This window comes from Rattus norvegicus, chromosome 19, assembly GCF_036323735.1.
Source record: "Rattus norvegicus strain BN/NHsdMcwi chromosome 19, GRCr8, whole genome shotgun sequence".
In the NCBI taxonomy this organism is placed as follows: domain Eukaryota; kingdom Metazoa; phylum Chordata; class Mammalia; order Rodentia; family Muridae; genus Rattus; species Rattus norvegicus.
In genome coordinates this window covers 4,323,364-4,395,452 of record NC_086037.1, presented here as the reverse complement: position 1 = coordinate 4,395,452, position 72,089 = coordinate 4,323,364, and positions in this window count along the sequence as shown.

The window sequence follows — 72,089 nt, the reverse complement described above, 5'->3', positions numbered from 1 at the left end:
TATATATGAAACCTTACTAAAGCTCATAGCACACATTGGATCTCACACATTAATAGTGGGAGATTTCAACACCCCACTCTCATTAACTGACAAATCATGGAAACAGAAACTAAACAGAGACATAGAGAAACTAACAGAAGTTATGAATCAAATGGATATTTATAGAACATTTCACCCTAAAATGAAAGAATATTCCTCCTTCTCAGCACCTCACAGTACCTTCTCCAAAACTGAACATATAATCACTCACAAAACAGGCCTCAACAACAACAAAAAAAAACAATTTGAAATAATCTCGTGCATCCTATAAGATCACCATGGACTAAGGCTGGTCTTCTGTAACAACAAAACCAACAGAAAGCTCACCTACACATGGAAGTTGAACCATGCTCTACTCAATGATAACTTGATTAAGGAAATTAAAGACTTAGAATTTAATGACAATTAAGGCATAACATATCCAAACATATGGGACACAATGAAAGCAGTGCTAAGAGGAAAACTCATAGCTCTGAGTGCCTCCAAAAAGAATCTGGGGAAACCATATATTAGCAGCTTGACAGCACTCCTAAAAGCTCTAGAGCAGAAGGAAACAAATACACTCAAGAAGAGTAGACAGCAGGAAATACTCAACACACTGGGGAAAATTTTCTGAACAGTCCACCAATGACTTATACTCTAAGATCAAAAACTGACAAATGGGATCTCATAAAGTTGCAAAGCTTCTGTAAGGCAAAGGACACTGTTGTTAGGACAAAACGGCAACCAAATGATTGGGAAAAGATCTTTACCAATCTTACATCTGATAGAGGGCTAATATCCAAAATATACGAAGAATTCAAGAAGTTAGACTCCAAGGAGCCAAATAACCCTATTCAAAAATGGGGTACAGAACTAAACAAAGAATCTCAGCTAAGGAATATTGAATGGCTGAGAAGTATCTAAAGTAATTTTCATCATCCTTAGTCATCAGGGAAATGCAAATCAAAGCAACTCTGAGATCCCACCTCACATCAGTCAGAATGGCTAAAATCAAAAACTCAGGTGACAAGTTTCAAAAACTCTGCTGGTGAGGATGTGGATATAGAGGAACACTCCTCCATTGTTGGTGGGATTGCAAACTGGTACAACCATTCTGGAAATCAGTCTGGAAGTTCCTCAGGAAATTGAATATAGTATTTCTGTACACTCAGCTATAGCACTCCTGGGCGTACACAAATGGTGCTCCAATATATAACAATATTTCATATTTTTATATATAGGACATATGTTCCACTGTGTTAATAGCAACTTTATTTATAATAGGCAGAAGTTGGAAAGAACCAAGATGCCCTTCAACAGAAGAATGGAAAAAGAAAATGTGGTACACCTGCACAATCGAGTACTACTTGGCTATCAAAAACAATGACTTCATAATTGTTCATTTTAATCAACTTTTAAATTTTTCATTCAGTATATATTAATCACATTTCATGAAATTCATAGGCAAATGGATGGAACTAGAAAATACCATCCTGACTGAAGTAACCCAATCACAGAAATACACACATGGTATACACTCACTGATAAGTAGATATTAGCTCAAAAACTTAAATTATCCAAAAAACAATCTATAGACCACATGAAGCTCAAGAAGAGGGGTGATTCAGTTTTCTTTTTTTTATTTTTTGAATAACTTTATTAGTATTTCATTTTCATATTTGATACAATAATCAACATTTTAATGTGACCCAAGTTATAGTAATCTTTTTTTTTTATTAACTTGAGTATTTCTTATATACATTTCGAGTGTTATTCCCTTTCCCGGTATCCGGGCAAACATCCCCCTCCCCCCTCCCCTTCCTTATGGGTGTTCCCCTCCCGACCCTCCCCCCATTGCCGCCCTCCCCCCACCTGTCTAGTTCACTGGGGGTTCAGTCTTAGCAGGACCCAGGGCTTCTCCTTCCACTGGTGCTCTTACTAGGATATTCATTGCTACCTATGAGGTCAGAGTCCAGGGTCAGTCCATGTATAGTCTTTAGGTAGTGGCTTAGTCCCTGGAAGCTCTGGTTGCTTAGCATTGTTGTAATATAGGGTCTCGAGCCCCTTCAAGATCTTCCAGTTCTTTCTCTGCTTCCTTCAACAGGGGTCCTTCAGTTTTCTTAAAAAGGAAAACAAAAATATTCATAGGATGAGATATGGAGAGAAAGTTTGGCGTAGAGACTGAAGGAATGACCATTCAGAATCTGCCACCTGGGGATTCAGCCTATATACATACAGTCACCAAACCTAGACAATATTGATGAACCTAAGAAGTGCATGCTGACAGGAACCTGATATAGCTGTCTCCTGAGAGGCTCAGCCAGAGCAAAACAAATACAAAGGTGAACCATTGAAGTAAGAATGAGGGTCCCGTTGGGGAGTTATAGAAAGGATTAAAGGAGTTAAAGGGGCTTGCAACACCATAAGAACAATACCAACCAACCAGTGCTCCCAGGGACTAAACCACTTCCCAAAGAGTACACATGGACAGACCCTTGGCTCCAGCTGTATATGTAGAAGAGAATGGCCTTATAAGGCACCAATAGGAGGAGAAGATCTTGGTCCTGCCAAGGCCTGACTCCCCAGTGTAGAGGAATATCAGGGCAGGGAGGCATGAAGGAGGGGTTGTTGGGGAGGGAAAATCCACCCTCCCTTATAAAAGAAGGAGGAGAGAGGATGGGATAGGCAGCTTATGGAGGAGAAACCAGGAAAGGGAATAACATTTGAAATGTAAACAAAAAAAAATCCAATAAAAAAAGAGAGACAGGTTTAAAAAAAAGAGATAGGTTTACAAAAAGTAAGAGATAGATAAACAAAACAAAACAAACAAACAAATAAAATTTGATTTATACCAGGAAGTAAAGACAGAAAGAAAGTAAATGTTGAAGCAATTTTGCATCGGGCAGCTTGGTGTTGAAAAATATGACTCTAACAGCTATTTCTTCTGATATATTACAAATGTCTTTTCTTAAGAGATTTATTGTAATTTTTGGTAGAAGCAGAAATCTAAAGTCTGTATATTATCAATCAAACTAAGGAAACAATTAAGTAACCTTATCGGAATATCAGAGTTTTCTGAATAGATTAGTGTCTCTATTCCGGATAGGCAATAAAAAGAATCATACAAAGCCATGTTTTCATGGCTTCTCTTATCAAATGCAGGAGAGCTGTGTGTTAAAAAAATACAGATATTAAAATACTGCATACTAAAAGGAAAAACACACACACATATGGAATTTAGATTATGGTACATTTATATGGTCCTATACTCAATAAAAAAACTTAAAAATCAAACAAATACTTCTATGCACAGTCTCGGAAAGCAAGACTTAATAATTGTTCATTTTAATCAATTTTTTAAATTTTTCATTCAGTATATATTAATCACATATTCCCTTCAGCCAACTCCATCCAGTATAGAATTTTTATATGTAATAAGTCATTTCTTTTAATGGGGATCTCCTAGATAGCTTACCTTTCGTTCTTATACTGTTTTTTGTTGGTTTTTAGTTTTTGCATATGCCCAATTTCTTTCAACTAGCATTCTTCTTTCATCCCTAGGGAGGAAAGGACGGAAATTTAAACGATATCTGTCTTCAGTGCTACCAGACATGTGTCTTATTTTTTCTTCTGGTTCTTCCAAACGTTTGTCATATATTTCATAAAAAATCAGGAATTTATGAATTTTCTAGAAAAGTTCCAAGTTTACCTAAATCAAAGAGCTTATTATAAGTTTCACCAATGTTTAAATAAAACCACTCTGGAACTGGAGTGTTGGCTTATTTGATAATAGTGTATAGGACTCTAGAACAGAACCTGAGTTTTGTTTCTAGCACCTATGTCTGGTGGCTCACAACCTCCTGTGGTTTCAATTGTGTGAGAGCTGATACCTTTTTCTGAACTAAATACAGCCCAGCTCATTCCTATATCCAGACACACCTCTACATACAATGAAAAATAAATCTTTAATAAAAGTATCCATTTTGATCTTCTTTAATTTGGAAAATAAAGTTGAAGATACCACATATATTACTCCAAGTTCAAATCCAAGAATGTCTTTCCTTCTTTACCATTATTTTTCTTTTTTTTTGTTTTATATTTTTTTATTAACTTGAGTATTTCTTATATACATTTCGAGTGTTATTCCTTTTCCCGGTATCCGGGATTAATGAACACTTATTGAGAATTTGCTGAGTGGAAAACACTGAGACAAAAATACTACTTGAGAAAAGCAAAGTGTCCTAAACTTTGGACCTTCCTATAGAACTCCATGTGCTAATTTGGACTGAAGAAGACTGACAAGTAAGGGTGAGTAAAGTGATGGAGAGGCAAGAGAGACAACTTGCACAATTTCCAAGCTAATCCAATTGTTCTCTTCTAGATTGGGAGCATGCTACTATTAACAAAGCAGCATCCTCATAACACCTGTGTGTGCTAAAGGTTCACAGGAAGAAGTTTCATTTTGAGAGACATGTTTGTGCTGCTTAATTTATAAATGGTTTAGGTTGTGAAATAAGAAAAAGTGGGGAGGAGTCAGGATCACATGGGCACTGGGGAAAATTTCCTGAACAAACCAATGGCTTATGCCCTAAGATCAAGAATTGACAAATGGGACCTCATAAAACTGCAAAGCTTCTGCAAGGCAAAGGACACTGTCATTAGGACAAAACTGCAACCAACAGATTGGGAAAAGAGCTTTACCAATCCTACAACAGATACAGGGCTAATATCCAAAGTATACAAAGAACACACAAAGTTAGACTTCAGAGAACCAAATAACACTATTAAAAAACGGAGTACAGGGGGGTTGGGGATTTAGATCTGTGGTAGAGCGCTTGCCTAGCAAGTGCAAGGCCCTGGGTTCAGTCCCCAGCTTCGAAAAAAAGAAAAGAAAAGAAAAAACAAAAAGCAAAAACGGAGGAGTATAGAGCTAAACAAGGAATTCACAGCTGAGGAATATTGAATGGCTGAGAAGTACCTAAAGAAATGTTCAACATCCTTAGTCATCAGGGGAATGCAAATCAAAACAACCCTGAGATTCTACCTCATACCAGTCAGAATGGCTAAGATAAAAATAAACAACAACAACAAAAAAACAAAAAAAAAACAACAACAAAAAAACACCTCAGGTGAGAAGAGATACTGGCAAGGATGTGGAAAAAGAGGAACACTCTTCCATTGTTGGTGGGATTGAAAACTGGTAAACCACTCGGCAAATAAATCTGAACATTGATCAGAAAATTGAACATTGCACTACCTGAGTACCTCCCCTGCGCATATACCCAAAGGATGCTCCAACATACAACAAAGAACATGCTCTATTATGTTAATAGCAGTCTTATTTACAACAACCAGAAGCTGGAAAGAACCCAGATGTCTCTAAACAGAGGAATGGATACAGAAAATGTGGTACATCTACACAATGGAATACTACTCAGCTATCAAAAACAATGACTTCATGAAATTCATAGGCAAAAACTGGAAAGTGTCATCCTGAGTAACCCAATCACAGAAAAACACACATGGTATGCACTCACACCTAAGTGGATATTAGCCCAAATGCGCGAATCACCCAAGATACAATACAGAGACCACATGAAACTCAAGGAGAAGGATAACCAAAGTGCGGATGCTTCACTCCTTGTTAAAAGGGGCACCAAAATTATTCATAGGATGGGATATGGAGGCAAAGTTTGGAGCAGAGACTGAAGGAATGGTCATTTATAACCTGCCCCATATGGATACACAGCCCATATATATATATATATCCACCAAAACTAGATCAGAGTGATGAAGCCAAGAAGTTCATGCTGACAGGAACTTGATATAAATGTCTCCTGAGAGACACAGCCAGAGTATGTCAAATACAGAGGCGAATGCTAGCAGCAAACCATTGAACTGAGAAGGGAACCCGTGTTAGAGGAATTAGAGAAAGGATTCAAAGACCTAAAGGGATTTGTAACCCCATAGGAACAACAATGTCAAGCAACCAGAGGTCCCAGTGACTAAACCACCACCCAAAGACTATACATGGGCTGACCCATGGCTCCAACTGCATATGTAGCAGAGGATGGCCGTGTTCCAAGGGAAGGAGAAGCCCGTGGTCCTGCCAAGATTGGACCCCCAGTGTAAGAGAATGTCAGGAGTGGGGCACAAGAAGGGGGTGAATGGGGAGGGAATACCCTTATAGAAGAAGGGGAAGGGGAGGTTATAGGGGGTTTATGGACAGGGAACCTGGAAGGGGAATAACATTTGAAATGTAAATAGATTTAGTATCCAATAAAAAATATAAAATAAATTTTCCCTAGTCATTCATAAACTACATTGACTAAAATCAGAGGTCAAAAATTGAAAGGCCCAATTTGTGGAGGTCACAGTAGGAAAAGAAACCCTGCAGGTCTGTGTTCTTTGTTCACCAGAAACTGGAGTTTTTGGAAGAATATGGTACCTCATCTCTCTGCAGGAGACAGACTTCTAACAAATTGTGTCAATAACAAAATGTTTTCCTCAAGAGTCGTGCTATAACTAGAGGGCCGCCAAAAGTTTTTAAGTATTCTTTGCTGGAGACAGCAAATTTAACCACCTGTAACCTGTTCTATGGGGACTATTACAATCTGACAGCATCCTGTGGAGACAGGCTTGTAGGAAAGAAAATCCTCACATCTCAAATATACTAACTTTTAAAGCACCTCAATTGTTTTCCACATAGTTAAAATAGGGCTGGATCCATTGTGCTGTTCTTGTTTGTTTGGTTAATAGATATCTTTTTCTTTTTTTTTCCCCCAGAGCAATGTTACCAGGAGCCTAAATGACTCAACAGCAAGAAATATTTCAAAGCTAAGAATAAGTAGCAGCCATAAAGAATTCAGCTTAATTATCTTCACAAATCTAATCTGACTCTTCTCATAATGCTTTCTTCCCTGGGTGCCTCTGCTTCAGACCTTTTGTGTCATGAGAAGAACAATTAACACAGATTTTAGAGTGCAGGTTATATATTGGATATGAGACTTTCCCATTCTTGCAGGAGCTCAGAGAAAACAAAATTAGATGTCGATGTAGAGATTTTTCCGCAATAACCAGGTATCATCACCTGTTATGAGCCAATTTGAAAGCTCATGTTTTTCTCTTGAGGTTTCATCACTAAAAATTGAACCAAGATCATGACACTGAGGGGAAAAAGGAAGTGATTTTTTTCTCCACTTGACTTTCAGCAATGGCTCAAATGACTGTTTTAATGAGCATTTAAGGGAGGGACTGAAAGTAACTGGGGGAAAGGAGACGAGGCAGATTTTCCCCAAGGGACTTAGAAAACAGCATTGACTGAAGTGCATGCTGCAGAATAATAAGTCCTTGAAATGTTCCTAAATTGAAAACAGAAAATGATTAGCTGTGTTTGGGAAAATGGACATTTAAGTAAAACAAGAAAATCTTATTCTGATTTGTATTTCTGATAATATTAAAAATAGAGTTTGTTATTGATTTTCATGAGAGGAAAAATAAAATAAATGGACAATTCTTCAAAACGTAATTGCTCCTATATATGACTTTTTGCTGAACATTTAATGGGTGAAGGATGTTCACTGTCAAAACTGCATAAGGGCATCATGCTAATCCAAGCATTTTCCACACTGTGTGGGTTACTTTTAAATATTGTTATGTTTTGAATTTAAAATAAAATTATTATCATTTCCCCTTCACCTTTCTCCCATCAGTCTGCTATACACTCCATTGTGCCCCCTCTCTCCATCTCCCTCTCCCTCTCTCTCTAATTCATGGCCTCTATTTCTTTGATTTTTTGTTATATATACACAGAATGATGACTACTATCTGTGTGTTTAAAGAAAAATAATGTCCAAATATTTGCTTTCTCTATATAATCACCTGTATTCCACAGTTAAAAAATTCTTTATGATGGATATAAATACCTCTTCTAATTGCCAGTCTAATAACTAAAAGCATCTCTCCAAGGTAAGAGTTTCAGTCATTGCACAGCACAGTTTGTTACATTCTCAAGGAAAATGATCAAAAATAACACTGTATTAGGTCTTATCCCTGTACCCAAAGAACAGCAACAAAAATGTATCCAATTATTTATATTCCAAGTATTGATCAGGGTCAAGATGACACAGATTATATGTTTCCAATTTAATGTTCCATCTTTTAATACCTCAATTGTTCCTTCTTCCACAGTCACCGTCATCTCAGAATTTTGCAAAGAGGTTGAGAGGCTGTTATTAGGAGGTATCACAGAAGATCAGATAGAAGCTCTGTACTCCATCTTCTTGGTGTTAACTGGAAACGGGAGAGTGCCTTGTGTGTAAAGGACGCATAGTAATCATCATTTTCCAGAGCATCCATTTCATGTATTTTTTCTTGAATATTGTGCTCTGTTCCATGCTTCAAAGAGCAGACAGTAAAGATACTATGTTTACAGAATTTGACGGACTTATCACCTTTAAACAGAAGAGTGCATTCTAAATTCTAACACTATATAAACCAGTTTCCAATTTACAATAACCACATTAACAAGTTTTGTTCATTAAGAATATAAGATAATAAAATAACAACAAAGGAAAAAAACTAAAGCCAGTTTAAGAATCCCAAAGATGATGTCCAACTGTAAGTCTGAAATCTAACAAAAATATTTTCCAATTGTGAAAGTATCAGCTTTCGGTGATTTATACTATTGGTATTTTTATTGTTGGCTTAGTCACCTGTCTCCTTTTCTCCCAACTTCCTCCTATTTATCTGAACAAATAAAAAATATCGTAACACAAGTCCCTGGGGGAAAGTAAGACATTATTGAATAGTCCAAGGAGGAGATCTGGTCTAGGGATAAAGTAGCCCTTTTCACTGTATGCCATCCTGACAGCTCTCTTATTTGGTGTCTGGCAGAGAGCAGATAATATCACAGCTTGCCATGGAGGCAGAGAACTAAATGGCTAAAACAGAGCCCTCAAAAGGATCTGAGTTATTGATTTTTTTCTTAAAACCCATTTCTCTGAAAATGGTGAAGCTGATTCTCAAAGAAGGAAGATACCTTCAGATTTGTACCTACCTAACTTATAAACTGTGGGAATGAATTAGATAATGTGATACGGATACCCAAGTAAGTATACGCAGATCCACAGTCTAGTTCACTCCATAGGACTAGAATCCACTTGTCCTCATTTCATGTTGAGTAGTTGGTATGTTTTAACAATATGTTCTGGAGCTGGAAAGATGGCCCAATCAATAAAGTATATGTCAGACAAACATAAACATCCACCTAAAAATCTCTATGTTTATAGTTGGAGTTCTAAGAATGGGAAGAAATGATGATCCTTAGAGCTTGCTGACCAGACAATGTAGTTGGGTTGGTGAGCTCCTGGTTCACTAAGCTGAATTTTGGCAAAGTCATTATAACAATCAGAATTGTTTATAAGAAGGAAGCAGAGGGAAGATGAGGACAAATGTACTGTTACACGCAGCAGAGTAAAATAAAATCTCTTTCTTATGCCATATAAAATGAATTTCAAAATGATTGTGCACTTAAATATGTACTATAAAACATTAAAATTCCTAGAAACCAATTTATGAGAAAGTTCTTTAATATAAGTTTCTTCAATGACTCCTCATATGTTATACAATAACCATAGGATATTAAATCAGAAAACATAGCAATACATATATTATCATTTTTACTATTATTATTACTATATAAAGCTTCATTACAGAGGCTTGAAAGATGTTGCTGTGAATAAAAGTGGTGTCAAGTCCAATGAACCAAATGTGATTTCTGTAACTAGTGTAGTTGAAAGACAGAAGGAAGTCTTACAATTGACCTTTGCACTCCAAATGTGTGCCATGGTACATGCCAAAACTCTACACACAAATAAGTAACTAAATAACTATGAAAAGCTCCTATGCAGCAAAAGATCGTGAATAAAATGACTGGCCATAGATCCATAATTATTTTTGTCTGAAAGAACTGCAGGGAAGGAAATGGAGAAGAGACTGAGGAAAAGAAGGTCCAGCAACAGGTCTGAAATGGAAACCAGCTCAAGGATCCCAATACCTGACACCATTACTGAGGCAGGCTATGGGGCATTCACAAAAAGGGACTGATCATGACTGTCCTCTGAAAGACCCAATAATCACCTTAAAGAGTCAGATGAAAATATTTGCACCCAACCAAGGAACAGAAGCTGCTGACCCCTGTGGTTGAATTAGGGAAAAGCTGGAGGAGGGCCATCCTGTATGAAGACGGGCAGTCTCAATTAACCTGGACCCCCAAGATCTCTCAGACACTGGATCACCAACCAGGTAGCATATAGCTGAGATGAGGCCCCAACACATATACAGCAGAGAACAATAGGGACTGGGTTCAGTCAGAGAAGATGTACCTAACCCTCATGAGACTGGAAGCCCCAGGGAGTTTAGGGTCTGGTGGAATGGGGACATCCTCTTGAAGACAGGGGTTGGGGTTGGGGAGAGGAAGAGGTATGGGATGTGGAACAATTGGAGGGTGGACGAGGGGGAAATAAAATTTGGAGTGTAAAACTTTTTAAAAAAGAGAGAGAAATTTGCAAACTATATATTGAGTTTATTGTTATAATATTTAAAAGATCAGAGAATGTACATCAGTGTCAATGTATACATCAGTACCAAGAAACATAATTAGCAGTAAGAACACTTACTTTTCTTAAGCAGACAAAAACAAAATCGCAACACACCAAAGAAAACAAAGCAACAAAAGTAAGCCAACAAGTGCATAAAGAGGAGCATAAGATGATTACCTACTAGAGACTGCAAATCAAACCCAAGGAGATAGATCACATTACACAGATGACAGAGAGAGCATGGGAGAATTGAGGAAGAAGTAGCGTGCAGCTAAGGATGAAGCTCAGTGTTAGCCTATCTGACCTACATTATACAGTCCTGTGTAGGGTTGAAGAAGATATGAGATAGAAAACCTTATAGAATTAGTCATATGGAAAGGAATATGGATATTCCTCACAAGTTATATGATCCCAGCGTCTCATTTCTAGATATGTATCCACAATTAAGGAATTCAGGATCTCATCAGAAAAAAACCTACCTTCCGTGATTGTTGAAACAGGCTTCAATGTAGCGAAGGTATAGAATGCAGACACCTTGAAAATGATTAATGAGTGGATAAGTATGAAAATATACATGTATGTATATCTACACACAATATATAGTGAATGCACTATGTGTATGTAAAATGGAGTATTATTAAAACATAGAAGTAAGGTCTTCCCTGTACAAAATCGTAAGTGAGATTCAGCCAAATGCAGAAATATAATTGCTTATCTCAGTTCACGTATGAAAAACTTAAAATACAGAGGCAGAATGGAATAATCAATTTGAAAGGTTGTGGGGTAGCAGAAACAATTGCGAATGATACAGTAGAGAGTAGGCGTTTCCATTTTTGGGATAAAAATGTTGGAATTTAATGTACAACCTGAGAGAAACTGGGTATATTAATTTGATAGTGAAAATTACTATATAATGTATCGATGAATTCATAGACATTTTATTCACAGGCTATGTGATACCTTTTCTCAATTGTTTTCTTTAAAGTAAAAATACATCAAATTGATATTCACAGTAAGGTTGAGAAGTGGAAGCAAGAGAGACATGAGGTGAAAAGCGTGAGGGGGCAGTCAAAGGGAGGAAACAATGGTGCACAGCTGGCTTCAAATGTGTAAACACAGGTTATGAGCCAAGGGCATAGAATGCCTCGGGAAACAAAATAGATCACCCTCATAAACTCCAAAATGGTTACAGACCTCTAGGCCCATTTTAGAAATTTGACCTCAAGAAGAATAAGGTAACAAATGTGTCTGGCTTGAAGCCACTGAACCTGCCATTTGTTGCTATTGCCATTAAAACTAATACAGGGATGCCTTTCTCAGGATTATTACCCTTTCAACTTGAAATTATCACAGTGCTCATCTGGAGCAGAGGATGTTACTCAGGGACCGACATGTGTATTATGCTAGTGTAAAACGTGTATGTTTTCATCGTCTGTTTGTTTAAAACAAAAACAAAACCAGAATAGTGTGTAGCTAAGGAAATCTGTGGTTTGCCTGATTGGCAATGTCTCAGAAAATTGACTAGTCTTGGTAAAGTAGAAGAAGTTCTCATTTTTTTTCTGGGTTTGCTATTAAATGCAGGGATTGGAGATTTGGTGCAGTGGTGGAAGCTAGAAAGTTTAAAAGCAAAATCAAACAATTTGATTGTATGCTTTCGCCCAAGATGATATGAACAAATGTACAGCCATGCCAAATAAGACACCCACAATCGAGATCAGGAAGAGTGTCATTCTAGTCTAGCTCTGCTGAAACTGACAATTCGAATAAAAAAAAAGGTGCTTCATACTGTGTTTTTGTGTATCTGCGTGTGTCCACATGTATGTGCAGGTACATATGCCTATACAAGTGCATATAAGCAATAGAGTTCTGTGTGTGTCTTCTTCAATGCCTCTTTGATAATTAATTAGTTTGTTTGTTACAGTCTCTCAGGGTCAGTAATTGGCTATGTAGGCTAGCTAGAGAGCACTTCTGCTCCTCCTCTCTCTGCCTCTTGGAACTGAGATTATATTTTTGGTTGTGAGCCTAGCCTTTAACGGCTGAGCCATCTCTCCAGCCCTGGAGCTGAGATTATAATCACCTGTTGCCTACGCTATCCTGTTTCCTGGAGCAGAGATTATAATCACCTGTTGCCCATGCTGTGACTATTAAATCAGGTCCTCATGCATTTATTGTATGGACTTTGATCATTGATTCAGATCCCTAGCTGGTACGACTCTTTTATAAGATTATGATACCCACTCTATGCCTTAGGATGGTTTCAAACTCATGGCTCACTTTTCTCCCTGAAGCTCTGTTTTTCTGTTTTTCTTTTTTAATAGATTTACATTTCAAACGTTATTCCCCATTCCCAGTTTCCTCTCCATAAACTGCCTCCCCCTCCCCCTTCCCCTTGATTTTATGAGGGTGCTCCCCCACCCACCTACCCACTCCTGTCTCAGTGCCCTACCACACTGGGTAATTGAGCATCCACAGGACCCCCTTCGACTGATGTCAGGTAAGGCCATCCTTCGCTACATATCCAACTGGAGCCATGCATTCCTACATGTGTACTCTTTGGTTGGTGGTTTAGTCCCTGGAAGCTTTGGGAGTTCTGGTTGGTTAATGTTGTTCTTCCAGTGGGGTTGCAAACCCCTTCAGCTCCCTCAGTTCTTGTCCTAACTTCTCCATTGGGGTCCCCGAATTCAGGCTGGTGTCTGGCTACACACATCTGCCACCTGTATTCGTCAGGCTTTGGAATAGCCCCTCAGGAGACAGCTATACCAGGCTCCTGTCAGCAAGCACTTCTTGCATCAGCAATGGTGTCTGGGGTCGGTGTCTGCACATGGGATGGATCCCCAGGTGGGGCAGTCTCTGGATGGCCTTTCCTTCAGACTCTGCTCCACACTTTGTCTCTGCATTTCCTTTTGACAGGATCAAGTTTGAATTATCAATGTTAAAATGGGTGGGTGGCCCATCCTTCTACTAGAGGCCATGCCTATCTACTGGATATGGTCTCTAATGCTTCTCTCTTCCCTTTATTAGGTATTTTAAGTAATTTCATCCCTGTTATGTCCTGAGAATTCTTGTGTGCCTGGCATCTGGGACATTCTAGTTGCTACCCCCAAATACCCTTCCCCCCACTGCTACACACCTACTTTCAATTTCTTCTCCGCCTCTGTCTCCTCCCCGACCTGATTCTGCCACCCCTTTTTCCTCCCCACTCTCTCCTTTCCAGATCCCTTCTTCTCTCTACCTCCTTGTCTTAGCAGGACTAAAGCATCTACTGTTTGGTCTTCCTTCTTCTTGGGTTCCATATGGTCTGTGAGTTTTATCATGGGTATTCCGAGATTTTGAGGAGGTTAATATTCACTTATCGATGAGTACCTGCCATGTGTATTCTTTTATGACTGGATTACCTCATTCAGGATATTTTTTTGTTCCATCCATTTGCCTAAGAATTTCATGAAGTCACTGTTTTTAATAGCTGAGTAGTACTCTGTTGTGTAGATATACTACATTTTCTGTATCGTTTCCTCTGTTCAGAGACATCTGGGTTGTTTCCAGCTTCTGGCTATTATAACTAAGGCTGCTATTAACATAGTGGAGCATGTGTGCTTGTTACATGTTGGAGCATCTTTTGGGTATATGCTCAGGGATGGTATAGTTGGGTCCTCAGGTAGAACTATTTCCAATTTTCTGAAGCCTCCAAACTGATTTTCAGAGTGGTTGTACCAGCTTGCAATCCCACCAACAATGGAGGAGTGTTCTTCTTCCTCCTCATCCTCTCCAGCATCTGTTGTCACCTGAGTTTTTGATCTTAGCTATTCTAACTGGTGTGAGGTAGAATCCGAGGGTCGTTTTGATTTGCATTTCCCTGATGACTAAGGATGTTGAGCATTTCTTTAAGTGGTTCTCAACCCTTTGACATTTCTCAGTTGAGAATTCTGTTTAGCTCTGTTCCCCATTTTTAATAGGGTTTTTTATTTCTCTGGAGTCTAACTTCTTGAGTTCTTTGTATTTCGGTTTAAACCAGTATTGCTCTTTCCTCTTTGATAATTTGTAGAAAAGAGTAATGAAAAAAGTTATTTTTTGCTGTCTCTGAAATCTTGGAAGCCCTTTTAATTCTTTTACATTCCATGTATTTGTTAATAGATTTAGATTAACAGTAAGCACATTCTTGGTATGAGTGAACTTTGTATCTGTTGGTTTTCCATATGTATCAACATCTCATCATTTAGAAGTGACTACTTCTTCTATGTATGTTCTTCAATGTATAATTAAATCTAATGTGTAGATTATGATTGACTACTACCACTGCACACAGAGAACATTAAAAACCCTGGTCATCAGAAACGTCTCATTTATACTGCTATTGCTGTCACTAATCATATTTTCTATGCTAATGACATTACTAACTAGATGATAGCTTCACTAATTACATCTCCTCTCCAGTGGGTTTCAACATGGATATTTGGTTCCACACTGTTTGCCTAGCTGTAACCTGTAGTGATATCATGAGCATCTTGATTGTCAATAGTGGTCTCTAACTATACATCTGCCCACTTTGACCAATTAGTCTGCAAAAAGAGCATTTATTTGAGTTGTATCCATTTCCAAAAGGTAAAATCTAATCGGTCACACAAAGGAACTATTTAGCCAATTTAACTAAAACTGTTTCTTAGGAAACTGCATTTGTGAATAAACAAATGCTCTTCTAATATGAGTCACCGTGATGTTCTCCTTTGAGTAATGAGTACATTTGGAATGCATCAATAAATGAATAAGCATTGAATGTTTGCAAACATCTTCCCTATGTAGCTTGACAAGTGTCTAGAGGGCACCTATTGTGATGCTTGATATTGCCTCAGCCTGTCATTTATCACTTAATAAGTAGGATTTCCCAGTGCTTCAGCATACCTCATTCTCTAGGAAAAAAATAAGATTAGGAGAAAAATCACACTTTCCTTAATTTAGCTTAAAACATAGATAAGTACACTATGTGCAATAAAATATTTAAAAGTTTATAATAACATGTTAAATTCTGTCACTTGGTATACATCTTAGAGTGCAGGAAATATAACACATCATACTTCAGGTGTCTAAAATTGTAGCAACACCATTGCGAGTGTTCTTGCTTAATCTTTTATACAATATAACTTTCAGGTTAGATGAATTAATATATCTTTACCTTGAAAAATAATTTTGGTTTATAAAATAAGACTTTTAAGCATTGCACTTTAATTTTACTATAGACTACTTAATTATCTGGAATCTATAAATATTATAAGGTGTGTCCAGATCCAAATAAATTTACCTCTTCGAAGAAGACATGAATTAATATTGTATCATGGATGAATACATGAATGTGTTGCCTATCCCCCTGTACTACTTGAAGTTAAATGGAAAACTTGTTTTCTAAAATGTTGGTAGTAAGATAAATGTAAAAAACAAACAATTTTATTTTAGTAATTTTAACCATTGAACTTTATGCTATACATTGCTTCGTTTTGTTTGTTTGTTTTACTGCTTAAAGGCTCAGTGATTAAAAAAAAAATAAAAACAGTAGGAGTATCAAAATGGTATTTGGGCTAGAATGCCTAAGAAGGCACGTGTTCAAACAGACCAGAAACAACTCCTGTCACAAGAGCAAATATACCAAAACAGTTTCCTTGAAGCACCACAGATGTAGTTTTGAAAACAATCACCTGTGAATTCCAAGTTTCTGTTATTCTTAGAGCTGAGAACCTAAGTGAGTCAGAGGATCACAGACTCTTTGGTAACCCTAGTTCCAGTCTCAGTAATGGAAAGGGAAGTCAATCACAGAATTAAAACAACATGGAGAGAGCTAGTATGTCTCCACAATGTTCTTCCTGGTGGATATTATGACAGTGAATGCAGCAATTTAAGAAAACGGCAGAACTAGATAATTTTCTTTGATACCATCCCATTTTCTCAAGCATTCTTCCCACTATCTTATGAACTTCTAGTGGACTTCCATTATTGGGTTAATAATCTCTTGATTGTTGAACAAAATGACATCTCTGGAGCAGCTAGAGGGCTGGCTATGTGTCCATTAAATCTCATTCTCTTATTGTTCACGACCTAGTATCAGCAAAGGAAATTATAGGTTAATATTACATTTCTGTCTTACTCAGAGACTACTTGGTGAGAACTTGTTGAAATAAAGTGAATTTGGAGACAAGACTCCCACAGGAAAAGTGCCCCAAATTTAAAGTCTTTATAACTGATTTTCACGGAACAAAAGCACAAGAACACGGGGATAGAACAGGGAACTCAAGGTAATTAGAAACTGCATATATCCCAGTGCATCCATAGAGAGTTTTTCGTTCCAGATTAAGCACAACACAACTGATTAGCTTAGCAATCCTGAAAAGAACATTATTCCCTTTCACTTTATTTGGGGGAACACCAGCTTAAAAGAACATGCAAACCTCAAAAATATTCACCCACTTCTGATACTGTAAGTATAATAGTCAAGCATGTTAAATTCAAATGAATATATTAGTAAAACCATAGCATTACCACAGACAGATTCGTCTAATTCTACTAGGATAGGTAATAGTAGTATAGTGAGGAAAAGAGAAGATAGAATTTTTTTATTTTTAATTGGCATATTTTATTGGATATTTTCTTTATTTACATTTCAAATATTATCCTTTTCCCATATTTCCCATCTGTTGTCCCCTTATCCCTTTCCCCTCCCCATGCCTCTATGAGAGTGTTCCCCAACCTACCCACTCCCTCCCTCACAACTCCCTGACCTGGATTTTCCCTACACAAGGGCATTGAGCCTTCATGAGGCCAAGAGCCTCTCCGTTCACTGATGCTCAATAAGACCAAGCTCTGCTACATATGTGGCTGGAGCCTGTATTCTTGACCATTCACATACACCTGACCTGTAAGAGCCCTACTTGGGAAGGAGGTTTTTTTACCAGGGATTTTATAGTCAATAAATACAATTGAATAACCAGTTTAAAAACTGGTAGCCTACTTTAACATTACCCTGATTGACTCTGCTTCATACTACTAAACAAAAAATGCATTTAATAGTGATAATAATCTCTGAATAGATTCTGAGCTTCAAAGTCTGCAGAACACTTTCTAACAAAACAAAGAGGGCAAAAAATGGTTCCCTGTTGACTACTCCTTTATTTTAATGTTTATAGATAATGGCTAGTAAATGCCCTATTTATTACCTATGGTCAACTAAGACAGAAAAAAATGAATAATTGATAGCTCATTCTCTGTGTAGTAGAAATGATATTTCTGTAGTTATTTGAAAGGTTTAACTCAAAATAATATGAAAAATCTATAAAGAAACTTGATGTCACAGAACTTTATCTTAGGGAGAAAAGTAGAATAAAGAACCAAGTAATGGGAAAGATTATGAAGAATAAACTCTCTAAGGGAAGGCTCACTAAGAACCAAACTTAGAATAAACAGTGTACCTACCCCCTTGGTGGAAGTTGATGTCATGTGAACACTCTTGATTGCTTACACTCTCATAAAGTGCTTGGGAAACTCATGATAGTTTGGCTTGTTACTTCTGTCATTTTATTCTTTGAAATGTGATTGATAGCTGCCTGAAAATTTACATGGCCAAGATCAATCTTTGAATATATTCTTTAAACATTTAAATTCAAGGCTACTTTACACATGGAACATTAAGTCCCTCCACTAACAAAACACACTCGCTAACATCTCATTAGCGACAAATCACTAAATTTAATACTCACGAGGGTTGCCTTGTGCTTTATTTAACAGCTATATTTTAGTACAAACTATTCCTTTTGCAGAAAAAAGGGTTTGATCTTAACATATGCCAGTAAATTTAAGAGTAACAACCTTGAAAGTAGGCTCACAGAACTGATTGTACATTCACTTACTAAATCTTGTTCCAGTAACTTAGAGATTGTTCATCTTGTTTGTGCGCATAGTTGATAGAAGAATGTGTAGGTTGTACAGTGTTAAGGATCCAAAATGGCTCAGAAGAATCACATTCACAAAAGAAGTACCTTGAACCTTCTCACAAACCAGTTAAAATGTAGATCATACCAAGTTTTTTTTTCTGCTCTTAACCTCCGATTTTATTTCATTCATCTATGAACTAAAATATAGCTACTCTTCAATAGTTACTAATCTCATATTGGAAAATGTATTTATTTCTCAATGTCTTTCACCCCTAATCAATATTACATGCATGTTCTCTGTTTTATTGAAGTCATACATAGTGTTTTTAAAGTTGTGATATTTTTAATTTGCGTGTTCCTACTTAAAGTTAAGAAGGATGCCATCCAAATATTTTTATCAGATACCATATTGTAAAAAATAAACTTACCCTATATCCTAATTACAGGCATATTTTTGTATCCTTGGTATCCTCTTTTATTATTATTTTTTGGTGTGTTCAGTTTTTAATCACAGTGATGAAGGGCTAAGTCTTCCACAGTGCTTGAAGGCTATGCTATACATAATAAAGGCAATGCCCACTAGATAAGAGTCATATAAGTGAAAACAATAGCACTTGTGACTATAATATAATAGAGTTGAAAATATGGATATCCTCATGCAGAATTCTTTGTAACCCATTATGTAATGCCAGTTGATGAAGTACTAAAATACATACAATAAGTTTATGTTATATAAAAGACAGAAAACAGGCATAATTTTAAAAGTTTATTTATAATATATAAATAATATCTGTTGGGCAACATTGGGAAATTGAAGATCAAAGAATTCCATAATCGTGTTATCAAGAGTCATAAATATGGTAACCCTTTCTGCTGCCCTGTTGTGAACACAAAAGTGGTGGTAAAGTCTAAATAATGTTAAACATGTAGATAGAACCAGACCTTATTGTGTAGCAATTTCTCAGAGGCAAAAAACAAAACAAAACAAAACAAAACAAAAAACATTCATTTTGGATGGAAGTTGGTGAGAACAAAGATGTCCTAAAGGGAGGTAAAACTTTCCATTGTGTCAATCAGGAAGTAAACAATTTACTTTAGCAAATTCCCAGAGGTGACAAAGTGTAGCAGACCCTTCCTCTCCAAGCTTAAAACCCAAGGTATTTGAAAAGATATTTTTCAACTTGTTGAAACTAGTTTAAGTCTACTGGTCTTGACGTATGTACTCTGTTTGTAGCATTTGTGAGCCATCACCCATGCTAGAATTGACTGTCAGTGTTGTAGCTACCTTTGGGTCATTCCTGCCTACAACTATATATTTCTTGTTGACATAAGCATATTTTTGTCAGCAACCCAATTAAACATGTTACTTTACCAAGTCAGACATTGTTGGTATCCCTTCTTTGGATATATTTGCCTTTCCCCAACTAGAGTTTACTTATTTACGCGTTCTCAGAAATAATATCATAACACAGCATTTCAAATCAGAAGACTTTGGAAGAGGGAAAAAATGTAAACTTTCCGTTGTTACACAGGAAAAGAAAATGAAAAGTCACATAACCAGATATTACACAGAAAATATATTACATCGAAGAATATGGCTCAATGCTGATAAAGCTAAGTGCCAAGGACAAATATTTGGAGTTGACATTTTACAATATATATAATTAATTTTCTACACACAGTTTGGAATGTGAGTTTACCTCTTTGCCCTCCAAGATCAACAGCATAATATTAACTAGTTTACTGGTTTGGGCAATATTATTAAACATAATAAACATATATAAACACTGTGTTTTCTACGTCCGTATCCTTCTAAAATCTTCCTTCCACTATATTTATTATCCTTTGTTTTCCTCTCTCTAATATCTTCATAGTTTTTCCAACCTCCTTGTAAACTGCTTGAAAATATTTTGTACATAACTGTGTTCTTGTCTGTCTGGAATGCTGATCTCACCAACAATCTTTTATGTTATTATTATACTCTAACAAGTCACAATATTTATTCATGCAGATATTGTTTTTTTGTCTGATTTATATCCAAATATTTATTCATCATCTGTATGGGATTAATAGGGAATTTCAGGAATAAATGAAAAGAAATCATTCTAGTTACTGACTCAAATACTGGCAATGTCAACACATACTTTATAAATATGAATTAATTATCCTTTTTCCTAAAGTCATGGGTCTCTCATCTTGAAAATGAAAACACAATTTATCACTTACGTAATTATACCAATTAATAATGAAAACTGGAACCTCACAGTGTAAATCAGGAGTGTACTTATTTTCCCCTTCAATCTATTGTTCATCTTTTATACTTTCTATCTTTACTCTCGTAGTGATTTCATCCTGATGATATTAGCTCTGTCTTGGTAATGAGTTTCTCTCACATAGTAAGGAAAACAAAGAACTTATAAATCAGATCAGCCTGTATATATGATAACCTTAGGATGGAGGCCAGGAAATAGGTCATGTTGGAAAGATGTTTCATTTCTTTCAACAGAAAAGTAAAAACAAAACAAACAAACAAAAAAACAACCAACCAAACAAAAACCCCAAAACTAATTATTCCATTCAAATTGTGACTGGGGAAGACCCTGTGAAGATCATGGCTGCAGACCAGAAGAAAGAAATGAAAAGTTCCAACAGGACAGGTAATATAATTTGCTGATTCCTCTATAGGAGGATGACTCTGAAACTGACTGAGACATAAAAATATCCCAAGACAGAAACTCAGTAGCGCATAGCTAAAGAATCTTTGACTATAATATCTTCAGAAATTATCATGCCATCCTCTGAAATGGTATAGATAAAAATTTGTTACAGGTTTATTATGCAATCCATATAACTTATAAAGACACCTACCTTACCTGCTCATATAAACAGAAGAAAATTATCCTTAACTAAATGGTACATATTTCTTACATATGTTAATGCAGAACTGCATATTACTTATGCGAATTTATGTTTTTTGATACAAATTAAGTGGATATTGTCCTGAAAAGATTCACCCTAATAGATGCTGAAATTCTGAGACATATTTTCCAGCATCCTGCCTAAGCCTACCTCAGACTGCCTAAATGCTGTATCCTCAAAAGACTAGCTTCCGGGACAACTTCAAAGCAGCTCAAATAATCTAGCATTACAGACTGTTCCACTCAGAATTTTATTTAAACCTGAATTTTGTCAGTGTTAAGAGAGTGGACAACTAAACCATTTTTTTCCGGTCTTCTTAGGCCTCAGAATATTGTGGCACAAATCGGCAGGAAGCAATTTTCTGAGAACAATATCCTGTGCCCTTAAGGCAGGATGGGTAAGTTTTGGTTGTTGAATTGGTTTTGAATGTGTGTAGTATTTTAAAGGGAAAGCTTACACGTAGTTAGGGACTTAGACTGGGAAGAAATAAATTGGGAAGGTTTGATTCAGGGATTATATTTGTTCTTTCTTTTTTCTACCTCTATCATTCTTTCCCTCCTCTTTATTGTCAAGGGGAAGTGGGGAGAGAAGGGATAGAAAGAAAGAGGGGAATGTAGGAATAGTAGGATAAAAAGTAAATTATGGAATCTACTTTTAGACTGAAAACACTGCCCAAATAAGACACAAAGAATGTTTAAGGGTGATGATTCCCCCAGCCATTCTTTTATTATTAAGAATTGTTTTCGCCATTCTGGGTTTCTTGCCTCTCCACATGAGTTTGAGAATTGCTGTTTCTATGTCCTTGACGAATTGTGTTGGGATTTTAATGGGGATTGCATTGAATCTGTAGATTGCCTTTGGCAGGATGGCCATTCTCTTCTATTCCAATTCCTCTCCTATTTGGTCTTTTCATTCTGTCCTGAATTTTCTGGATATTTTGGGTTAGGTTACTTTTATGTTTTGAATTTTATTTGACAGTTGTGTCCATCTCTTCTAAGTTATCTTTTATCTCTTCTATCTCTTGTATTCTGATGGTAATACTTACATCTGTAATCCCTGACCTCTTTCCTAAGTTTTCCATTTCCAGGTTGGCCTCCATTTGTGTTTTCTTTATTGTTTCTACTTCCACTTTTAGGTCTTGGATGACTTTATGCAATTCCATCACTTGTGTAATTGTATTTTTTTTTTGTATTTTTTAAGGATTCATTTGTTTCTTCTTCAAGGCTTTCTACCTGTTTACCTGTGCTTTCCTTTATTCTTTTCAGTGAGTTATCTATATCCTTCTTCAAGGACTCTATTATCTTCATGAGATAGGATTTTAGGTCAGCTTCCTTATTTTTCAGGTGTGCTGGAGGATTCAGTACTTGCTGTGGTAGGAAAACTGGGTTCTGATGATGCTCATGTATATTGGCTTCTGTTGCTTATGGTCTTGTGATTGCCTTTCCCCATCTGGTTATCCCTGGTGTTTGCTGGTCTGGGTGACTCTGTCTGTAGTCTGCCTGTTTTGTCCCTCGGTTGCTACCGGGGTAGCTGCACAGGTCTCCTGGTAGACCTGTGGCCCTGACTGTAGCAGACTTCCTGTGGGGCCTTCCAAGCTGGGGATCTTCAGAGGGGAAGAGAAGCTGCTGATTTGTTGCCTTGGCTTCACTACATCTCCTGTGAGGAGTTCAAACTGTTGAGTGTTCAGAGAAATAGTCAAACTGTTGTCCTATGTGACACTGTTCATCAAGGGTGCCTATGGTTCATCAAGGGTTTTTGTTTCCTGTTTTCAGCTGAACTCCAGGAAGGCTTTTAGTGTTTTTGGTCAGTTGTACTGCATACCACAGAGCCTCTTGGAGGTTTTCAGACTGTGTTGCTGGGTTGCTTTGTGTACAGAGGAACTCCTGGGATGTCTTCCAGCTGTGGTGTCTTGGTGCAGTGGATCTCCTGGAATGTCTTCAGCTGTGGTTTCAGATGCCCTGGATAGAAAAGATCTCCCAGGCTGCCTCAGGATGTGGTTACAAATGCTCTGAGTGCAGTGGTTCCTCTGGTATGCCTCAATATATGGTATCTTCTGGGGACCAGACTAGCTAGAAGTCTGTCCCAGCAGAAGGGACCAGGCAGAAGGGGAGTGGTAGTAGGCAGGTGGGGGTTTTGGGATATGATGGGTCCCTGAGTCCCAGTGGGCTCCCAGCTGCAGCTGTGGGAATTCAGGAGAGTTCTGACCAAATGTCCTGAATGCAGTGGATCCTCTGGTATGACTCAGGATAACGCCTCTTACTGGGAGCAGATTTTATACTTCAAACTCTTCCAAACAACTCAAAGTAAGAGGAAGGCAATATTGTTAGATGAGGCAATTAGAATATATAAGTAATCATGACTTTAGATTAACATGGGTTACAAATTCGTGTCAAAAATTATAAACAACAAAAATAAAGTTTTCATCTAATTTCTATTAACACACTTCAGAAGTTACAACTTGATGACAAATGTGTCCGTGTTAACGAATATGTTATTATAAAACAACTGATGACACATAGTTATTAGGAAATTGTGCACTAAAACTGCCATGAGATAGAAAAACTCACTCATGAAAAAGACTTAAATTGACAACTTCTGTAAGCTATATCTCCTAAATCATTAAATTTCAGTAATACCTATAAATTCATCTTTAAAGAATATTAAAATATAAATATGAATCTTAGAACTATATTATAGCTTCTTGCCAGAAAAACCCATTTAATAACAAATATACATCATAGCCAAACAAAACTATTAAGCACAATGCTCTCTTTTTGAACTGAATTATAATTTTTATAGAACCGTTTGCCAATGTTGACAGATTCCCAAAAAAGTGTTACTTTTCGTTTCATCTTTTAGATATTGTGCACAAATATCGCAGCGTGAAATCAATCTCTGATACTGATTATATCTGGATCCAAGATCCAAATTCTGAGTTTTTTTTCCTATAAATGGCATTAAACCAGTAAATTGACAAGGAATGTTGTCTTAATCCAGGAGTGGCTCCCACCTCACCACAGGACTGGACTTACCACTGAGTATAATAGATCTACTACGAATGACAAGCAGTGAGAACCCACGGCAAAGATGCATTCTTAAATAGGAATAATGAGTAAGTCTGGGTGGATAAAGTCTGACTTTTACATAATTAACCCAGAACCTGCTTTACATGTTTATTGTGTGATTTATGAGCAATATTCAACACTTAGGAAATGTCATGAAACTATGCAAGTTTTTACAAATGAATGAATCATTGTGACATTTGTGACAATATTGTACCATCTTAGTACATGTGTGGGGTGTGTTTACGTTCTGAATGCACAGTAGCCAAGAAAGGCGAAGAGTCAAAGTTGATGGGCACATGCAGCAAGCAGGCAGATGCCAACACTGAATTGTTTGCCTTCACCCACTTACACGGTACACTTGACAATCTCTGACTTTGTCTTTAAGCTCGTCTACATATTTTTTAGAGACATGCACTTGGAACAAATGGATCTTAAAAGACGACTCTTCACTGTAGTAAAGTCTTATTCAAGCTGATAATTATGATTATTTATCTCATTCTGCTTTGTTTTGCTTTGCTGTTTTCTCTCTCAAAAAAAAAAAAGGCATCATACCATGATCTTTGTGTTCAGACACTCTTAGAAGGCTTCCTACTGTGCAGTGCTCAGCTCTTTGTCTCACATCGAAACCTTATCCTCTGTGAAGCTAAGACATTATTAGTTCACTACTTTGCAAAATAAAATTTACAATTTGTTTATCTATGAATAATTACTGCTTTCCCCAAGAGCTGCACTGCCGAACGTTTTCATATGCTAATATATGCCAAGCTGCCAATGTTAACTCAACTGTCTAATCTAAAACTCACCATAAGTGAAAGAGTATCAGTGTTTATCGCCAGAGTTGTCATTTGCCAAGAAAACTGAAATAAATATCTAAGAAAGATTTCAATGACAAAACTGCTTCACAAATGAGAGATCACTTCTTATTATCAGAAGGCAAATGTATATCAATGTGTGTATTTTTTAAGACTCATGAGATAATTGCTTCAATTTATCTGACAATCTGATAATGGTGTTTGCACAATTGTGAATAGTGTCAACATTGAATGCCTTGAATATCAGGAACGATATAATGCAAGTTTGGGGTGGGTATGTTAGCTTCTGCTGAAGTGTCTTGCTTCTTGGAAGTCTGTCTTCATGACTCAAATTGCATCCTTGATTTATTACAGAAGGTAAATAAAGCAAACTGTCATACAAGCAGACTCCCACCATGTACAACAAAACAAAAGGAAACAAACCAAACAATAAAATATAGCAAGACTCCAGACACTCCAAGAAATAATACAAGTCTCAAAACACTGCTTTAAATTTATGGTCATGTTGGCACTGTTGAATATCGCTAGAAGGCACAAATAGAACCCAGTGTTTGATCAATAGAGATGAAATATTTATTTTAGAATTAGAATTTTCCAATCTCTAAGGCCACACTAAGTTTCATAACATTGAACACCTTTTCTGGTTGTTTTGTAATTTAGCAAACTATAGTTTTAGGAGGTAAGGAGATAGGTCAGTGGGAAAGAGTTTGGAAATGTAAAGATGTGGATCTTAGTTCAGAACCCAGAACTATGCTCAGAAATGGGCTTATCTATATATAGGTCTATACTCGTAGTACTATGGGTTCAGGAGATAGGAGGATTGTAAAAATTGCTTTCTGGCATACGAATTTTTGCCTGAGTGATATTCTATCTAAAGGGACTAAGGTAAGGAGAGATAGAGCAGGACACTGTAACACACAAACTCCTCTGGCTTCTGCATGCAAATGCTCATGTAAACCTGCATAAATAAGGCCTATACACATGTATTATATGTTTCTAATTTATTAAACTGGATATCATCTTATATTTTACTAATCAGAGATTATGATTGCACAAACTGAGATTAAATATGTTCATTAAAACAAACCAATCATTCATCTGATTAGCTAAAAAATTAAACACACACACACACACACACACACACACACAAACAATTTCCTAGATTTGGCAGTCGCTGTGAACACAACCAGATACAGAGTTCCCGGTATCACAGTGCAACACCTTCACTATCTATATACTGGGTATAAGAGTAAACTGCATGCATTGTTGATAATCCTTAAAATATTACCATGATGGTCACAAGAGGAATAAATATCTCCTAGCATACAACATGGATTTCCCTTTGAAAAGAAGTGATTATTTTCTACAATCGAATGTAAAGTTAATTTTTACGTGAAGGCATTGACAGACTTCAAAATTAACTGAATTATATTTCTATTTTATTGTTCACCTGTGCTTGTGCTGGCAGCAGATTGTGCCTGAAGTAATTGTTCAGATCAGTGGTCTGTAGCGAAGGACAGAAGAAATTAGACTTTTAAGACTTCTAATTAATATGGAATAAAAGCCAGGGATACATAACAGTTGAGTACATCTGCTAAACCATAAATCTCTGTAGAGAAATGATTCCGTTTGATTACAATTCAATATTTAGAAATTAAGAACACAACATGAAGTTCATCTCAAAAACCTTTTGTTAATTTAATGTAAACAAGGAGTTCATTGATCTATGTCAAGTTGAACTTTATTATCATGGAATGAAAGGAAGGTAGCTAAACATATTTTATTAAATATATGTATTCATCTCTCAAATTTTTGCTTAAGTGATAATAGTTGATGTCTCTTGAAAATATATTAAAACTTTACCCTAATTAAAAAACATACAAAAATTATGAGAAAGTCATATTCACAAAGAATGTATTTGCCATGTATATAAATGCCTAATCTAGCCATGTGCTTGGATGTTGGAATTCCAGTGCTTTTAAAGAAGTAGGTCTAGAGGGGAGGAAATGGGGGGAGTAGTAGAATGGGGGAATGAAAAATATAATCAGGATATATTGTATGAGAAAAAATGCATTTTCTGATCAATAAAATGCAAAAAGTAAAGAATCACACTGGTCTGTAGTCTGTGTCAGGAGGAAAATAGGTTCAAATCATGTCTGAGCCACAAAGCAAGTTGAAGTCTAACTTGAGGAATTCAAGTTTCTCTCACACTGTTAACAGTTAAAACAAGGAAATCAGGACAGAAAATTGGATGTAGATGCAAGTTCTCTCTTCTGATCCCAGAAACTTAAAAAGAAAACAAAACAGAGACCTTGTTATATTACAATTAATATTATTAAGAGAAGGGAGCAAACCAAAGCCAAAACAGTGATATCAGGAAAAGCACAGTTGATTCATTCAAGATAGTTTCATCAAAGCCAAAAGTCAGAGACAATGGATGAAAGATAGCTCCTCAGAAGATTGTTTCCCTTATTTCTCATGACCTATAAAGGTCAAAGTTCTTCCAGAGTAAATTGACTTGGTCCAATAAGATTGGTAAATGGATACAACATTGGCCATGCACACCTGGAGATCTGCATTGGTCCCTGAAACTTCCATAAAGATAGAAGAGAAATTCTTTTTGGCTTCGACTGACAGTATTGTTTCTATTTTACCTTCCCTCTTTTCTTTTGTATGGGATCTACTTTCCCAGTTCTCTTGTGGGATTACAATATTCACCTTGTGATAAGTACCCTGCTCATTCCCAAACACACTCCTGGAAATGTTTCCATTTACTTTTGATATCTGCAGTTATTCCTGGCTATGTATTCACATGTGAAGATTGGAGCTAGAAACCTCCAATGAGATAGAACATGCAATATTTGCCTTTTTTTGTTTGTGTCACCTCATTCCATATGATCTTTTCTACGTCCATCCATTCAGTTCTAAAGTTCATGACTTGTTTTTCTTTGCAGCTGTGTAGTATTCCTTGGTATATAAGTACCATATTTTGTTATCCATTCATACTATAAATGATGTTGAGCTTCTTTCTATTTCCTGAGTATTGTGAATAGTTCATCAATGAATATTGTGAAACAGGTGTCTGTGGAGTAGAATGTTGAGGCCTTTGGGGAAAATACTGGCATAAATAAGTTGTATAGTAGATTTACTTTTAGGATTTTGAGACTTCTCTACATTGGTTGTCATAGTGGCTACACAAGTTTACATTCACAGCTACAGTGAATGAGGGTTTCCATCTTCTCACATCTCCGCCAGCATTGGCTGTCTCTTGTTTGGTTGGTATTTGCCAATATTATGGGGAATGATGAAAACTCAGAAAGTTCCTTGGAGTGACATTTCCATAATAGGTAGATAGAGTGGGCATATGTTGAAATATTTCTAAGCTCTTTGTTATTCTTTGAGAACTCCCTGTTCTCAAACCAGACCCAGGTTTATCAATGGCTCATTACCTACTTTCTTAAGAAGAATTTTTTATGCATCTTGGCTATTAATCCTATCAGATATACAGTGGGCATAAATTTTGTACCACTCTGTGATACAATTTGATCTTTTATTTGGACTCACTAATTTTACCTCTTATTTGGCTGTGAAGTTTATAAAAAGAAAAAACCCTATAATGCATGTAATTCTATGTATAAATACTCTAATTTTAATGAGTTTTCTCTTTTGGGATGATAATTCTCCCTCCAAGAGGCAAAGATTCCCTAACAAGAGCTGTAATACTAAGCATTAGAAGTCCTCTTTTGAGTTGTTAGCCAAGGCTATCCAACACACAATACAGGGTATTGCTATTGTTATTAGTTGTTCCCTAAGGTGGAAAAAATATGTATTGCTGAACCTACTTCATATATCAGAAGAGGGACCCACAGAGCCCCTGAGCTGGACCTGACCTGTACACCTTCTCCATGCAGAGTAATTTTCAGTGTACTAGAAGGCACAACATAAGCTTCCAAAGGATGGAGGGGACTCAGTACACCTATAAACAATATCAACAAGCAGCATGGCCTTATATCTTAAAAATGCAGTAGTATCATGTATATAACAGTGGCCAACAACCCTCTAATTAGACTTAAGACAAATTCAACTAGAGGGATATCATTTCTCCTACCAAATCCTAGATTGGTACCCAGTGCTTACTAAGTCATGGCTATTGAAGGAGGACTTATACCCAGTATTTTATTAAACTACTATAAAAAACTATAAATATTTATCTTATACCCAAGGAAAAAAAACTAGTTATTAATCCTGATCAAGGAAACTTCTCTTTACTACAAATGGAGACAACTACAGAAAACCACAACTAAACTGAAATACAGAGTTGTAAAGCACATTCCCAATAAGTACACTCATAAAATGCTTCTGGATGTAAGGCTTAGTAACATTGCTGAAAGAAGGAAGAAAGATTACAAAAGCAATATCAGAGAGTTTACTGTAAGACATATCATTGTCATCCAGGAATGTCAGAAGTTACATGATGTTTAAAAAATATGACCCTCCAAATATGATCTAAACAGGCACACCACAAATAAACATGCCAAAGAGGAAGGCAAATACCCAGGAGGCATCAACTCTACACAAAATTCTACAGACAGCTAAGGAGTGCTAAGAATTGTAGACTCTTCACCAGGGAAGAGCACACAAGCTGCCTATTAAATACCAAATGGTCATCACGGAGGGCATACATACAAGTAACATGTGGGGTAAGTAGGTTATAATTATTTTATTCTATAGTTTTAAAAAAATTTTACTCTTCCAGAGATAATACATTTACTATTAGTATTGCCTAATTTTCAATGTATTATACAATTGACAGGTACCAATATCTAAATCAGTTCTCGAGAAGATAAGCAGTGGTATTTTAACTACAAGTGAAATTTTTAATGGCTGTATCCAGTTAAAGAGTGGCTCTACCATTCGAAACACATATGTGTAAAAATGGAGTTGGAACAAATGATATGTTGCAGAAATTTCTAACGCTGATAAGCCCTTATAAAAAACACACAATCCAGTTTTTATAAATAGAAGCTATATGCTTAGATTGGGCAGATCTTACATTATACAAATTTATTCTCCAGCTCTAAGATTCCTTGCTCCTTGTGGTTTCTCCTGGTCACATGGTTCTTGTCCATTGTGGACAAGAGGTTCTTCCTCTTGCTCCAACTTCTCTCCTTCCCTCCCATCTTCTGATTCTCCACCTGTCCCCCTCTCAAGCCTTCAATCCCACCTTTCCGCTCTACTGTCTGATTGTATGTTCTAGCTTTTATTGACCAGTTAAAATGGGGAGAAGGTTCATTTCATATCACCTGAGTATGTGATAGACTGCTAGTTCGGGGCAACCCCTCATGAGGAAGCGGAATGAACATCAAAATACAAACAGTATAAGGACGATTCACAACAAAAGCAGAGGTTTAGTATAAAATAACCCATAGCACACTTGTTGAATTAGAGATATTCTATGTGAAAAAGTGACAACAGAGGTCTGAGTTGTGATGATGCTGACACACATTAGTCCACAGCATGTGTGATGCACCAGGTTCAGTCCGCAGTGGTGATAAAGTTCTGAGAAATGAAAAATATAATCACCTTAGGCAAAAATAAAATATCACTCTACAAGTGTTATAAGCATTTATTAAAGAAATCACTCAAATTTACACCAAAATAACTAGGGCAATACATCAAGAATCATACATAATATTTTCATTAAGATCTGGTTTACAATAAAATGTCAGAAGCAATTTAAAAGATTAAGTATAGTTTGGAATCTCATACATCGGCATACAGGCACAAATCCAAACATTTAATCATATTAATAATACATGCGAAGGACATGTCATTCAAGCTAAGAAAATTGCCATTAGCATAGAAGAATAAAAATATCTATTAGCAGTAATTTTCACCAGAATTTTCGATTATCTGGCAACAAATGTTGTTATTTTTAAATATCTCCCATCTTCTAAAGTGTAAATAATTGATCAAGTTGCATTACCATACACTAATCTAATAAACTCAGTAACAGCAGTGTATCATTTACTTAGCTCTAGGCTATTTACATTCAGAAGTATTCTGATTGAATAGACTTTTTTCTGTTTAAAAAGGTAACTACATTGTCTATTCCTTTGGACTGTAACATTTATTAAGCACCTTCTGTGTCCTAGTTGTTGTATTCAGAGACCTGAGAGTCCTGAGCACAGAGCATCTTTCTATATGTTTTACTCATTGAAATGTGAAGTGGCCACCAGAGGAACCTGTCTCTGCTATCATAAAACTTACATTCTAAAAGGGAAGACAGCAAAGTAACAAAAATCACAGACAGAAGGAAACAAAATATGACTTGAAACAGTTACCTTGAAGGAAGCCTAGCTTACTAATATTGAGTGACTATTGGAAAGTCAAGGAAGACCTGAAGGGAAAAGTTTATATTTGATTTAAGAAATGAGATTATCGTCAAATACAAGACATGCTTTGAAAGTGGGGAAGGCCTGGGTAGAACAGAGAGGATTCGACGATGAAAAGACAAGACAGGGCAGGAAGGAGAGGAGAGGAAAGGAAGCAGCTATTATTTGCCTAAACCAAATTGCATAAAAGTCTCAACGTAATTCAGACACCAAGAGAACAAAGAAAAATAAACATACATGAAAAAGTAATAGAGGAGAGGCATGCAGTAATTTGAGCAAAATTGGAAATGGTGCAGGAAGGATTTTGAACTTTGATACTAATTAGTCAGACTTCTTGATTTTTTAAGCTGGGATGAATAAGATCCCTTATAGGAGATCATTGTAGTAGTCTGGCATGAATGCCTTTGTGGGAGGTACTAAGAATAGAGCGTATGAGCTAAATGACATTATCAAATCCATTGGTCCTGCCTAGTTCAGCAGTATTGTTCTACTCCAAAATAAGATGGCTCCACTGAGAAAAAAAATAGAGAGAGGAAACTCATGGTGCCCTGCTCTAAGAGATGCTTTGCTGAGAATGGAGAACACTGAATACTCGAGGGAAAACTACAGATTACATGCTGCTTCTGCTTGAACACCAGTCTACACTATCTTATTCATAACTGATCCCAGCAGCAATGTTAAGCAGCATGGTCCTGTGGTATTAAAGAAGACAAACAAACATTAAAGATTTCATATTATGACTGACTTGATTGCAGTATCAGATGGAATTATTGGTTTTTGCTTTTTGTTTTTTTGTTTTTGTTTTTGTTTTTGTTTTTTTTTTGCTACTCTTATTTCAGACCATAAAGGAGCAATTCTACCTCAGCACAACTACCTGTCAGGCCGATCACATGTCACTGAGGCCAGAAGCTGCCTCATCTTTGAGACTGAATTTTAGCATCCTCACCACACACACAGCTCCCTAAGTGACTTGCTACAGAGGCAGATGTGGGAACTCATCTCTCTTCCATACCACACAGCCAGCAGTCCTGAAGCAAACTGCTTACGTTCCTTCAATTTTGTGAGTGTGTTGGTAAAGAAGGTTTCCGAATGAGTGTTTCATTAAGTAGTGGCGCATTAAAAAGAATAATAATAAGATTACATTTCTGGGATACTGTTCCTTATTCATGCTTTTTTGATTCATGTTTATTCAGAATTAATTTAGATAATTATCTGTAGTACAAAATAGGTGAGAGTATTCTTAGACAAGCTATGATTCAAAATCTTAAGAGCAAATGTAATTTCCCTTTGAATTTGCCTATCTGAATCTTAAAGAAAAATCAGAAACTTATCTAAAGCAAATTTTGTTTTATTAAAAGTATGTTCAATAAGAGGAAGAAATGCAGCTCTCAGAGAGTCAACATAATCTAGGTCATGACACACTCGAGAAATCAAATTATTTCCTGTTTGATGTATTGTGCTTCTTTTTTCAGTCTAAGTAGTAGGGTTTGAATAGTTGTTCAGCTGTTCAGGTAGATAAAGCATTGCTTTAATGCAGGGCATTAGAGACTACAGAGAATCATGATTTCTGGAACCAGCCATTAAGGGAAAAAGTATATGATGATCAAAGATTGTTCATATCTTAAGATTCTCTGATGCTTACACCATTGCGTGTCCTTGGTGAATCACATGAACCTTCTCATTCATTTTAACATGTAAGAGAAAAAGAAGAACACAGACATCCATTTAATGTCATCTGTATATAAACCCTGCTCAAGGCTTCTTACATAATAGATGACTAAACCTCTCACAACTGCAGGGAGAGTTAATGGTATTCTAACAATCTTACTCAGAAGGAAATAGTGTCTTAGTGTCGTTAAATGATTTAGCCAAGGTTGTGGGGGACACGGGAAAAATTCTGCTTCATTGTAATTGGTTGACTTGTGCTTTTCTCACTCATGTCGTATTATCTTAGACAACAAATTCTTCCTAATTTCAATTCCTGGAGCATTAACTCTCTTTCATATAAATTCAAGTGCTACACCGGTCACAGAAAGGACACATTAATACACTTTTTATGATTTCTTCTTAGCTGTGAACCCACCCCATAGTTTATGGCAGTCCAAGGAATAAAAAGCACAATGACTTCTGTAAGGAGAAAGAAGATGTCTGAGTTGATTCATCCTAAGCAAAGTTGATTTAGGGCTTTTATCTATCTCTTAAGGTCTGGAGAACGATGACGTTAGTTCTAGATTTGATATATATGACTTAACCCAAGCTCAGTTACTGCTCTGACATTTAGGAGGTTGAGAATGACCGGGGCGAGCAGAGGATATCTATGTCTCTTCCAGTCTTCAGAGGCATTCACAGGGATTGCTGGAGGTTGTAGGGCTGCCATTATTCTGGGATTGTCTTCATCAGAACAGTACTGAGATTGATTCTAGTTTAGAAAGTCTTTTATCCTCTTCAAACCTCAGTTTCCTCACAAACCAAGTATGTTTTTTTCATAGAATAGCACACAATGTTCACAGAGGTTTTGATGAGCAAATGAATTACATCCGATCTCTATTTTACAAAGTGTCTAATATGGAGTGATAAAACATTAAAATGAAGAGTGCCTTGCATAATTATATCTATGTATATAATATAGAAATAGCATCTATATTTATTTGTACTATATTTATTATTACTAGTCACAAGTCTCCGAAGTAAAATACACAAAAATAATCTCTTCCAATCATTCACTTTTTAAAAAAATTTCCTGTAATAAAATAAAACGCACACCACCTTGTAGAAGTATATATTTATTTGCCCATATGTTATATACTCTTTATCAAATAACATTATTTTTTATTGTTTTCTTATCCCTGATATGTAAAACTATCAAATCCATTTTACATGTGCTAATGAATTAACTAGAAACAATATTTTAACCCCCAAGTTTCGTTACTTTATTTCTGAGCTGCTATGTTCCAGAACTCTCATCCTAGTATACCCTGTCTCAGTAGACAATACAGCTGAAATACATTTATTCTAAACTACATCTGTTTACTCTGCTTTCCCTCATACACTCAAATCTTCTCTCAGTGAACCACATGTTATTTTGTTTCTCTATTTATGCATTTTTTTCTCTAAGGGAAGCCAGCATCTTGATTACTCTACCAATTGCATCTTTAGCAATAAGGAAAGTGACAGATAGATACTTTGAATTTAAACAATAACCAAAATAAAACACATTGTTTTGCAACAAGGAAATTGACACTGTTTGCTTCAGTGAGCTAGACAATCCTAACTAGGATTTCATCAGCTTGCTAGCTGATTTGCTGGTTTTGTATGCCTTGTGTGTGTGTTCGATGGTATTAAACAATAGTTTAAGACATGTATAACAAAGACCATAATGAAAATAAAGAACTTATCCCCTATTCAGGGACATAGACCCTGGAAAAGTTGCTATAAACAAGTGCATAGTGCTCTTGCTTGCTGAGCAATCTCATTGATACTAGAAATAATTTTAAAAATGAAATATAAAACTATTTATTTTCCCAACATGAAGCCTCTGGCGATGTACTACTGTCTGAATAACTGTTCTTCCTTAGTCCAAGAAAAATAACTGCTTTGTTGCCATCTCTATAAATGTGACATTTTACGAATGTTATATTTTAATCATATTTTACATGTACTTTGAAGATTGGTTGTTTTCACTTTGCATAGTTCCCCTGAAATTTATCCAAACATAATGGACCCATCGTCTATTCCTTTGAATGGTTCAGTATATTTCATAATTTATTAAGAGTGTCACTACATAAATCTAAGTCCAAGATTTATGCTGCATCTTTCAAAACCATGTAGAAATATTTGTGTTGTTATCACTTTAACATATTAAACTGTCACTTCTGTTGACAAGAGCACTCTATATCATGATTAAATTTAAAACCTCACATTTTTTAGTTGCCTGAATATCCCCACAAGCAAGATTTGATCACACTGTCCAAGCAGTCTGGTCCACCAATGTCCTCACATTTTATGTATTCTAAACAGCTGTAACAGAATTCCCAGGGATTAGCATTTCCTCTCTACCTCCCTCTCCACTTGTCACCTTCCTTCCCCAAGCAAACTGCATCAGCTATTCACATCCTGGATTTACTCTATTTCTAGGAAGTCCCACCCATGTAGCTTCTTGAATAACATGGTAAATCTCCCTCCTAAGGACCATAGGAAAACAAATGTTTACATTTCATTGACTCTTCCAAGTAGCTTGCTTCTGTAGCCATGATGGTAATGTCTGTACACACATCAGAAGAAAAATGTATGTCTTAATGCTATGCATTGCTTTAGCAAGTAATAAGGTTTCCCGAAAGGTTCATGTACCCCAGTCTCTGCAGATTTCCGGGATAAGAATGTGAGTCTGTGCATGGTACATAGCAGAAAGCACAGACTTTCTTCTCAAAGATGACCACACTGCTCTCAAACACATGTGGACAGTTTTTGCTATAGATAGTCTTCTGGATTTCTTTTCTCATATTCTTTCCAGATTGTGGTAATGCAGTATTCTGAAAACGCACATTCTAAAAGGCTAGAACTTTTACAGAACATCACATCCAAAGTTAATAATACAAGTTGTGGTCAACTGTGGCTTAAAACTCCATGAAATAGAGAATTCGAATCTGGAGCACTCTGGGTTAAATTATTCCATGGGGATATTCTTGTTTCATTTCTTCCCTTAACATGGTACTGATGCATTATTGCTGACTCAGGGTTCATCACTCATGCATATGATCTGCACACCAGGACGGGCTACTGTCTCAGTTGCCTCCTTGCTCCTCATACCTTCCATTTCCTGTCGATTGCACAAGTCTGATTCTGTGCCTGCACTGGTATTTGTAGCTGTTCCTGTGTGTCTGTCTGTTTTGTTTTTCTGTGTGAGTGGTGTCTCTCTGTGTGTCTTATGTGTCTAGTCCTAAAAGGGGTGTGTAGGATGAACTACTGTATTTTATTTTTAGAAAATCTTCCTAAGGGATTTATTAAAAATAGTAACAGCTCTCCTCTAAGGGGCCCTACTAGCAGCAGACTGAGACAAAAGCAAATACTACCCAGACACTTACACCCAACAATTGAACTGAAGTCGGGGACCTGTATGGTTGAATTAAAGAAAGGACTGAAGAAGTTGAAGGGGAGAGTGACCCCATAGGAGAACCAGCAGTCTCAACTCACCCAGATCCCAAGGAGCTTTCAGAGAATGAGCCACCAACCAGGAGTATACAAGGGTCTGTTTGAGGCCCTTGACACAAATATAAAAGTGGTCTGGCTGATCAGGCCTCAGTGGGAAAAATGCTCTTAATCCTCTAGTTACTTGAGGCTCCAGGGAAGCTACAGTCATGATGGGGGAGCACCCTCTCAGAGGCAAGGGGGAGGAGTATTGGAATGAGATACTATGGCTGGGAGGGGGGGGAATCTAGAGGGGAGCCAATGACTGGAATGTAAAGAAATAAAATAATATAACAATTAACATCTTTAATATTCAAATGGAGAAAATACTATGTAGAACCAGACAGGACATATTTTCATGTTTTGCCTCAATAGACTGTGGCATGTGGGTGAAGAGACATTGGAATTATTTACTGACCACAAACCACGAAAGAGTAGAACAAATGCCTTTTTGTTGGAATTATATATTTAAATTATTCAGATGAAATACATTTTAGTTCACAACTTTTGTTTCTACTAATGAACTGTCTTAGGGTCAGAGAACCATTTCTCTGTCCATTCCTGCTTCCTATACACACTATTCTCCTGTCCAGTGGCCACAAGGCCTTCCTGTTGATAGTCGCAAGTACTTACATTTAACATTTAAAAATATCATGTAAATTTGGAGACCTTTGATAGTTCTGCATTATCTCATAGACTTAACTTTAAAAAAAAAAAAGGAAGAAATTTCCACCTACAACAGACAATGCCTTATAAAAATTAGAAGGTGTAATATACTCCATGTTTGTCGGCATTTCCCAAAATTCACATTTACCCTCAAGTGTGTCAAGATTCAGAAGTGGAGCCTCTAGCTGGTGAGTAGGTTATCACAAATGTTTTGGGATTTTAGTTCTGGAGAACAGAAATAGAAACTTCAGAGAGATTTCTATCATACCAATATTTAACTTAGATTCTTCACTGCTCGCTCAAATGTGGAAATGATCTTGAAGCAGAAAAGGTGGGCAAACAGCCTGAGATCAGCCACCAGTTGGTGTTCAATAGGGAAACAAGTTTTGCAAATGCAAGTAACTGTTCTCCAAAAGCAAGCAAGCAAGCAAACAAAAAAAAAAGGAAAAAAAATCTCAATCTAGATTTAAAATTTCTGTTTTCTGACCTATGAGTCAGTAGTTTGCACAGCATTACTAATTTCTCTGCTAGCATGCCATGTATTCTCTTCTGTGTATATTCGTGAAGGTCTTTATTGCTGTGATCTTCATGATGAATGTCTTGGGTACCTCAACTACAGATGTTATCAATGTGTTTACTTGTCAATGCTAAAACAATAGAATCAATCTTGCTAAAATGCTCTATGTAAGACATGAATATTTGTCCATTGTTCAGTACTGTGTTTAACACTGTGGGTAAGCGGGGTGAGAGAGAGAGAGAGAGAGAGAGAGAGAGAGAGAGAGAGAGAGAGAGAGAGAGAGAGAGAGAGAGGGAATCTTATTTTAAAAAGTTGGTGAAGCATCAGAAGACAGAAGTAATTTTTCTTCTCATTCAAAGAACACTAGATTTATCAATCAGAAATAATTATTATAAAATATGTATTCTCTTAAAACGAGAAAGAGTGGAATCAATAAACCAATCCCAGGATGGGAAATTTTACATGGAAACCAAATGTAGAGTTACAAAACATCCAAGAATAAGTAAGTGGAGTAGAGAATATCAAAGAATAAAGTAAGGAGTTAAAAAAAGAATAATAAAAATGAAACATTTATTCTACCAACATTTTTATTTTGCATGATTAGTCAGATATCTGGAGAGACTGTGAAGTCGATAGCAGGGAGAAATAAAAGAAAATTGATGTTTTCCAAACACTTGTCCTAACTGTGCCTGGCCTTTAACATGCAGTCCTTCCATTCTCCTCCGACATACATGGACAGGGCGCCTGGAGAACACTGAACGGGTGGGGGAAAATATGACATGTGCCACCCGGGCAGGATCTGATCCTGGACAAATGAAATCTGTCAGCCATCTCCTCAAAGGCTGCCACCTTTCATATCCCTGCTTGGCTGAGCCAGCTTTATATAGAGACTTATTGTATTATTCAGCTGGTTTGATTTTCCTTTTTATGACAACCCTCCCCTGGAGACCATCCATCTCTTTACAGTCTTGGGGAATGACTCTAACTGAATGATATTTCATTGTAATTTATAGCTCGCAACAGCAAACACAAACAGGGCTTGTTTCTTAGCACTGAGAAGAATGCTAATAGCTAGTGTTGGGTCTCTGATACACGGGATGAAATTAGTACCAAACCATTTAAGGGGTTGAAAGGCATACGTTTTATGGAACTAGAGAAACATGGTAAAAAAGAAATATAAATACGCACATGCATATAACTAGAGAAAGAAAATAAAAATAATTTCCAGATCTCTATGGCTAGTTGGTAATGTTTCATTCATAAGCAGCTGCTGTATAAACACATTTGTAATTCACTCATAATAAGGAAAAATCATTATAATAATGAAGCCCAGAACTTCTTCAGTCTAAAAATATAGAAATCTATAATATATAGATAGGCAAATTGAAAAGATTCTTAATTTTCTTTAGATTACAATAGGTCCAATCAAAATCATGATAGGATTTTTGCTGGTTGCATAATCAAACTGCCAAGATTTTAAATTCTATGGAGATGCAAAGATCACTGAAATGATCTGGAAGAAAGAAAAAAAACTTAAGAGGCTTAATGTAATAGAACAATAATTGAGAAAGTGTGTTATAAGATTATGGACTACCAGATGTCAGGAGTTCAAAGTAAACTCAGGCAAACAGTCCTGGTTTATAGACGTTATCAACCTAACAGAAAGGACACTGGAAAAATGAGTGTTTAACCAACAGTGGAGTTTCTAGGTTACAAGGAATGATAAAACTTAAGATTGTGAACAGAGTTGAATTTAGAAGGTGCTTGTCTTTGCCTTGTTCTTGCTCCCTTGATATATATGAACACAGAGAGATCAAGAACAAGGTGTGTGTGTGTGTGTGTGTGTGTGTGTGTGTGTGTGTGTGTGATATGAGTTGGAAGCTTGGTAGGGGGGAATGGTGTGCCTCTGAGGGCCCATACTGAGGCATCTCTTCTCCCTGAGGGCAGAGGGAGGGGGATTGGGAAAGGAGTAGAGACAGAAGAAGAAGAAGAAGAAGAGAGAGAGAGAGAGAGAGAGAGAGAGAGAGAGAGAGAGAGAGAGAGACTGGACACATGGAGTGGGGAGGGAATTGGGTAGAGAAGGGGCAGACAGGGAAGGGGGCAAGAGGACAAGAAAGCAAGAGAGTGAGGAGGTGGCAAAAAGCCTGTTTAATATCCAGTCAGGTATACCTGGCCGTTGTCAGGTAACTGTGGGGCAGAGTCTAGAAGAAACACACACACACACACACACACACACACACACCCAGTGTGAATTTGATTTTTCCTACATGTTTTGAGAACTTGTACTATTGGTACTTTTTAAAAAATTGGAACTTTTGTACAACAAAATAAAGTTTATGAAGTAAATGTGGGACCTACAGAATTAGAGGAAAAAACCTTCTATATGTACAATTGATAGAGGATTGTTATCTAGAACATACAAATAACTAAAAAAATATATAAAATAATATTAAAGAAACTACAAGCAATCACACTACCCAAACAATAAACAGGCTACTGGAATAAAAACAGTTCCCAAAAGATGTAATATTAATAGTGAATGAACTCACAAAAAGATTTTCACCCTCACTTCCTGTCAGGAAATTAAAAATTAAAACTACATTAAGATCGCACCTTACTGCAGTAAGAATTGTAGTTAGTAAAAAAAATCAGTAAAATTCTGAAGCTGATAGGGAAAAAATGGACCCTTGTGAACTGCTGGTAAGAACGTAAACTGGCCTACCAGGTATAAAAATCAGGATTTATGATTCTCATTTTTTTGTTTTAAAAATTATACCGTATTATCAATCTATATCACACTAGGTATCTACTCGAGACACCACCTCAAGTCAACACATCAAATACATTCTCAGACAGCGAGATACATTTTATGACTCTACATGATACACAAGTATGGACTTAATCTCCATGCCTAATATCAGAGGAATGAATAAGGAGAAAAGAATATACACACACAATGAAATTACTTATTGAGAACGAACATACACTCCAAGAAATAAAAAAGGATAAAATTAGGATAATTAGAAATGAATTATGCAATGCTCAGAAAGACAAACATATATTCTCCCATTGTACATCCTGGATATTATATAGATACATGGATTCTGGTAAAGCAGTAGAGGAAGAACTAGCTGATGGAACAGAAGGGCCTGATGCGATCGGGGAGGGCTAAGAATTGTTAAGTCGTACACATAATAAGTACGATATACGCTTACATGAAAAACTGCAAATGAATTCTTTTAATTTAAATTATTTTACCTATTTCCATTCCAGTCGTTGCCCCCCGCAGTTCCCCATCCACAATTCCTCATCTCATTCCTATTCCCCCCCCATGCCTCCAAGAGGATGCCCACCCCCACCAGACCTCCCCTTCCCTGGGGCCCCAAGGCTCTTGAGGACAGACCAGATAGACCTCTGCCACAGCTGTGTCAGGGGCGTCGGACCAGCCAGTGTATGTTTCTGGTTGGTTGCTTGATCTCTGGGAACTCCCTAGTGTTTGAGTTAGTTGAGACCGCTGGTATTCCCATGATGCCACCCTCCATTTCAACTTCTTCAGTCCTTCCCCTAATTCAAACCCAGGGGTCCTCAACTTCAGCCCAATGACTGGGTGTAGGTATCTGCTCCTGTCTCAGTCAGCTGCTGGTAGGGCCTGTCTGAGAAGAGTCATTCCAGGGTCTATAAGCACATCACAGCATAGTAGTGTCAGGGTTTGTGTCCCCCCTCCCACCCCCACTCTCACTCTGATGAGATGGATCCCAAGTTAGGCCAGTCATTGGACCTTCATTCCTTCAGTCTTTTCTCCATTTTTGTCTCTGCAGTTCTTTTAGACAGGAATTGGGTCAGGAATTTTGACTGTGGTTTAGTAACTCTGACCCTCCACTTAGGCCATGTCTACCTACTGGAGGCTGACTCTTCGAGTTCCCTTTCCCCAAGGTCGGGCATTTGGGCTTAGGTCACCCTCCTGCTCCAATGAGTCTTGAGAGTGTCTCTGTCCCAGGTCTCTGGTACCCTCTAGAGCGTCCCGGACCTTCCACTTCCCAAGGCTGCTTATTTTCATTTATTCTCTTGGCCTCTGCTCTTTTCTCCTTTCCCCTCCCCCCATATCTGATCCTGTTCTTCTTTTTCTCTCCCACCTCCCCTCACAGACCTGGTCTCTCCTTCCACCTCTTGTGATTAAATTATTTACTTCCCATTTTTAAGTGGGATTAAAGCTTCCTTGCTGGGTTTGGGCATTTCTGCTTGTTATACTTCTTATGGTCTGTAGGTTGTATCCCAGGTATTCTGTACTTTTTGGCTAATCAGTGAGTACGTACCATGCATGTCCTTTTGGGTCAGAGTTACCTCACATAGGATATTTTCTAGTTCCATCCAGTTGCCTGCAAAATTTATGATATCCTTATTTTTAATAGCTGAGTAATATTCCATTGTATAAATGAACCATATTTTTGTGTTTCCTTTTTCAGTTGAGGGACATTTGGGTTGTATTCAGCTTCTGGCTATTACAAATAAGGCTGCGATGTACATGCTGGAGCACGTGTCCTTATGGTATGGTGGGGTATCTTTTGAGTATATGCCCAACAGTGATATGGATGGGTCTTTGTTTAGAACGATCTCCAACTTTCTGAGGAACCACCGGATTGATTTTCAGAGTAGTTGTACCAGTTTGAAAATTAAATTTAAAAAATTTTGCTGTTTAGTTTAGACATTTGTTTTCTTTGGAAACAGTGAAATGAGCTACCTTTGAGACACATCCTTACTTCATATTGTCTCTCTCATGCGATGTGACAATGATCTAGATACTTTTATTTTCTTGTTTCGGCTGACTTCATAAAGCAGTTTTTATGGGGAAGGCTTCCAACAACTGTACCTACATATTATTTTGAGATAATGTTGATGGAGTCAGATATTATGTAGTATTTTTACCTATGTAATTTATAATAAGACTGTATCATATTATGTAAACCACTAATACTTCATGAACTAAATATTAGTACTTTTTTACATTATATTTTATATTTAAACAAAAATATATTGGTATGTATTTCTAAGTTAATAACATTTTGTGCAACTGAATTCTCCAGAAAATATAAGTGAACATAAAGAAAATTAATGACAATTAGTTCTCAGAAAATGAGAAAAGGCATGAATCTGTACTGTATTTCTCATGAGAATAGTACAACTGTGAATCAAAATATTTTCAGCACTGCCATACAAAATTATAGGATTATATAATAAATGTATCTATTAAGAAGTCATTGAGAAAAGTTTTCATGATAAATGACTGTAATATTTTAATAGTTTTATGTCTTCTAATAATAAATGATTTTCCATTCTTTCTCTAAAAATGATTATTCAAGCTTACTTCCATTTTTAAAGGATATTACCGGTAGTTTTCTTAATCTTACTCTATCAATAACAGCTATGCTGCAGATGTGAAGTCTATATGGAAAATTCATTCACATTATCAGTCACATTCAAAAGATACATTCTAAAATAGTTCCTAAAGTTTTAAATAGTTATTAAAGTTATAAAAATTATAACAATACTAACTCAAATTACTTTAAATACAGAAGACCTCGATTGTATAATGAACGTTATTTTGTGTAAAATTTATAAAAAAATATGTTTTAATTTTGTTGTATATTTTTATTATATACAGAAAATGAAATGCTTTAAAATAAACCAAAAATATATTATTTAGGAAGAAACCAAAAAACAAACTAAAATAGGAAAAATTGTCATGCAGTTTATCTCTAAGCATTATGATATATGAAATGTCTAATATGTGTTGTAGCTTACATTTGGACTTCCATTTTGTTACATATATTTTATTAGAATTATCTAAATAACTTTTTCTGAGGCCATGTCTTGACATGGGGTCCAAATTGGACTGGAGTTCATTCTCTTTCTGCCTTTGTCTCTAAGGTGTTGGCATTACAGAGTTGTATCCCATGTAGAAATCTAACTCTAATTATACTCATTATATATGGATATATTATATATTACATGTATAATGTTACATAGAGAACAATATGTGAATTAGGTAAGGTTTAGTTATGACACTTGCAGCCACTCTTACTGAAATGTAAATATTAATTGTCAATTTTAATATATAAATATGACTGGATATTTGTTTTCGTTTAGTAATAGTAAACCAAAGAATCTGAAAGAAGTGTGTGAGAACATAAAAGTCAGTCTCTCTCTCTCTCTCTCTCTCTCTCTCTCTCTCCTGCTCTCTCTCCGTCTCTCTCAGATACACACACACACACACACACACACACACACACACACACACACACACCACTTTCAGAGGCTGTCTGTAATGAAGTAACTTCTCAGAGCAGAGATCCTTGTCTTGTCTGGTGATGCTGCTTACCATGTTAATATAGACACACAGTAAATGGGGCTTCTCAAAGGACCCTACATATTTCCCAGAGAAATCCCTGCTTCTGCACTGGGCTCAAGGTCCAGGTCCACTTAATTGATTAACACACCCTTCTTCCCCAATCTCAGATCACTATCAAATTCAGCTCAGTACCCCCAGCAATGCACATTTGTCAAAATTAGAACCTGTAGAGACCTTAATTCTTTTCCTCACCAAAATCAATGAATTTAAGAATGAACAAAGATTCTTGTTTTCTTTTTCAATAGTACAAACTCATTTGTTTTATATAACTAAGAAAGATACATTTCAATTTTCCCAAAATACCTGACTTTGTAATTATAAAAAAGTTGAAGTTTTCAATATTTGAGTTATCTATGGAATTCGCTGCATAGAATATCTAAGAGAATTATGCTAAAATAATAAACTTTTAAAATATTTTTTCAAAAAAGTAGTTCTTAACATTTTCAAATAGCTTCTGCTATGCCTTCATTCTGTCATCACTGTAAAGGAAAAATGTATGCTCAGATTTTCGTAACTCAAACTGTGCTTCTTTAAATGACTTGTGGAGTTGGAAAATCAGCAATATGATGATCTGGTTTGCTAATCAGAACTGTAAAGATTAATGGCAATATGAGCTAAAACCTCACAATTATTAAAAAGAAAATAATTCTTGTCAGGCAACATTATTTCCTAGTGGCTGTCAAAATGGATGATTGATTGACAAAACAGCCTGCATGCCTAATCACTGACCCGATGTCTTAGAATTATTCAATCGGTCAATACCTCCCAGGAAAAGGCGTTGACCGTCTGCTTACTCAGTGGTTGTTAACTAGCTACCTTACTGGTTGACTAGCTTCATGCATGGATAGTTGTGCTCCTAAGATTTAGGATAAGAAGGTTCCCAGTTGCCTGGTACATTGGCTGATATGGCTGGTTAATGATCTGATTGACAGTTGGACTGACTGAATTATTAACTATTATGCAAGATCACACAGAGTCTAAGATTTTTTTCAGGAGCTTTCTCATGCTCACACAGATTCTACCACATTATGCAGAAAGTGGCTATATCTGTATTGTCCAGGATTGCGTAACAGTCACAGGTCTGTGTCAGCGTATTTACTATACCTGGGGAGCTCAAAACTTTAATGTTTAAGAACTTAAAGCAGTGATTATTGGGGAAGAATTAGCAGATGCATGTTAATAGTAGGGTGCCTTAAAGCAAGGATAAAAAGTTCTCTGTAATTGGCTGCCATCTGGAACAGCCCAGCTTTGACAAATCAGCATGTCCACGATCATCAGTTAGAAGTTTTGCAAATGCCAGTAACTGTCTTTTTCTTACCCCATATTAAAAATGGGTAATTGATTTTCTTCAATTGACACAGATTCATTTAGAAAATTCTTCTGTAACTCTCAAGAAGTAAGTCATAAAAAATAGTAATTAATAACAAGAAACACAACACTCATCTTTCCATTAGGAACTCTTCCTTTTTCCCATGTGATGATCATCCTTCTCAGGGCCTTTCCCATTTGTGAACTGATAATTCTTGTTAAAAAAACTTTCTTTCTAAAGAATAGGTAACTGATTTAATGAAATGTTTTATAATTTTATACATGTTTTTAGTGGCAACTGTCATGGGTGTCAGAACCACCTTGGTATTGGATTCTGGAGATTTTTCACTATACACAAAATTCCAATGAGCACAGAAAAATAGATCAATGAAAATTAGTGAGGGCAGTTTGCTGAGATGAGAGAAGCAGCCAGGACTATAGTGAAGACAAGCGTTCTTCTATCCAACTTGCGGTCTTTTATTGAATAATGTCTTCTTATCCTTAGTTGGTGTTAATCTAGTCACAGCTAACCAATTCTAAATAAGATACAACAATGTCAGTTCTGTTGATTTGTGTTGATAGATCATTAAAAATGAAAATACATATCAACAGGAAAGGCATTACAATATTCCAACAAGCAAACTTTAGTAACAATTCTCAGCTAACTCAGAATTCAGAACATCTTTCCCAACCAGATTGAGAACATGTGCTATTGGAAGGAATTAAATGTTATCCCTTATTACAGCAGGCAAAAAATTTTCCTTGAAGTCTTAAGTAATTATATAAGACAACAGAAATATAAAGAATGGATGGACACTGACTGAAAAGAAATATAATATCTGTATTTGTTTATGATATATTAACCAGAGATACAGAAACCGTCTAGAAGAAATCCCAATGATGTAGTCTGAGAAAACAAGGAGAATAAAATAAAATGAAATGAAATAAAATAAAATAAAATAGAGACTAGAGAAATTTCTCAGTGTTTAAAAGGACTGGCTTCTATTCTATTCAGTTCCTGGCACCTACATGGCAGCTCACCTCCATACATAACTGAAGTTTAAGGAGATCAATTGTAATCTTATGGTCACTACATGTTTCACACACACACGAAGCATGTAGAGATATATTCAGGCAAACCATCCATACACAGAAAAATATATAAACATTGTATAACAAAATATAAAATAAGATCAATAAGGCCATACTTATATAAAATGAGACAATATTGTATAATAAGGGAGAACAAATGTACACAATTGTTTTATGAAAAACATTTCCGAAGTCATATGCTTAATGTTAGCATAAACAAATAAATATTCATTTATTAAAATTCTGTCTTTTATATGCATCTGTATGTTTCATTCCCTCTGTAGTTCTCCCTCCACAAACATAAGCCATGAAGATAGCTTGACATAAAGGTGTCAACTGAAAGGCATTCTACAAAATGACACTCAGCATCCCTAACAACAATCCATCTCTTTAAAACCAGAGAATCGTGGCAAAGTTTTGAAGCAAAAAGAGGGTTTTATAATGTGTCTCCTGTGCTGTTGTCTTCTGAATTAGCTTTTGAGATGTCCATGATTACATGGGAAAGTAGGAAGTCTGAATAACCCGCTGACTTCTGCTGGTAACAATGTATCAGTAACTCATTCTTATGACTAATGTAACATGGTAAGATAAGCTTTTAAAAACTGGAGACAATGGGAGTGAAAGATGGTCTTTCAAGACTATCTTCAAAGTAATTTAACAAATCTATAACAGTTGTAGATTCTATCCGTCCCTCATCTATCATCTTTCTAGTGCTCTATGGATCCATTAACAGAGATAAATGTGAGTGAGTAACAAGACGAGTGCAGAGAGCAATACAGGGATTGGAGATGGATATATTAAGGGGAGTATGCCAATGCGTTTTAATGTAAAAACATGCCAAAAGAACTGAAAACAGTTGTTTAGTTTGTAGAGGAAAGGCTGAGAAAATGTACGATAAAATTCAATCTGGGGATGAGGGAGAAGTTATCTCCTTCAGAATTTTTAAATGCCCATTTTAGGGATATAGCCATTATCTTTAGGATAAGAGAATATTTCCAGAGTTGGAAGATAGGCAACTCAATCAGACTGATATCCTGGAAGGCTTCAGGTATTTGAAACAGGTAAGCCCAGGTTGCATGTTGATTCCAATTAAATGTGACAGACTCCAGACTCCAGGATACACAAAGAGACAATAGTCACAGAAAACATCAGATATAAATGAACACATACAAGATTGTATAATGTATATATATATATATATTATGTGTATGTATATATAATATATATTTATATATGTATCAGAAGAAAGGTAGGAGACTTGGAATAAAGAAAGATGATATCCTCCTCTCTTAGGCAACTAAATTCAAGCCAATTTCACTACTTTTCCTGCCCTCATTTGTGATGAGAATATCTAATCTATGTGAATCATTATAACCATCCTGCCATAAGGTTTATGTGTGTGTTGGGGTTGATAATGGGAAGTAGGTGGTGGACTGTGTTTATTTCTGGATTCCCAGAACACATCATTTCTCATCTTCATAGTACCAAAGAGATTTGAAAGTAAACTGCCTCAGATGCAGAATTTCTCCCAGAAGGAAGTCAACTATCATCAGGGCAACATGTCCTAAGTGAGAGAAGAGGCATTTGGAAACATGCCTGCATTTAATTGTGCAAGCACTTTTATAGCACAAATATTAAACACTCTAAATTGTAAAGAAAACCTATATAGAAACATACAGTAAACAAAGTAGGGAAAACTTCCTTGAAGTGCAAAGAACTGAAATTGCTAAATGTCATAAAATTCTGATATACAGGTAGATTTTCATACTTCTGAATCCTGGTCTTTTATATAATATTACACTGATTTCCTGCAATGTATAACCTTTTTCTATAAGATCACCCAATTCAAAGAAAAGTAATTAACCTATATTAATAAAAAAGTTTTTTTCTGTTTGTTTTTGGTTTTTACATTTATGTGTATTTGCGAGGAAACTTATATCAGGAATAGTGAATACAGGTTCCTCTTTTGGCCTTTAATGCTAGCATCTCCTAGCATTTAAGGCTGCTCCAACAAAGTGCTGGAGTCCCTTCTATCTGAGTGGTTCTTAGCGGAAAGAAGGTAAGAGCTTCCTGGTGACAGCATTCAAGAGGTGCTGAATAAATCAACCTGACTGAATGATCCCATTATCTGGTCATGGATCCCTGGCTCTGAGGTATTTGGCTAAAGGTAAATTTACAAATGCATCAACATAGGAGGTGGAGGGTCTCCTAAAAGTCAATGACTGATCCCAGTATAAGATGATGAGATGTGTGCAGTGACATGGGACAGATTGCAGTACTCTCAGACTGCAGTGCTCTCTGGTGCAAATAAATCTCTTCAGATATGAGTCTCCATGCTCTGATATAAAGGTGACAACAAAATGTCACAAACAAGGTAAGTGCAAAAGTCGAGGATTATAATGCAGATATTCAACAGGCTGGAAGCATACCAATTCACATCAGTAGGCCCATGCAGAATAATAGAATCATAACATTGTCTTGAGATCCAAGTGATTACTTGTTTCTAGATAGGCCATATTAAATCCTATTACAGGTTTTATATTTACCAATTTGTGGTGTGTGTGTGTGTGTGTGTGTGTGTGTGTGTGTGTGTGTGTGTGTGTACTTGCGCATGTGTGTCTATTTTCCAAAAGGATGTGGATGCTTGCTTTGGATCTCTTAGAAATGGAGTTATAGAATACTGTAAACTGTCTGACAAGACAGTGGAAACTAAACCCAGGTCCCATTTAAAGGCAGTAAGTGCTATTAACCACTGTATTTTCTTTCCAGACCTCCACTTATGTTCCCACTTTAAAATAGAAATGTAGTAAGACAGAATAAAGCAGCATAAAGAGATTCAAGTGTTAGTAGGAAATAGAGATTTCCGTACATGCTATAACATTGCAGCATGGGCAGTAAATGATTATGGCTACCAAGGTTTAATTAGGAATTCCAGAATGAATCTAGTCAGACTGACATCGCTAAGGTTAACATGTAACTCCAGTTGAGCACCTAATAATCTCCATAGCACTGATATAAGCACACTTGCAAACCTAACCATTCAGAAGAATACTCATAAATACAAAAAAATCAATGAATAAATTTCTTTTAATAATTTTGCTTAAAAAAAAATCTAACCAGGGAAGTAAACAGGCTGACGATAGATCTTGGCTTTTCCCTCAGCTTCTTCAAATCCAAACCTCTGGTCTCATCCACGGATACATAACAGACTACTTGATGCGGCTTCACTTTCCTCCCTAACTGCATCTTCCTTCAGTAGATCTCAAAAATAGTCCCCTTACCCTTCCTCCCCCAACTCTGCGTTTTCCCAGCCCCCAACTCCAGCAGCCATTCCCTGGGAACTTGTAGGACACAGCTGAAGGAAAGCAGGTCGTCTCTCGTGCCTCTCCTCCAAATTCAATCTCCTGGTCTCAACAACATGCCCTCCCCTTTCACCCACCTCCAAAGGATCACTGAGATCCTCTCCTCCAACCTTTCTCCACACTTATCCTGTTATCCCAGCCCCAGCCACCAATTGCAGAAGACATTCTCTGCCGATCCGCCAGTCAAACCTACCAGAGAAGAAAATAGGCCCACAAGGCAGGTAGGCAGGCTTAAAACCATCATTCTCCCGAGTCTTCTCCATGGTCAGTGCCCAAGGTTCATTACCAGCTCTCTAGCAGATTACCTGTTGTGGCTGCCTTTCACTTCCTGCCCCTCATTTACAGGGGACAGAGCAGTTCAATATGGAACAATAGCACACTTCACTAATCAAGTGGTGGACACCTCCACATGAACGTCAGGGGGGCCACGCAGTCATGGAGGCAACCTCCACATGAGGACCTAACTGAAGGCTGCCTGAGAGCCTAAAGACTAGTGACACTGACAATGCTAGCCAATCTGAAACCGCCACTTGGAAGAGATGCTTGCTTCGGACCAATGGGATGTTGTGGAGGGTGTAATGGGTGCTTCCTGAGGATTAATAAATGTGTTTGCAGCAGCTTTCTCATTTGCTCCAGAAATCTGAGCCATTGATTCTGCACCACCTCATCCCCAATACCCAAAGTGCAAGTATGGTTGGGAGGCTGGTGGTCCAGGGTGCAAGCAGCAGAACACCCTGCTTTCCTCACTCCTGTGGACACTTCAACACCTATCCCTGACCACCCCCTCTCCTAAGTGCCAGTACCTGCTACCTATACATTTTACCCAGAACCTGAAGTGACCATGCTTTTATCAAGATGGCAGAAGAAATTCAAACCAAGCAACACACATCTATCACATTCCAAGAAACAGAACATCTATCTAACCTGGGCAAAACCAGGTATCAACACCGGAAATAACAATCCTCCCAAACTCGCATCCTTAGATGCCAGCAAAAGCATAATCAGAACAAACAGAACAATATTTCCTCTACCGTAATTGTCTACATAGAATAAAGTTATAGAAGACGGGACACTTAAGTTAAAAGTGTATGGTGTAAGCGGGACAATGCGTAGTCAGCGATGCCGAGAACATTCAGCAGCAATAGAGAGCATGATGATCAGACCATTCATCTCTGCGATTGGATTTTTGTTTTTTGTTGAAAACTATGACCAGTTAGCTATGGCCTCTCTAAATCTACTTCTTTCTTTGTAAAGTAGATTTGACTGCAGTACTTAACCCAAAGGTCAAGCTTGATACTACAAATAAAGTACCTAAAAGACTACCTTGTTCAAAGGGAGTACTCAATACATTTACATTTAGATGTTTCACTGGCCCAGTTAGAGTCAAGAAGCAATTACAAACGCTTTGATCACACTAATATAACATGATTGATTTTTACCTTTCCTAATATGTAGTAAATATTTATGACCCCTGCACTAAGCTTGAAGTATTAGTTTTAGTTCAGCCTATTGTTACAAGCTGAATAAAGAAAGATTAATTATATTCTTTAGGATATAGTTGATCAGAGCATTGTGAATATATATATTCTTATTCATCTTTTTCCTATGAGTCTACTCTTCCTCGAAGTAAATCTATGGCATATATCATATAAAATGGAAGATTATTTATTCAAAATTATTAATTGACTGATTGAGACAGGGTTTTTCATTCTAGGCCAGACTAGTCTAATCCTCAAGCATATAGAAAACTTCAAAATGAGCCTCCTGAGTGATGGGAAACAGTGATGCTATTTGTAGCATTTCTATATTCAGGCAAAAGTCTGCAAATGTAGAGAATGGCTGCTTGCCTTTTAGCCTGCTGCTCTTATTCTTTGAGGGTACAGCTGCTGCTGCTACAGTGTTTGGGTTTGAATACAGATTTAGTACATGATATACACATGATCCTCCATTGAATTACAGGACTAAACTCCACAAAGCTATTGTTAAACACTGAAATAACCACATGACAACTGTCAATTGCATATACAAAATAAGAAGAAGTTTGATAAGTAATTGAAGGTATGACAGCTTTCCTACAGGTCTTCTTTATCTGTTTTAGAATATACTCCATGAGTCTTCTCTTTCTATTACTGGAAATATCTGGTCAGATACTGAGAAAATTGTATCTGACCACTCAATGTACTTGTTGACGCTGGGCTGAAATCTATTACGGATTTCCTCATGCACGCATGTTTAAAATGAATGCATATACATTCCCTATAATTGATAATAGATTATATCTGAATCTTTGAAAAAATAAACTAGTGCATGCATATTAGCTGTGTGTATAAAATGTTATATATGCAAATACTGGACTCAGTGTTTTTTCTAAGGATGTGAAAGTAAGTTTAACATCTTTCTTTTCAAATAACATTGGAATTTAACACTAAGTGAGAATATATAATATTATTTTTGTTGATATAGTTACATCAAAAAGGATATTTTGTGGTTGAAACTATTGTAATTTCCTGGCATTGTGAAATGACAGCACCAAAATAGTAACTCTGTTTCATTTGTATGAATACAGTGTGACATTATTATTTCAGTGTTTCTCACAACACCTTTCTGGGATTCAACAGGTCTTATTACAGAGGTCACCAAAAACCTTTTGTGTATTATATATTGATATTACAATTCAAAACAGTAGTGGCATTACAGTAATGAAATGAGAATGAAAATAAATTTAGGATTGGGGCATTTTGAAGGTTGGGAATTAAGTGAGTATATAGTGTACAATTTCCTCATAGTTTCAAATGACAAAATCATAATTCTAATTGTTCCTTGTTAAAAGCATACAGCTTAATATATAAGGCATCACAAATACATCAAAAATTAGTGCACAATTATGAAGGAAACTGCTTCATTTGTTAGTAAATATCTAAGTTGAATGTGAATTTTATATAATTTGCATTAAATATTCCATTGGACCAACCTGATGCCTAAATCCTTATAAGAAACATGTAGGAGAATAACATATCGGGGCTGTTATTTTTCCTTTTCTCTGTTCTTTTTTTTTTGTTTTGTTTTGTTTTGTTTTTTTGTTTTTTGTTTTTTTTTATTAACTTGAGTATTTCTTATATACATTCCGAGTGTTATTCCCTTTCCCGGTTTCCGGACAAATATCCCCCTCAACCCCCTTCCTTATGGGTGTTCCCCTCCCAACCCTCCCCCCATTGCCGCCCTCCCCTCAACAGTCTAGTTCACTGGGGGTTCAGTCTTAGCAGGACCCAGGGCTTCCCCTTCCACTGGTGCTCTTACTAGGATATTAATTGCTATTTAAGAGGTCAGAGTCCAGGGTCAGTCCATGTATAGTCGTTAGGCTTAGTCCCTGGAAGCTCTGGTTGCTTGGCATTGTTGTACATATGGGGTCTCGAGCCCCTTCAAGCTCTTCCAGTTCTTTCTCTGATTCCTTCAACGGGGGTCCTATTCTCAGTTCAGTGGTTTGCTGCTGGCATTCGCCTCTGTATTTGCTGTATTCTGGCTGTGTCTCTCAGGAGCGATCTACATCCCGCTCCTGTCGGTCTGCACTTCTTTGCTTCATCCATCTTGTCTAATTGGGTGGCTGTATATGTATGGGCCACATGTGGGGCAGGCTCTGAATGGGTGTTCCTTCAGTCTCTGTTTTAATCTTAGCCTCTCTCTTCCCTGCCAAGGGTATTCTTGTTCACCTTTTAAAGAAGGAGTGAAGCATTCACATTTTGATCATCCGTCTTGAGTTTCATTTGTTCTAGGCATCTAGGGTAATTCAAGCATTTGGGCTAATAGCCACTTATCAGTGAGTGCATACCATGTATGTCTTTCTGTGATTGGGTTAGCTCACTCAGGATGATATTTTCCAGTTCCAACCATTTGCCTACGAATTTCATAAAGTCGTTTTTGATAGCTGAGTAATATTCCATTGTGTAGATGTACCACATTTTCTGTATCCATTCCTCTGTTGAAGAGCATCTGGGTTCTTCCCAGCTTCTGGCTATTATAAATAAGGCTGCGATGAACATAGTGGAGCACGTGTCTTTTTTATATGTTGGGGCATCTTTTGGGTATATGCCCAAGAGAGGTATAGCTGGATCCTCAGGCAGTTCAATGTCCAATTTTCTGAGGAACCTCCAGACTGATTTCCAGAATGGTTGTACCAGTCTGCAATCCCACCAACAATGGAGGAGTGTTCCTCTTTCTCCACATCCTCTCCAGCATCTGCTGTCACCTGAGTTTTTGATCTTAGCCATTCTCACTGGTGTGAGGTGAAATCTCAGGGTTGTTTTGATTTGCATTTCCCTTATGACTAAAGATGTTGAACATTTCTTTAGGTGTTTCTCAGCCATTCGGCATTCCTCAGCTGTGAATTCTTTGTTTAGCTCTGAACCCCATTTTTAATAGTGTTATTTGTTTCCTTGCGGTCGAACTTCTTGAGTTCTTTGTATATTTTGGATATAAGGCCTCTATCTGTTGTAGGATTGGTAAAGATCTTTTCCCAATCTGTTGGTTGTCGTTTTGTCCTAACCACAGTGTCCTTTGCCTTACAGAAGCTTTGCAGTTTTATGAGATCCCATTTGTCGATTCTTGATCTTAGAGCGTAAGCCATTGGTGTTTTGTTTAGGAAATTTTTTCCAGTGCCCATGTGTTCCAGAGGCTCCCCTAGTTTTTCTTCTATTAGTTTGAGTGTGTCTGGTTTGATGTGGAGGTCCTTGATACACTTGGACTTAAGTTTTGTACAGGGTGATAAGCATGGATCGATCTGCATTCTTCTACATGTTGCCCTCCAGTTGAACCAGCACCATTTGCTGAAAATGCTATCTTTTTTCCATTTGATGGTTTTGGCTCCTTTGTCAAAAATCAAGTGACCATAGGTGTGTGGGTTCATTTCTGGGTCTTCAATTCTATTCCATTGGTCTATCTGTCTGTCTCTGTACCAATACCATGCAGTTTTTATAACTATTGCTCTGTAATACTGCTTGAGTTCAGGGATAGTGATTCCCCCTGAAGTCCTTTTGTTGTTGAGGATAGCTTTAGCTATCCTGGGCTTTTTGTTATTCCAGATGAATTTGCAAATTGTTCTGTCTAACTCTTTGAAGAATTGGATTGGTATTTTGATGGGGATTGCATTGAATCTGTAGATTGCTTTTGGTAAAATGGCCATTTTACTATATTAATCCTGCCAATCCATGAGCATGGGAGATCTTTCCATCTTCTGAGGTCTTCTTCAATTTCTTTCCTCAGTGTCTTGAAGTTCTTATTGTACAGATCTTTTACTTGCTTGGTTAAAGTCACACCGAGGTACTTTATATTATTTGGGTCTATTATGAAGGGTGTCGTTTCCCTAATTTCTTTCTCGGCTTGTTTCTCTTTTATATAGAGTAAGGCAACTGATTTATTTGAGTTAATTTTATACCCAGCCACTTTGCTGAAGTTGTTTATCAGCCTTAGTAGTTCTCTGGTGGAACTTTTGGGATCACTTAAATATACTATCATATCATCTGCAAATAGTGATATTTTGACCTCTTCTTTTCCGATCTGTATCCCCTTGATCTCCTTTTGTTGTCTGATTGCTCTGGCTAGAACTTCAAGAACTATATTGAATAAGTAGGGAGAGAGTGGACAGCCTTGTCTAGTCCCTGATTTTAGTGGGATTGCTTCAAGTTTCTCTCCATTTAGTTTAATGTTAGCAACTGGTTTGCTGTATATAGCTTTTACTATGTTTAGGTATGGGCCTTGAGTTCCTATTCTTTCCAGGACTTTTATCATAAAGGGGTGTTGAATTTTTCAAATGCTTTCTCAGCATCTAATGAAATGATCATGTGGTTTTTTTCTTTCAATTTGTTTATATAATGGATCACGTTGATGGTTTTCCATATATTAAACCATCCCTGCATGCCTGGGATGAAGCCACCTTGATCATGGTGGATGATTGTTTTGATGTGCTCTTGGATTCGGTTTGCCAGAATTTTATTGAGTATTTTTGCGTCGATATTCATAAGGGAAATTGGTCTGAAGTTCTCTTTCTTTTTTGGGTCTTTTTGTGGCTTAGGTATAAGAGTAATTGTGGCTTCATAGAAGGAATTCAGGAGTGATCCATCTGTTTCAATTTTGTGGAATAGATTGCATAATATTGGTATGAGGTCTTCTATGAAGGTTTGATAGAATTCTGCACTAAACCTGTCTGGACCTGGGCTCTTTTTGGTTGGGAGACCTTTAATGACTGCTTCTATTTCCTTAGGAGTTATGGGGTTGTTTAACTGGTTTATCTGTTCCTGATTTAACTTCGGTACCTGGTATCTGTCTAGGAAATTGTACATTTCCTGTAGATTTTCAAGTTTTGTTGAATATAGGCTTTTATAGTAAGATCTGATGATTTTTCGAATTTCCTCTGAATCTGTAGTTATGTCTCCCTCTTCATTTCTGATTTTGTTAATTTGGACACACTCTCTGTGTCCTCTCGTTAGTCTGGCTAAGGGTTTATCTATCTTGTTGATTTTCTCAAAGAACCAACTTTTGGTTCTGTTGATTCTTTCTATGGTCCTTTTTGTTTCTACTTGGTTGATTTCAGCTCTGAGTTTGATTATTTCCTGCCTTCTACTCCTCCTGGGTGTATTTGCTTCTTTTTGTTCTGGAGCTTTTAGGTGTGCTGTGAAGCTGCTGACATATGCTCTTTCCTGTTTCTTTCTGCAGGCACTCAGCGCTATGAGTTTTCCTCTTAGCACAGCTTTCATTGTGTCCCATAAGTTTGGGTATGTTGTACCTTCATTTTCATTAAATTCTAAAATGTTTTCAATTTCTTTCTTTATTTCTTCCTTGACCAGGTTATAATTGAGTAGAGCATTGCTCAATTTCCACGTATATGTGGGCATTCTTCCCTTATTGTTATTGAAGACCAGTTTTAGGCCGTGGTGGTCTGATAGCATGCATGGGATTATTTCTATCTTTCTGTACCTGTTGAGGCCCGTTTTTTTGATCAATTATATGGTCAGTTTTGGAGAAAGTACCATGAGGAGCTGAGAAGAAGGTATATCCTTTTGCTTTAGGATAGAATGTTCTATAAATATCCGTTAAGTCCATTTTGGCTCTTGACTTCTCTTAGTCTGTCTACGTCTCTGTTTTATTTCTGTTTCCATGATCTGTCCATTGATGAGAGTGGGGTGTTGAAATCTCCCACTATTATTGTGTGAGGTGCAATGTGTGTTTTGAGCTTTAGTAAGGTTTCTTTTACGTATGTAGGTGCCCTTGTATTTGGGGCATAGATATTTAGGATTGAGAGTTCATCTTGGTGGATTTTTCCTTTGATGAATATGAAGTGTCCTTCCTTATCTTTTTTGATGACTTTTAGTTGGAAATTGATTTTATTTGATATTAGAATGGCTACTCCAGCTTGCTTCTTCTGACCATTTGCTTGGAAAGTTGTTTTCCAGCCTTTCACTCTGAGGTAGTGTCTGTCTTTGTCTCTGAGGTGTGTTTCCTGTAGGCAGCAGAATGCAGGGTCCTCATTGCGTATCCAGTATGTTAATCTATGTCTTTTTATTGGGGAGTTGAGGCCATTGATGTTGACAGATATTAAGGAATAGTGATTATTGCTTCCTGTTATATTCATATTTGGATGTGAGGTTATGTTTGTGTGCTTTTCTTCTCTTTGTTTTGTTGCCAAGATGATTAGTTTCTTGCTTCTTCTAGGGTATAGCTTGCCTCCTTATGTTGGGCTTTACCACTTATTATCCTTTGTAGTGCTGGATTTGTAGAAAGATATTGTGTAAATTTGGTTTTGTCATGGAATATCTTGGTTTCTCCATCTATGTTAATTGAGAGTTTTACAGGATACAGTAACCTGGGCTGGCATTTGTGTTCTCTTAGGGTCTGTATGACCTCTGTCCAGGATCTTCTGGCCTTCATAGATTCTGGTGAATAGTCTGGAGTGATTCTGATAGGTCTGCCTTTATATGTTACTTGACCTTTTCCCCTTACTGCTTTTAATATTCTTTCTTTATTTTGTGTGTTTGGTGTTTTGACTATTATGTGACGGGAGGTGTTTCTTTTCTGGTCCAATCTATTTGGAGTTCTGTAGGCTTCTTGTATGCCTATGGGTATCTCTTTCTTTAGGTTAGGGAAGTTTTCTTCTATGATATTGTTGAAGATATTTACTGGTCCTTTGAGCTGGGAGTCTTCACTGTCTTCTATACCTAATATCCTTAGGTTTGATCTTCTCATTGAGTCCTGGATTTCCTGTATGTTTTGGACCAGTAGCTTTTTCTGCTTTACATTATCTTTGACAGTTGAGTCAATGATTTCTATGGAATCTTCTGCTCCCGAGATTCTCTCTTCCATCTCTTGTATTCTGTTGGTGAGCTTGTATCTACAGCTCCTTGTCTCTTCTTTTGGTTTTCTATATCCAGGGTTGTTTCCATTTGTTCTTTCTTGATTGCTTCTATTTCCATTTTTAATTCCTTCAACTGTTTGATTGTGTTTTCCTGGAATTCTTTCAGGGATTTTTGCGATTCCTCTCTATAGGCTTCTACTTGTTTATTAATGTTTTCCTGTGTTTCTCTAAGGGAGTTCTTCACGTCTTTCTTGAAGTCCTCCAGCATCATGATCAAATATGATTTTGAAACTAGATCTTGCTTTTCTGGTGTGTTTGGATATTCCATGTTTGTTTTGGTGGGAGAATTGGGCTCCGATGATGCCATGTAGTCTTGGTTTCTGTTGCTTGGGTTCCTGCGCTTGCCTCTCGCCATCAGATTATCTCTAGTGTTACTTTGTTCTCCTATTTCTGACAGTGGCTAGACTGTCCTATAAGCCTGTGTGTCAGGAGTGCTGTAGACCTGTTTTCCTGTTTTCTTTCAGCCAGTTATGGGGACAGAGTGTTCTGCTTTCGGGCGTGTAGTTTTTCCTCTCTACAGGTCTTCAGCTGTTCCTGTGGGCCTGTGTCTTGAGTTCACCAGGCAGGTCACTTGCAGCAGAAAAGTTGGTCTTTCCTGTGGTCCCGAGGTTCAAGTTCGCTCTCGGGGTGCTCCCCCCGAGCTCTCTGCGGCGGCAGCAACCAAGAAGATCTGCGCCGCCATTTCCAGGAGCTTCAGTGCACCAGGGTTCTAGATGGCATTTGGTGTTTTTCTCTGGCGTCCGAGATGTGTGTGCAGAGTGCAGTCTCTTCTGGTTTCCCAGGTGTGTCTGCCTCTCTGAAGGTTTAGCTCTCCCTCCCACGGGATTTGGGTGCAGAGAACTCTTTATCCCGTCTGTTCCTTCAGGTTCCGGTGGTGTATCAGGCGTAGGGGTCCTGCCGCTCCTGGGCCCTCCCCTATCGGAACCCGGAGGCCTTATACAGTTTCCTCTTGGGCCAGGGATGTGGGCAGGGGTGGGCAGTATTGGTGGTCTCTTCAGCTCTGCAGCCTCAGGAGTGCCCACCTGAACAGGCGGTGGGGTCTCTCTCCCACGGGGTCTGGGAGCAGAGAGCTGCTGAGGGCCGGGATCCGGGGGTGTGGGACTCCCTGTTCTTTCATTTAATTTTAAATATCTATTTTTAACATTTTTAGAGAAATATATTAAAAATCATTTATTTATTCTACTTTATGTGTATGAATGCCTTCGTGAATATTCCCAAGTGTGCCTGATGCTTACTTACAATTGTCAGAAGAGAGCATCAGAATCTCTCTAACAGGGGTTACTGAAATTGGGGTTGTGAGCCACCACATGGTGCTGAGAATTAAACCAAGTCCTCTGCAAGATTAACATGTTCTCTAAAACACTGAGCCATCTCTAACCCCAAGGTATCATTTTCATAATCTACTGAAAGTTACTAATGGTTAGTGCTTTTTTCAAATAAGTACAGTCTTACAAACCCATTGATTCTCCCAAACCCGTTTTCTTCTGAAAGAGTAGAAAGCTTTCTGCCCTCGCAAAATGGCAACATAACAAGTCTTCCTTTGTTCTGAGATTTTACATTTATTTCCTTATAGTATTTTTCATTTCCTTGTCACACATTTGTATTCCCTTATGTGACCTGTCTATTCATTTAATGCACCTATTTTTCTTGATTTCTTGTCATTTTTGTGATGTGTAGCATACCCTTGAAAACTTCAAGTTATAAATCATTTGGAGTTTTAAATTTTTCAAATATCATGTCTCAACTTGTCACTTTTCTGTTGTGTTTGTCAATGTTTTCCTTTTTGAATATAAATCCTTAATTCAATGGGGCCCAATCCATCAATTGCTTTTACTTATGTACTTTATAATTATTTTCCTTTTACTTTTGATATTATATCTGTATTTTCATGTAATATTTGAAGTAACTGTGGTCTGTATTCAATCTCCCCAAGCAATAATTCATTACTTCCATTATGATTTAATATTTAAATATAGATGCATTAAAGTTTACTTTTCCTGTTGTGATTTACTCATGTGCTTATATTTTCAAGTGATGAGTGATCCCTATTTATCAATCTCTTCTTTGTTTCTTTCCCATGTTAGTTTAGGTCTCATTTATCTACCAAATTTTTACATATGTAAAGATGCATTTCTGGATGCCAAGTGCCCTTCTCCATTGAAGTAAAAGTTGCTATCTTGGTACCTTACGATATTTAAAATATAGTAAATTCTTTTTTACATGTTGGCTAACACTTTTCTGAGCTCCTTGTGTATTTTTGTGACTTTTGTTTCCAGCCACATATATGTTACCAAGGGGGTTCTATTAACATTAAACCTCCAGTATCATTTTTATATCCTTGATGAATTACTGGTTAACTTTATGATGTTAGGTAATTTTAATCAATATGCAATATTTTATTAATTGTATTTTTGTCTAATTTATTATTGAATTGTTTGAGTTATCTCAATCTCATGTGTTCCTTAACTCTGCTTCTCGAATCTTATCTGTTCTGTGTTTCTTATGTTGTTTATCTGACAGGCTTAAAATTATGAATTGTATTCTAATAGTCATAAGTGCAAATATTCTGTTAATCCATAAAATTAGATACCATATCATAATTTTTATTATCTAATTGTATATTTTACGAAAGAGGCATGGCATGTGAATCTACATTAAGACTTTTTCCTTTATATAGTCAATTAACAAGATATCTGAGGCTTTTTTTAGCCTGTGATTAAAATGTATTCATAGCCAACATGTGGCAAACTCACACAGGCACCTGGTAATAATTATGTTAATAATATTCTTGGCCTGAACTGTCATTAAAGTACCATGTAATACTAGGCTAATTGCTCTTTTCTCTACATGAATGTCCACAGGATATTACATAAAGACATTTCCTCTAAAGTCACTTCAGCAGTAGTATCATCTCTATAAACCATAAATACTGCAAATGACTGTGACTATTTTCATGGTGACATGATCCTACAATAAAGAGTAATATTTTTAGAGTAGTTCTTTTTCCCTCTGGGACATGGTTTCACAAGATGATCTTGTACTAATTATGTAGATCACATTGCCATGGACTTATTTTCTTCTCTTGCCCAGTTCGCAAGAACACTGGCTTTACTGCCTTCTGCCACCAAAGCTTCATTTAAAATTTTATGTCAGGTCTGTGGTAAATGCTTTACAAAAACAAATGGTTTGCATTTTTAAATACCCCTTTTATTTTATGCAAATACTCCCAGTATGTTACCTATGACTGAACTTTGTTCCAGCCGTTTTAATTAACCTAGCTTGATCTGAGACTCACAATTTGTTCTAATTCCAAAGCTTCTATGCCTCAGTACTATACAGAACTCTACTACACAAGGTGAGGCAAGAGCACATTCTTTCCTCTTTTTGTGGAATAAACATGTACTCACATAAAGTCTTCAACAATAAATGTGAAAGAAGGTGTGTTTGTAGCTTAATCATAGGCAATACTTAAGAAAAAATTCTCCATGAACGAAGGTTCTATTTAATTGAAGATTTTTTCACTGCATCCCTGCTATATTTAAGAGTCCTAGCCTGCTACCTTGATTAACTTCCAAACAAAAGGGTGAGGTGAAGCAGACTGAAGAATGAAATTTGTTTATGGCAAGGCATTCTGAAATGTTGTCAGCTAGTCTCCTTGAGCTGAAGAACTAACTACATGAGTGGGAATTTTGTGCAAACATTTAGGGACTCATTTCCAAACCAGGGTTTTGTCAGGCAAACGTATGCAGCCTCGGGGAGTAAGCATGTACTTTAGCAAGAACTTTTTAGAGTCATAGTTTGAAACTTTCATGGGTCTGAAAGTGTCTTATGACTTTCTCCTGTGCACACTGACAGCAGATGTAATTCATTCATGCTCACTGCACCACTTACTCATGATTTGTAGTACATTTGGTCATAAACTTCCTGACATACTTTTTATTAGATTTAATATAAATTACTCACTAAATATTACACACAGATGCAAAATTGTGAGCATATTTTGTTCAAGATGCTTATTTATCCTTCTGCTTACAGTGTTGGATCTAAGTATAATGTTTTTGTTTGCAGACCCAGAATAATTTAGCCAATAAATGTGATAACAATCCACGTGACTTCGCTTATCTTAAAGACAGTGACTAAGTTAGATTTGGATGAAAATAGTGGAAAAAATCAACAGTGTCTTCAGAAACCTGATGGGTTTTTATTTTTTCTGGTAATGGGCAAATGATTTTTTCTCCTTTTTAAATTTTTTATTAATCATTCCATTTGTTTACATCTTAAATGATATCCTACTTCCTGGTTACCTCTCCACAAGTCCCTCTTTCAACAACCACCCTCTCCTCCCTCCCTGTTGTCTCTATGATGGTGCTTCCCCACCAACCTCGTCTGTCTCACCCCTCAAGCCACTATGCTGGGGCATCAAACCTCCAGAGAACCAAGGGCCTCCCTTCCCACTGATGTCAGGCAAGGCCATTCTCTGCTGCGTATGTATCTGAAGCTATGAATCCCTCCCTGTACACTCCTTGGTTGGTGGTTTAGTCCCTGGGAGCCTTGGGTGGTCCAGTCAGCTGATGTTCTTCCTATGGAGTTACTATTCCCTCATTGCTGCCCTGCCACAGTCCCTGAGCTCAGTCTGATGTTTGGCTCCAAGCACCCATATCTGTATTGGTTAGTTACTGGATGAACCTCCCATTTGACTCAACAAGCAAACAAATGTCATAGAAAATAATTGTTACTTTTTTCATAGTAGTTTAGTTATTCCTTCCCATTTCTTCCACTCAATTGTTATAGAGAGGTCAAGAGAGAATACTCTCTTTAGTATTTCAACAAAAATGTGTTCCTAGATCTCACTTTCTAGGCTCATTTTTAGTTTTTGTATCTTCTGGCTTTCAGTTTATCTCCTTTGCAAATTAACCAAAGGTTGTATTTCCATAATTTCTTCTAAAAACACAAATATTAATAGCACAAAAAAGCTTTTTTGAGGGGGCAGAATCTCACAAAACACACATTCTAAGAAAATACCATGAACGTTAGAATGAGATGATATTGTTTTCCTTAATAGTCTAGAAAGCATAATGCCAGGACTTTCAGTTGGCCTTGTTTGTGTCTTTCCATTCTAACTTCTCGCTGCACTGTCACTTTGTATTGTTTTGTTTTTCATTCTTCACTTAAAGATCTCTGTAATTTATTTACCACAGTTTTAAATATTGCTAAGATAACTCACAATGGATTCATGAAATTATTAGGCTGGTACTGAGTTGATTTTTGATTTTCAAACAATATTCCTAGCAGAGTTGAAGGCCCATGTAGACAATGACTTTGTCTGTTTATTTTGATATTTTCTTTAAACAAGAGTACTTTGTTTTTTGCTATGTTTGTTTTTTTGTTTTATTTCATTTTATTCTATTTTTTGCCAGATGCTAAGGCATACAGCAGTGTTTACTATCTTGCACATGACCTTCCTTTATAAGGTACTGTCATACAATCCTAGGGAAAAAAAAACATAAGGGGAAAATTTTAATTTGGCTTATGGTTTGAAAAAGCATGGTCTTTTGCTTAGGGAAGATGTAGCTAGCATGATGAAGGACTAAGGCACCAAGGACATGAGGTGTTGGATTGGAAGTTAGGAGGCAAGCAGGTCCTTCGTAACAGAGTTGGGTTTTAAGTCCATATGACTCATCCCCAAGACCATAAATGTGCAGTAAAGGCCCACTCTCACAAAGGTTCTACAACCTCCTATAACAGCAATGTTCTGCTTTGGGGAGATATTTTATACTCGTATGGTTATTTCAACACTTTTTAAAGAATTAGTTCACATGCGATTACTTAGTTTTTCTTTTGCTTTCTCATCTCATAAGACTTCAAAATTAAGAGCAAAAATGTTGGGTTCATGACACCAAGGACATTTCAGATGTATAGATCTCATGAACTGAAAAGCTGATCTGCAAACAGTGCTCTTTCACAACACAAGACTGGTTAGTCTGATATGTTGTCTCATAATATACAATTATAGTACCACATTTCTAAAATCATCTTTCCCTACCTACAAACAGCAGTTGACATTAACATTATTGGTTATCTTGATCTTTTAAAAACTTTCAAAAACTGTATTGTTTAAAAACATGGAGTTTTTAGATTAGCAAAAAAAATGTTTCTGGAATGTTATTTTGAATCAAGTATAGGGTTAACATAAATTGGGCATATAATCTATCTACTTAGCAGTTCATTAATATGTATCAGAGATTTAATGATACTCATCGATCATGGGAATATGTGAGAAGGGGCAAAGAGCCTACACATGAAATGTTTTCACCAATACTCCTCACAAAGTAAAATATCACCAAATGAAAGAATATTGCATATTCTAATAAATATGCAATAAATACTTTACACACTCAGTTTCATACTAAAGAGGTAAGAGTTTTACTTTGATCACTAACAAAAAGTAAGAGTCCAGCTTTACCAAAAATTTAATAGTTCTGTGCTCAAATCATGTATGAATGAACATCAATTTAATATCTCAATAATAAAACTTTATATAAAGAAGACAGAAGGCTACAATTTTGATGCTGTGTGATGGAATTTATAATTCTATAGTAGACAATTTTTTATTTAGCAACATGGGTGTTTTGGTCATATCCAAAGACCTTCTAGGACTGTGTGATTTGGCCAGAATGCAGGTATGCCCTTAGTACACTTTTAACCCCTTTGGCCGAAATACTTGGTTTACATTTGTAATATAAAATAATGGCATCTAAATGACCCACAGTCAAAGAAATGAATCAGAAAAGTTTGCACAGAATGAGTCAGAGATAGGATAAGCCCAATAGTCTGAAAAGCAAGGCATTTCAATTTGTCAGTGAGTTTGGAGTTGAATCAGTTGGGATTCAGGGCAGTGAGTGCAGTGCAGTGGGCTTGAGTTGATTCCCAAGTTCATTCAGTTCAGTACAGGTCACCAGAGGGAGTTATAGATTAGAACCAATTGCCCGAAATAGTTTGAAGTCACACAAATCAATTCAGTGAGAAGCTGAGAGAAGCCCATTTGAATAAGTCAGCTTTGAGAGGAGTTTGAGGTATAACAAGTGAGTTGAAGCAGCCAGCTGGAGATCAGAAAAAAAAATAAATGTAGAAAGAGTGATCTTAATTAATAGTAGCCTCAAAAACAACGAAATATGCCAGGAAAATTAAAACAAGATTACATCTTATATAAGATGTTTTAAGCACACACACACACACACACACACAGAGAGAGAGAGAGAGAGAGAGAGAGAGAGAGAGAGAGGCAGAGACAGAGACAGAGGCAGAGGCAGAGACACAGAGAGAAATACAGAGAGAGACACAGAGAAGCAGAGAGAATACAAAATAATTTTGCCAATTGTTATGATGACCAGTGATATTTGATATAGGAAATCTCAGGATACACAGAAGCCATGTTATTAAGGACTCTGATGAATATTCCTGTAGTAACACCAATTTAGGGATTTGAATTGCAGTTTCAACAGTACCTGGTGCACATAGATACATATAATTAGTTTTTGTTTTATTAAGTTACTTCTTTGGAATTTTATTAATGTGTTTAATGAATCCTGTTACTCTCTTTCTCCACTCTTTTACCTCTCTATAATCAAAGACTCTGATTCATTTTTGTTTAACTGGGTCCATTTGTTACTGTTGCTGTAGTGCTCTCTGTTGGAACCTAGTTGTGTCAATAATGAGTATACAACTGAAGGAAATTGTTAAGACCTGTGAAAATATTAGGTCCCCGATAACTATTACATGGCTAGCCAGCCATTTTGTCCTGTTACTAGTATTTTGAGAAAACATTTTCATATGCTGTTTCTGCTATTACTAAGAACTTTTATTATTCTCTAGTTGATAACATATTCTGTTATGTTCTGTGATCATGACAACCAATTACATTGCATTTTATTGTTACTCACAATAAGCTTGAACATGAACCCAACAACCAGTAGCATGTCCTGCACCCGTGTATAAGCTTTTGTAGTAATTGTTTCATGAGCTGCACCTGGGATGGACCGCAACATATGAGCAACACCTACATCTATTTAGAACAAGACTTCCCTTTTAAGTAGGGGCCAAGCAAAATTTAAATTCCCAAGACCTCACTGGAAACTGATATTCTACCTGCCAGAAAGAAATATGCACATAGGTAACCTACATCAAGGCTAGTATGTTAAGACAGAAATGTTAGACAAATCCCATCCTGCTTGACAAGTTAAGACATGAAAAGGTGAGCCCCTACACATCTGAATACCTGAACCAATGGGAACAGGATAAGATTTCAACAGACATATTCTAAGAAACTCTTCTGTTGCTAAATCCTGATTGGTAGAATAACTTGGCACAGATGTTTGCTGGTGTTAGACTTAAAAAGCCCTAGGGGATCTTAACTCACCATCATGGTTCAGCTCCTTTGTCTAAACTATAGCTCCAATCAATCCTTCCCGGGGTGTATGCTCAATAAACTATCCTTGTCTGACTGACTTTGATGTTCATGTAGTTTGTGAGGTGACTCCTGGACCCCATCAGAAATGGCAGTAGGAAATACTTCAACATTGAGTGTGGTTGCTACTCAGACCCCTCCTACATCCAGGCCTGCCTGTTCATGAGGTCCATCCTTGTGAAGACACAGTGCAGTAGTCACCCATAGCTGTTTCGATTTCATCATTTTAATGGCTGAGTCTTGCCCAGAAGATGACATTTAACAGGACCTGCCGCTGTCTGCTGGTTCATGCATTCTTTTTAACCCTACCTTTGTCATGTTTTTTTGGCCCTATCATAGATATGACAAATCCTTGTTTAGGATGAACCAATCAACCATTATTTATTCTCAGTACCTCATCTAGCCCTAAGTTTTTACTTTTAACTCAGTTCACCGGAAAGAGGCATTTTTATTAATCCAGAATGATCACTGTTTATAGCTATAAGTGTATTTTTAGAAGGCAGTTCAAAATTTTGTCAACTTAGCTAAGTGGTTACCCCAATAATATTCTTCTCAGTATTGACAAACTGGCATATATATGATACTAACTTGACGAGTTAGTGTCATAGTTCATTGGATTCATCACTGAGAGAAATGACTAAAACCTTTATTATTCTGCAAGCCGATCACAACTTATGATGCTATGAATCCTCGCTGGCAGTGAGAAAGATGCCAGACCAATTCCATATTTATTTTCCTGTAACATACATTCACGTGTGTGCTGCCTCCAGCAGAGGACCTTACCATCAAGTTAAAATGGGGGGCTGGGGATTTAGCTCAGGGGTAGAGCGCTTACCTAGGAAGCGCAAGGCCCTGGGTTCGGTCCCCAGCTCCGAAAAAAAAGAACCAAAAAAAAAAAAATGGGCAGAAAGCCAAGAGTAATAGCAAGAATTTCTTGTTTTTGTAGTCTGGCCCCTACCTGAACAACAAAGACATAAAGATGCACCCCAAACATGACCCTTTAGTTTTGGTTCAATTTGTCCATAGTTTCTAGAAGGAACCTTTTCTGCCCGTGCAAAGGCTTTTATCTAAAATTGTTTTGTCTTTCACCATTGTCCCTAGCTCTTAATTTTCCCCTCTATCACAACTAGCCCTTGCTTAAACATTTCTACTTCCAATATCATCCCTATCTATTCTCATATTAACGACTTTTTACTATGCCCCCTTCCTTAAGGTATTGTTTTCTCAGCAGCTTCTCTTAGATTTCTGACTCTGTAAGAACTATCTTCGCATATCCAGGACCTCTGTGGCTCTGCGTCTTCACTCCAATTCAACTAGGCTTTTCTACAACTTGAGAGAGAATGAAGAGAAAGACCCACAGAGAAGATGATATAAACTCTAGCAAGTTATGAAGCAGAATGAAATGTCCTGTGTTCTTGGTTTTTAACTATGGGATATTTATTTCCACTGCTGTATTTTATTTATGCTACTGTTTTCCTTAGTTTTATTGTTCACAAGATTCTCCAGGCTTTAGGATATGTGTAATGAATAAATGATTCGACATTCATAAAGTTATTTGGAAATGACCACCCACAAGGATATAATGAATAACATCTGGCATAAATATGGTATATTGGATAGCCTTAATGCCAAGCTCTGTTTTTTCACAGACACACTATCTTCAACAATATTGAACTATCAGTTTTATTTCTTATTCTACATGAAAAGTCAACTATTTATTCACGTTGCTTCTAAATCTCATTAACACTACTCTGAATTTAATTGGAATTATATTAAATCCATAAATCAATTTGTGAAGAATCAACTCTTTATTCCAATTAATTACTCCTAGAATGTAAGAAGTTGCATAGCACATCTTTCAATTTATTAAAATCTTTTTAAAGATCCCTTAGCAAATTTCCTATGTCCTTTACGTGTTTTACACACTTCTCATTGTTTAAACATATGCTTTATTTTTGAAAAATCTCTTATATGTTTTCAGAACTTATTCTTTTGGATATGTAGAGAAACAATTTTCTTGAGGCACAATGTATCATCATATCTGTTTATTCCATTTGATTAATGTAATTTGATTTCCACTTGGCTCACATTCTTCATAAGAGTATCACAATATCTCCAAATATTGAAATTTAGCTTTTTCTCATATATTTATTATTTGTATCATCTTTTTTCTCAGAACAAGTTAGTGAACTAGAATAATATAAATCACATATTAGCCACTATTGATTTTACCTGTATTTCAATATTATTGTCCTGCTTTTATTTGCCACAATTGTATGGAGGGTCACTTGATATACCTTGGAAATATTCATTCTAAAACTCATATGTAACAGAGAAAAGGAAAGACATTAAATAAACAAATTACCCAAAGTCCTCAATACAGATAAATATAGTGGCTGTGAATTATCCAGATTTTCTATATTGAAGAAATCTTCATTTGAAAAATTACCTGGACTGAGCATAAAAATGTAATTGATAGTTTTTCTAAGTTCCCCTATGTCTGTTAATGTTAGTGTTGTGATATAACAATGATGGTTCTAATTAAATGGTTTTTTTTGCCCTACCCTCTAATTAAATGTTTTTAGAAAGTGATGTAGAGCTGGTGGTACTGATTTAGGTCTGGGAACAGGCATTATAAATTTTCCTAAGTAGAAAAAAGAATGTGTGTGTGTGTGTGTGTGTGTGTGTGTGTGTGTGGTGTGTTCTTTATTCATATGTAGATCCATGTGCATGCATCATTTTACAAATATGTAAATGTGTAAGTAATGAACTGAAGACAATTGTATTTTTTGTCTTTCTGGAGACATCCTTTTTTGTGGTTTTGAAAGCCTTGTCTCCCTCTAATCTGGAGCTTGACCGATATGTAAAGATGTTGAGGAAATATGCTTTAGGAATTTGCAATTATTTACCTCTATAGTGTTTGGATTCAAAATTTTATTACAATAACAGCCTTTATTTTTATTTTTTAACATGGGTTCCAGGGATCAACTTAGGTCTTCATGTCTACAAAACAAACACTTCAGTGACTGATTCAGCCATCCAGCACCATTTCTACAATTATTAAAATATGAAAACTGATATATGGAAATATTTTAAATCATTTTATTAATTGAGAAAGAAGCTAAATTCAAAATATAATAATTGTCTTACATTAAATATTTTGGTCCCATATTCATTTTCATGAATCTACTATGTGGCCTTTCCAAACTATGGTGGTTATTTCATAGTATAAAATTTCAAAGATGTCTTTTGGCATCCAAAACACTGGAGGAAGACAAAATCTTGCATAGTGTTTAAATATATTATCAACTATGTAAGAGGATATTCCTTAGAAATGTAAAGTGAAATCCCACTCCAATAGACTACTGATCATGTAGAGAGGTTTACTTCAAGAATTCTTTTATTTAAGAAATGAGAGTGCACTTTTAAGAGAAAAATGGTACTTGGGATTTAGGTCATTTAGTAGAGAATCTACCTAGGATTCATAAGGCCTTGAGATAAATTCTCCCAAACCCATTAAATTAAACTTAATGGCAGAAATATTTTCCCCTTCTGTCATATTATAGATTCTGACTTCAGATCCCTCTCCTCTTACATCTTCTGTCCCCCTATCCCACGCGATCTCACCTTTTCCCTAGATCCAGTCCTCTCCATTTCACTTCAAAAAAGGGCAGGCCTGCAAGCAATATCAACCAAATATAGAATAACACATTGCAATAAGAATTGGGACACACCCTCATATAAGGCTGAATGAGGCAACCCAGTAGGATAAAACAGACCGCAAGATCAGACAAGAGAGTCACAGACACACCCACTCCTACTTCTAGGAGTCCAACAAATAATCCAAGCTAAACAACCATGTCATGAACACAGAAGACCTAGCACAGATGCAAGCAAGCTCTGAGATCGCCACTTCTATCTCTGTGAGCCCCCATGAGTCCTGGTTACTGATTCCGTGGGCCATGTTCTTATGGTGTCCTCGACTCATCTGCCTCTGACAATCCTTCCTCCACTGTTTCCTAAGGGTTTCCTGAGCACCGTGTAATGTTGAGATTCAGATCTCTCCATTTGCTCCCATCAGTTGTTGGCTGAAGCCTCTCTAATGGTAATTCTGTTAGGCTCTGGTCTATGAATATATCATATATAGTTAGGAATAAGTGGCTCCTTCTTAGTCATGTCTTGTTCTATCCCAGGTCTTTAGACTATCCAGAATTTGGTTCCTGGTCATTCAGGCAGTGTCAGACATGAAATCACTCTGAGACATAGGCCTCATGTCGGATAAGTCATGGGTTGGCTTTTCCCGCAAGTTCTTCCCCACCCTTACCCTAGAACATCTTGCAGGCAGGAACAATGTTAGATGGATGATTTTATGGCTGGGTTGATGTCCCAGTCCCACCTCTGGGACCCTTACATAGTTACAGAAGATGGCACAAATATTAAATTCCAGCACTAAGGAGATGGAGGATCAAATATTTAAGACCAATACATTCACAGCTTGAGCGGAAAGTCCTACCAGAATGCATGAGACAAGAGAGAGGGAGGGAAGAAGTGAGGGAGAGAAGAGAGAAAGGGAGGGAGACAGGGGGTGGGGAGATTGTCACAGACCTTTCATAGAACATATTGAGTTCTCAGGTTATATCATATGCCACCGAGTTAGTGCCAAAACTGTATGCATATATAATTAAGAGGCTAGAATTCGAAGGCAACAATAAAAGAATTTCCTAGCATGAGAAAGGCTCTGGTTATATGACATCCTTACTTACCCTCTGTGAGTCTGGCACTTGATTAAAATAAAGAAAGGCAATGAGTTAACTTTCTTTTATTTATTTTTATTTTTATTGCATGGTTTATGTATTCACATTTCAAATGTTATCCCCTATCTCAGTTCCCCGCTCTCCAATTCCCATCCGCCTGCTTCTATGAGGATGCACCATCTCCAAACCATCTACTCCCACACCACTACCCT